This window comes from Calliphora vicina, chromosome 2, assembly GCF_958450345.1.
Source record: "Calliphora vicina chromosome 2, idCalVici1.1, whole genome shotgun sequence".
Taxonomy (NCBI): Eukaryota; Metazoa; Arthropoda; class Insecta; order Diptera; family Calliphoridae; genus Calliphora; species Calliphora vicina.
In genome coordinates this window covers 88,841,919-88,914,007 of record NC_088781.1, presented here as the reverse complement: position 1 = coordinate 88,914,007, position 72,089 = coordinate 88,841,919, and the positions used below count along the sequence as shown (strand labels likewise).

At 32.5% G+C, this 72,089-nt stretch overlaps 2 protein-coding genes across 2 annotated transcripts; both read left to right on the top strand.

The window, feature by feature from the left end:
* Positions 1-27,794: 27,794 nt before the first annotated feature.
* On the top strand, positions 27,795-28,262 carry LOC135950658 (GATA zinc finger domain-containing protein 24-like). The gene has a single exon (XM_065500188.1). It carries the CDS (start codon positions 27,795-27,797, stop codon positions 28,260-28,262), a length of 468 nt encoding a protein of 155 aa, XP_065356260.1.
* Positions 28,263-40,180: 11,918 nt separating this feature from the next.
* Positions 40,181-40,648, top strand: LOC135950656 (GATA zinc finger domain-containing protein 24-like). Its single transcript, XM_065500187.1, has one exon. It carries the CDS (start codon positions 40,181-40,183, stop codon positions 40,646-40,648), a length of 468 nt encoding a protein of 155 aa, XP_065356259.1.
* Positions 40,649-72,089: the final 31,441 nt, after the last annotated feature.

The window sequence follows — 72,089 nt, the reverse complement described above, 5'->3', positions numbered from 1 at the left end:
ATATGCGGGTATATCGGACATTTTTCAAAAAATGTCCCAAAATTACCCCAGTTTTTAACGACTTCATATAAATCGCAATTTTGGAGGCCCCTAAAGAGCCAGGAAGCTAACTTTTTTTATATTTGGATTGCTTGAGATTAAAACTTTCTAATAAGGTATAACCTAAGTAGCTAGGATAAATAGTACCCGATATATATGCGGGTATATCGGACATTTTTCGAAAAATGTCCCAAAATTACCCCAGTTTTTTACGACTTCATATAAATCGCAATTTTGGAGGCCCCTAAAGAGCCAAGAAGCTAAATTTTTTTATATTTGGATTGCTTGAGATTAAAGCTTTCTAATAAGGTATAACTTAAGTAGCTAGGATAAATAGTACCCGATATATATGCGGGTATATCGGACATTTTTCAAAAAATGTCCCAAAATTACCCCAGTTTTTAACGACTTCATATAAATCTCAATTTTGGAGGCCCCTAAAGAGCCAGGAAGCTAAATTTTTTTATATTTGGATTGCATGAGAATGTAGCTTTCTAATAAGGTATAACTTAAGTAGCTAGGATAAATAGTACCCGATATATATGAGGGTATATCGGACATTTTTCGAAAACTAGGATAAATAATACCCGATATATATGCAGGTATATCGGACATTATTCGAAAAATGTCCCAAAATTATCCCAGTTTTTAACGACTTCATATAAATTTGGAGGCCCCTAAAGAGCCAGGAAGCTAAATTTTGGATTGCTAGAGATTAAAGCTTTCTAATAGGGTATAACTTAAGTAGCTAGGATAAATAGTACCCGATATATATGCGGGTATATCGGACATTTTTCGAAAAATGTCCCAAAATTACCCCAGTTTTTAACGACTTCATATAAATCGAAATTTTGGAGGCCCCTAAAGAGCTAGGAAGCTAAATTTTTTTATATTTGGATTGCATGAGAATGTAGCTTTCTAATAAGGTATAAGTTAAGTAGCTAGGATAAATAGTACCCGATATATATGCGGGTATATCGGACATTTTTCGAAAACTAGGATAAATAATACCCGATATATATGCAGGTATATCGGACATTATTCGAAAAATGTCCCAAAATTAACCCAGTTTTTAACGACTTCATATAAATCGCAATTTTGGAGGCCCCTAAAGAGCCAGGAAGCTAACGACTTCATATAAATCGGATTTGGATTGCATGAGATTGTAGCTTTCTAATAAGGTATAACTTAAGTAGCTAGCGTAGTTAGTACCCGATATATATGCGGGTATATCGGACATTATTCGAAAAATGTCCCAAAATTAACCCAGTTTTTAACGACTTCATATAAATTTGGAGGCCCCTAAAGAGCCAGGAAGCTAAATTTTTTTATATTTGGATTGCTTGAGATTAAAACTTTCTAATAAGGTATAACCTAAGTAGCTAGGATAAATAGTACCCGATATATATGCGGGTATATCGGACATTTTTCGAAAAATGTCCCAAAATTACCCCAGTTTTTTACGACTTCATATAAATCGCAATTTTGGAGGCCCCTAAAGAGCCAGGAAGCTAACGACTTCATATAAATCGGATTTGGATTGCATGAGATTGTAGCTTTCTAATAAGGTATAACTTAAGTAGCTAGCGTAGTTAGTACCCGATATATATGCGGGTATATCGGACATTATTCGAAAAATGTCCCAAAATTAACCCAGTTTTTAACGACTTCATATAAATTTGGAGGCCCCTAAAGAGCCAGGAAGCTAAATTTTTTTATATTTGGATTGCTTGAGATTAAAACTTTCTAATAAGGTATAACCTAAGTAGCTAGGATAAATAGTACCCGATATATATGCGGGTATATCGGACATTTTTCGAAAAATGTCCCAAAATTACCCCAGTTTTTTACGACTTCATATAAATCGCAATTTTGGAGGCCCCTAAAGAGCCAGGAAGCTAAAGTTTTTTATATTTGGATTGCTTGAGATTAAAGCTTTCTAATAAGGTATAACTTAAGTAGCTAGGATAAATATTACCCGATATATATGCGGGTATATCGGACATTTTTCAAAAAATGTCCCAAAATTACCCCAGTTTTTAACGACTTCATATAAATCGCAATTTTGGAGGCCCCTAAAGAGCCAGGAAGCTAACTTTTTTTATATTTGGATTGCTTGAGATTAAAACTTTCTAATAAGGTATAACCTAAGTAGCTAGGATAAATAGTACCCGATATATATGCGGGTATATCGGACATTTTTCGAAAAATGTCCCAAAATTACCCCAGTTTTTTACGACTTCATATAAATCGCAATTTTGGAGGCCCCTAAAGAGCCAAGAAGCTAAATTTTTTTATATTTGGATTGCTTGAGATTAAAGCTTTCTAATAAGGTATAACTTAAGTAGCTAGGATAAATAGTACCCGATATATATGCGGGTATATCGGACATTTTTCAAAAAATGTCCCAAAATTACCCCAGTTTTTAACGACTTCATATAAATCTCAATTTTGGAGGCCCCTAAAGAGCCAGGAAGCTAAATTTTTTTATATTTGGATTGCATGAGAATGTAGCTTTCTAATAAGGTATAACTTAAGTAGCTAGGATAAATAGTACCCGATATATATGAGGGTATATCGGACATTTTTCGAAAACTAGGATAAATAATACCCGATATATATGCAGGTATATCGGACATTATTCGAAAAATGTCCCAAAATTATCCCAGTTTTTAACGACTTCATATAAATTTGGAGGCCCCTAAAGAGCCAGGAAGCTAAATTTTGGATTGCTAGAGATTAAAGCTTTCTAATAGGGTATAACTTAAGTAGCTAGGATAAATAGTACCCGATATATATGCGGGTATATCGGACATTTTTCGAAAAATGTCCCAAAATTACCCCAGTTTTTAACGACTTCATATAAATCGAAATTTTGGAGGCCCCTAAAGAGCTAGGAAGCTAAATTTTTTTATATTTGGATTGCATGAGAATGTAGCTTTCTAATAAGGTATAAGTTAAGTAGCTAGGATAAATAGTACCCGATATATATGCGGGTATATCGGACATTTTTCGAAAACTAGGATAAATAATACCCGATATATATGCAGGTATATCGGACATTATTCGAAAAATGTCCCAAAATTAACCCAGTTTTTAACGACTTCATATAAATCGCAATTTTGGAGGCCCCTAAAGAGCCAGGAAGCTAACGACTTCATATAAATCGGATTTGGATTGCATGAGATTGTAGCTTTCTAATAAGGTATAACTTAAGTAGCTAGCGTAGGTAGTACCCGATATATATGCGGGTATATCGGACATTATTCGAAAAATGTCCCAAAATTAACCCAGTTTTTAACGACTTCATATAAATTTGGAGGCCCCTAAAGAGCCAGGAAGCTAAATTTTTTTATATTTGGATTGCTTGAGATTAAAACTTTCTAATAAGGTATAACCTAAGTAGCTAGGATAAATAGTACCCGATATATATGCGGGTATATCGGACATTTTTCGAAAAATGTCCCAAAATTACCCCAGTTTTTTACGACTTCATATAAATCGCAATTTTGGAGGCCCCTAAAGAGCCAGGAAGCTAACGACTTCATATAAATCGGATTTGGATTGCATGAGATTGTAGCTTTCTAATAAGGTATAACTTAAGTAGCTAGCGTAGTTAGTACCCGATATATATGCGGGTATATCGGACATTATTCGAAAAATTTCCCAAAATTAACCCAGTTTTTAACGACTTCATATAAATTTGGAGGCCCCTAAAGAGCCAGGAAGCTAAATTTTTTTATATTTGGATTGCTTGAGATTAAAACTTTCTAATAAGGTATAACCTAAGTAGCTAGGTTAAATAGTACCCGATATATATGCGGGTATATCGGACATTTTTCGAAAAATGTCCCAAAATTACCCCAGTTTTTTACGACTTCATATAAATCGCAATTTTGGAGGCCCCTAAAGAGCCAGGAAGCTAAATTTTTTTATATTTGGATTGCTTGAGATTAAAGCTTTCTAATAAGGTATAACTTAAGTAGCTAGGATAAATAGTACCCGATATATATGCGGGTATATCGGACATTTTTCAAAAAATGTCCCAAAATTACACCAGTTTTTAACGACTTCATATAAATCGCAATTTTGGAGGCCCCTAAAGAGCCAGGAAGCTAACTTTTTTTATATTTGGATTGCTTGAGATTAAAACTTTCTAATAAGGTATAACCTAAGTAGCTAGGATAAATAGTACCCGATATATATGCGGGTATATCGGACATTTTTCGAAAAATGTCCCAAAATTACCCCAGTTTTTTACGACTTCATATAAATCGCAATTTTGGAGGCCCCTAAAGAGCCAGGAAGCTAAATTTTTTTATATTTGGATTGCTTGAGATTAAAGCTTTCTAATAATGTATAACCTATGTAGCTAGGATAAATAGTACCCGATATATATGCGGGTATATCGGACATTTTTCGAAAAATGTCTCAAAATTACCCCAGTTTTTAACGACTTCATATAAATCGCAATTTTGGAGGCCCCTAAAGACCTAGGAAGCTAAATTTTGTTATATTTGGATTGCATGAGAATGTAGCTTTCTAATAAGGTATAACTTAAGTAGCTAGGATAAATATTACCCGATATATATGCGGGTATATCGGACATTTTTCGAAAAATGTCCCAAAATTACCCCAGTTTTTAACAACTTCATATAAATCGCAATTTTGGAGGCCCCTAAAGAGCCAGGGAGCTAAATTTTTTTATATTTGGATTGCTTGAGATTGTAGTTTTCTAATAAGGTATAACTTAAGTAGCTAGCTAAAACAGTACCCGATATATATGCGGTTATATCGGACATTTTTCGAAAAATGTCCCAAAATTACCCCAGTTTTTAACGACTTCATATAAATCGCCATTTTGGAGGTCCCTAAAGAGCTAGGAAGCCAATTTTTTTTATATTTGGATTGCTTGAGATTGTAGTTTTCTAATAAGGTATAACTTAAGTAGCTAGCTAAAACAGTACCCGATATATATGCGGGTATATCGGACATTTTTCGAAAAATGTCCCAAAATTACCCCAGTTTTTAACGACTTCATATAAATCGCAATTTTGGAGGTCCCTAGAGAGCTAGGAAGCCAAATTTTTTTATATTTGGATTGCTTGAGATTGTAGTTTTCTAATAAGGTATAACTTAAGTAGCTAGCTAAAACAGTACCCGATATATATGCGGGTATATCGGACATTTTTCGAAAAATGTCCCAAAATTACCCCAGTTTTTAACAACTTCATATAAATCGCAATTTGGAGGCCCCTAAAGAGCCAGGGAGCTAAATTTTTTTATATTTGGATTGCTTGAGATTGTAGTTTTCTAATAAGGTATAACTTAAGTAGCTAGCTAAAACAGTACCCGATATATATGCGGGTATATCGGACATTTTTCGAAAACTGTCCCAAAATTACCCCAGTTTTTAACGACTTCATATAAATCGCAATTTTGGAGGCCCCTAAAGAGCCAGGAAGCTATATTTGGATTGCATGAGAATGTAGCTTTCTAATAAGGTATAAGTTAAGTAGCTAGGATAAATAGTACCCGATATATATGCGGGTATATCGGACATTTTTCGAAAACTAGGATAAATAATACCCGATATATATGCAGGTATATCGGACATTATTCGAAAAATGTCCCAAAATTAACCCAGTTTTTAACGACCTCATATAAATTTGGAGGCCCCTAAAGAGCCAGGAAGCTAAATTTGTTTATATTTGGATTGCTTGAGATTAAAGCTTTCTAATAAGGTATAACTTAAGTAGCTAGGATAAATAGTACCCGACATATATGCGGGTATATCGGACATTTTTCGAAAAATGTCCCAAAATTACCCCAGTTTTTTAACGACTTCATATAAATCGAAATTTTGGAGGCCCCTAAAGAGCTAGGAAGCTAAATTTTTTTATATTTGGATTGCATGGATAAATAGTACCCGATATATATGCGGGTATATCGGACATTTTTCGAAAACTAGGATAAATAATACCCGATATATATGCAGGTATATCGGACATTATTCGAAAAATGTCCCAAAATTAACCCAGTTTTTAACGACTTCATATAAATCGCAATTTTGGAGGACCCTAAAGAGCCAGGAAGCTAACGACTTCATATAAATCGGATTTGGATTGCATGAGATTGTAGCTTTCTAATAAGGTATAACTTAAGTAGCTAGCGTAGTTAGTACCCGATATATATGCGGGTATATCGGACATTATTCGAAAAATGTCCCAAAATTAACCCAGTTTTTAACGACTTCATATAAATTTGGAGGCCCCTAAAGAGCCAGGAAGCTAAATTTTTTTATATTTGGATTGCTTGAGATTAAAGCTTTCTAATAAGGTATAACTTAAGTAGCTAGGATAAATAGTACCCGATATATATGCAGGTATATCGGACATTATTCGAAAAATGTCCCAAAATTAACCCAGTTTTTAACGACTTCATATAAATCGCAATTTTGGAGGCCCCTAAGAGCCAGGAAGCTAAATTTTTTATATTTGGATTGCTTGAGATTAAAGCTTTCTAATAAGGTATAACTTAAGTAGCTAGGATAAATAGTACCCGATATATATCGGACATTTTCAAAAAATGTCCCAAAATTACCCCAGTTTTTAACGACTTCATATAATCGCAATTTTGGAGGCCCCTAAAGAGCCAGGAAGCTAACTTTTTTTATATTTGGATTGCTTGAGATTAAAACTTTCTAATAAGGTATAACCTAAGTAGCTAGGATAAATAGTACCCGATATATATGCGGGTATATCGGACATTTTTCGAAAAATGTCCCAAAATTACCCCAGTTTTTTACGACTTCATATAAATCGCAATTTTGGAGGCCCCTAAAGAGCCAAGACGCTAAATTTTTTTATATTTGGATTGCTTGAGATTAAAGCTTTCTATAAGGTATAACTTAAGTAGCTAGGATAAATAGTACCCGATATATATGCGGGTATATCGGACATTTTTCAAAAAATTTCCCAAAATTACCCCAGTTTTTAACGACTTCATATAAATCTCAATTTTGGAGGCCCCTAAAGAGCCAGGAAGCTAAATTTTTTTATATTTGGATTGCATGAGAATGTAGCTTTCTAATAAGGTATAACTTAAGTAGCTAGGATAAATAGTACCCGATATATATGCGGGTATATCGGACATTTTTCGAAAACTAGGATAAATAATACCCGATATATATGCAGGTATATCGGACATTATTCGAAAAATGTCCCAAAATTAATCCAGTTTTTAACGACTTCATATAAATTTGGAGGCCCCTAAAGAGCCAGGAAGCTAAATTTTTTTATATTTGGATTGCTAGAGATTAAAGCTTTCTAATAGGGTATAACTTAAGTAGCTAGGATAAATAGTACCCGATATATATGCGGGTATATCGGACATTTTTCGAAAAATGTCCCAAAATTACCCCAGTTTTTAACGACTTCATATAAATCGCAATTTTGGAGGCCCCTAAAGAGCCAGGGAGCTAAATTTTTTTATATTTGGATTGCTTGAGATTAAAACTTTCTAATAAGGTATAACCTAAGTAGCTAGGATAAATAGTACCCGATATATATGCGGGTATATCGGACATTTTTCGAAAAATGTCCCAAAATTACCCCAGTTTTTAACAACTTCATATAAATCGCAATTTTGGAGGCCCCTAAAGAGCCAGGGAGCTAAATTTGTTTATATTTGGATTGCTTGAGATTAAAGCTTTCTAATAAGGTATAACTTAAGTAGCTAGGATAAATAGTACCCGACATATATGCGGGTATATCGGACATTTTTCGAAAAATGTCCCAAAATTACCCCAGTTTTTAACGACTTCATATAAATCGAAATTTTGGAGGCCCCTAAAGAGCTAGGAAGCTAAATTTTTTTATATTTGGATTGCATGGATAAATAGTACCCGATATATATGCGGGTATATCGGACATTTTTCGAAAACTAGGATAAATAATACCCGATATATATGCAGGTATATCGGACATTATTCGAAAAATGTCCCAAAATTAACCCAGTTTTTAACGACTTCATATAAATCGCAATTTTGGAGGCCCCTAAAGAGCCAGGAAGCTAACGACTTCATATAAATCGGATTTGGATTGCATGAGATTGTAGCTTTCTAATAAGGTATAACTTAAGTAGCTAGCGTAGTTAGTACCCGATATATATGCGGGTATATCGGACATTATTCGAAAAATGTCCCAAAATTAACCCAGTTTTTAACGACTTCATATAAATTTGGAGGCCCCTAAAGAGCCAGGAAGCTAAATTTTTTTATATTTGGATTGCTTGAGATTAAAGCTTTCTAATAAGGTATAACTTAAGTAGCTAGGATAAATAGTACCCGATATATATGCAGGTATATCGGACATTATTCGAAAAATGTCCCAAAATTAACCCAGTTTTTAACGACTTCATATAAATCGCAATTTTGGAGGCCCCTAAAGAGCCAGGAAGCTAATTTTTTTATATTTGGATTGCCTGAGATTAAAGCTTTCTAATAAGGTATAACTTAAGTAGCTAGGATAAATAGTACCCGATATATATGCGGGTATATCGGACATTTTTCGAAAACTAGGATAAATAATACCCGATATATATGCAGGTATATCGGACATTATTCGAAAAATGTCCCAAAATTAACCCAGTTTTTAACGACCTCATATAAATTTGGAGGCCCCTAAAGAGCCAGGAAGCAAAATTTTTTTATATTTGGATTGCTTGAGATTAAAGCTTTCTAATAAGGTATAACTTAAGTAGCTAGGATAAATAGTACCCGATATATATGCGGGTATATCGGACATTTTTCGAAAAATGTCCCAAAATTACCCCAGTTTTTAACGACTTCATATAAATCGAAATTTTGGAGGCCCCTAAAGAGCTAGGAAGCTAAATTTTTTTATATTTGGATTGCATGGATAAATAGTACCCGATATATATTCGGGTATATCGGACATTTTTCGAAAACTAGGATAAATAATACCCGATATATATGCAGGTATATCGGACATTATTCGAAAAATGTCCCAAAATTAACCCAGTTTTTTACGACTTCATATAAATCGCAATTTTGGAGGCCCCTAAAGAGCCAGGAAGCTAAATTTTTTTATATTTGGATTGCTTGAGATTAAAGCTTTCTAATAAGGTATAACTTAAGTAGCTAGGATAAATAGTACCCGATATATATGCGGGTATATCGGACATTTTTCAAAAAATGTCCCAAAATTACCCCAGTTTTTAACGACTTCATATAAATCGCAATTTTGGAGGCCCCTAAAGAGCCAGGAAGCTTACTTTTTTTATATTTGGATTGCTTGAGATTAAAACTTTCTAATAAGGTATAACCTAAGTAGCTAGGATAAATAGTACCCGATATATATGCGGGTATATCGGACATTTTTCGAAAAATGTCCCAAAATTACCCCAGTTTTTTACGACTTCATATAAATCGCAATTTTGGAGGCCCCTAAAGAGCCAAGAAGCTAAATTTTTTTATATTTGGATTGCTTGAGATTAAAGCTTTCTAATAAGGTATAACTTAAGTAGCTAGGATAAATAGTACCCGATATATATGCGGGTATATCGGACATTTTTCAAAAAATGTCCCAAAATTACCCCAGTTTTTAACGACTTCATATAAATCTCAATTTTGGAGGCTTCTAAAGAGCCAGGAAGCTAAATTTTTTTATATTTGGATTGCATGAGAATGTAGCTTTCTAATAAGGTATAACTTAAGTAGCTAGGATAAATAGTACCCGATATATATGCGGGTATATCGGACATTTTTCGAAAACTAGGATAAATAATACCCGATATATATGCAGGTATATCGGACATTATTCGAAAAATGTCCCAAAATTAATCCAGTTTTTAACGACTTCATATAAATTTGGAGGCCCCTAAAGAGCCAGGAAGCTAAATTTTTTTATATTTGGATTGCTAGAGATTAAAGCTTTCTAATAGGGTATAACTTAAGTAGCTAGGATAAATAGTACCCGATATATATGCGGGTATATCGGACATTTTTCGAAAAATGTCCCAAAATTACCCCAGTTTTTAACGACTTCATATAAATCGCAATTTTGGAGGCCCCTAAAGAGCCAGGGAGCTAAATTTTTTTATATTTGGATTGCTTGAGATTAAAACTTTCTAATAAGGTATAACCTAAGTAGCTAGGATAAATAGTACCCGATATATATGCGGGTATATCGGACATTTTTCGAAAAATGTCCCAAAATTACCCCAGTTTTTAACAACTTCATATAAATCGCAATTTTGGAGGCCCCTAAAGAGCCAGGGAGCTAAATTGTTTTATATTTGGATTGCTTGAGATTAAAGCTTTCTAATAATGTATAACCTATGTAGCTAGGATAAATAGTACCCGATATATATGCGGGTATATCGGACATTTTTCGAATTTTGGAGGCCCCTAAAGAGCCAGGAAGCTAAATTTTTTTATATTTGGATTGCATGAGAATGTAGCTTTCTAATAAGGTATAACTTAAGTAGCTAGGATAAATAGTACCCGATATATATGCGGGTATATCGGACATTTTTCGAAAACTAGGATAAATAATACCCGATATATATGCAGGTATATCGGACATTATTCGAAAAATGTCCCAAAATTAATCCAGTTTTTAACGACTTCATATAAATTTGGAGGCCCCTAAAGAGCCAGGAAGCTAAATTTTTTTATATTTGGATTGCTAGAGATTAAAGCTTTCTAATAGGGTATAACTTAAGTAGCTAGGATAAATAGTACCCGATATATATGCGGGTATATCGGACATTTTTCGAAAAATGTCCCAAAATTACCCCAGTTTTTAACGACTTCATATAAATCGCAATTTTGGAGGCCCCTAAAGAGCCAGGGAGCTAAATTTTTTTATATTTGGATTGCTTGAGATTAAAACTTTCTAATAAGGTATAACCTAAGTAGCTAGGATAAATAGTACCCGATATATATGAGGGTATATCGGACATTTTTCGAAAAATGTCCCAAAATTACCCCAGTTTTTAACAACTTCATATAAATCGCAATTTTGGAGGCCCCTAAAGAGCCAGGGAGCTAAATTGTTTTATATTTGGATTGCTTGAGATTAAAGCTTTCTAATAATGTATAACCTATGTAGCTAGGATAAATAGTACCCGATATATATGCGGGTATATCGGACATTTTTCGAAAAATGTCTCAAAATTACCCCAGTTTTTAACGACTTCATATAAATCGCAATTTTGGAGGCCCCTAAAGACCTAGGAAGCTAAATTTTGTTATATTTGGATTGCATGAGAATGTAGCTTTCTAATAAGGTATAACTTAAGTAGCTAGGATAAATATTACCCGATATATATGCGGGTATATCGGACATTTTTCGAAAAATGTCCCAAAATTACCCCAGTTTTTAACAACTTCATATAAATCGCAATTTTGGAGGCCCCTAAAGAGCCAGGGAGCTAAATTTTTTTATATTTGGATTGCTTGAGATTGTAGTTTTCTAATAAGGTATAACTTAAGTAGCTAGCTAAAACAGTACCCGATATATATGCGGTTATATCGGACATTTTTCGAAAAATGTCCCAAAATTACCCCAGTTTTTAACGACTTCATATAAATCGCCATTTTGGAGGTCCCTAAAGAGCTAGGAAGCCAATTTTTTTTATATTTGGATTGCTTGAGATTGTAGTTTTCTAATAAGGTATAACTTAAGTAGCTAGCTAAAACAGTACCCGATATATATGCGGGTATATCGGACATTTTTCGAAAAATTTCCCAAAATTACCCCAGTTTTTAACGACTTCATATAAATCGCAATTTTGGAGGTTCCTAGAGAGCTAGGAAGCCAAATTTTTTTATATTTGGATTGCTTGAGATTGTAGTTTTCTAATAAGGTATAACCTAAGTAGCTAGCTAAAACAGTACCCGATATATATGCGGGTATATCGGACATTTTTCGAAAAATGTCCCAAAATTACCCCAGTTTTTAACAACTTCATATAAATCGCAATTTTGGAGGCCCCTAAAGAGCCAGGGAGCTAAATTTTTTTATATTTGGATTGCTTGAGATTATAGTTTTCTAATAAGGTATAACTTAAGTAGCTAGCTAAAACAGTACCCGATATATATGCGGGTATATCGGACATTTTTCGAAAACTGTCCCAAAATTACCCCAGTTTTTAACGACTTCATATAAATCGCAATTTTGGAGGCCCCTAAAGAGCCAGGAAGCTATATTTGGAATGCATGAGAATGTAGCTTTCTAATAAGGTATAACTTAAGTAGCTAGGATAAATAGTACCCGATATATATGCGGGTATATCGGACATTTTTCGAAAACTAGGATAAATAATACCCGATATATATGCAGGTATATCGGACATTATTCGAAAAATGTCCCAAAATTAACCCAGTTTTTAACGACCTCATATAAATTTGGAGGCCCCTAAAGAGCCAGGAAGCTAAATTTGTTTATATTTGGATTGCTTGAGATTAAAGCTTTCTAATAAGGTATAACTTAAGTAGCTAGGATAAATAGTACCCGACATATATGCGGGTATATCGGACATTTTTCGAAAAATGTCCCAAAATTACCCCAGTTTTTAACGACTTCATATAAATCGAAATTTTGGAGGCCCCTAAAGAGCTAGGAAGCTAAATTTTTTTATATTTGGATTGCATGGATAAATAGTACCCGATATATATGCGGGTATATCGGACATTTTTCGAAAACTAGGATAAATAATACCCGATATATATGCATATAAATCGAAATTTTGGAGGCCCCTAAAGAGCTAGGAAGCTAAATTTTTTTATATTTGGATTGCATGGATAAATAGTACCCGATATATATGCGGGTATATCGGACATTTTTCGAAAACTAGGATAAATAATACCCGATATATATGCAGGTATATCGGACATTATTCGAAAAATGTCCCAAAATTAACCCAGTTTTTAACGACTTCATATAAATCGGAGGCCCCTAAAGAGCCAGGGAGCTAAATTGTTTTATATTTGGATTGCTTGAGATTAAAGCTTTCTAATAATGTATAACCTATGTAGCTAGGATAAATAGTACCCGATATATATGCGGGTATATCGGACATTTTTCGAAAAATGTCTCAAAATTACCCCAGTTTTTAACGACTTCATATAAATCGCAATTTTGGAGGCCCCTAAAGACCTAGGAAGCTAAATTTTGTTATATTTGGATTGCATGAGAATGTAGCTTTCTAATAAGGTATAACTTAAGTAGCTAGGATAAATATTACCCGATATATATGCGGGTATATCGGACATTTTTCGAAAAATGTCCCAAAATTACCCCAGTTTTTAACAACTTCATATAAATCGCAATTTTGGAGGCCCCTAAAGAGCCAGGGAGCTAAATTTTTTTATATTTGGATTGCTTGAGATTGTAGTTTTCTAATAAGGTATAACTTAAGTAGCTAGCTAAAACAGTACCCGATATATATGCGGTTATATCGGACATTTTTCGAAAAATGTCCCAAAATTACCCCAGTTTTTAACGACTTCATATAAATCGCCATTTTGGAGGTCCCTAAAGAGCTAGGAAGCCAATTTTTTTTATATTTGGATTGCTTGAGATTGTAGTTTTCTAATAAGGTATAACTTAAGTAGCTAGCTAAAACAGTACCCGATATATATGCGGGTATATCGGACATTTTTCGAAAAATTTCCCAAAATTACCCCAGTTTTTAACGACTTCATATAAATCGCAATTTTGGAGGTTCCTAGAGAGCTAGGAAGCCAAATTTTTTTATATTTGGATTGCTTGAGATTGTAGTTTTCTAATAAGGTATAACTTAAGTAGCTAGCTAAAACAGTACCCGATATATATGCGGGTATATCGGACATTTTTCGAAAAATGTCCCAAAATTACCCCAGTTTTTAACAACTTCATATAAATCGCAATTTTGGAGGCCCCTAAAGAGCCAGGGAGCTAAATTTTTTTATATTTGGATTGCTTGAGATTATAGTTTTCTAATAAGGTATAACTTAAGTAGCTAGCTAAAACAGTACCCGATATATATGCGGGTATATCGGACATTTTTCGAAAACTGTCCCAAAATTACCCCAGTTTTTAACGACTTCATATAAATCGCAATTTTGGAGGCCCCTAAAGAGCCAGGAAGCTATATTTGGAATGCATGAGAATGTAGCTTTCTAATAAGGTATAACTTAAGTAGCTAGGATAAATAGTACCCGATATATATGCGGGTATATCGGACATTTTTCGAAAACTAGGATAAATAATACCCGATATATATGCAGGTATATCGGACATTATTCGAAAAATGTCCCAAAATTAACCCAGTTTTTAACGACCTCATATAAATTTGGAGGCCCCTAAAGAGCCAGGAAGCTAAATTTGTTTATATTTGGATTGCTTGAGATTAAAGCTTTCTAATAAGGTATAACTTAAGTAGCTAGGATAAATAGTACCCGATATATATGCAGGTATATCGGACATTATTCGAAAAATGTCCCAAAATTAACCCAGTTTTTAAAGACTTCATATAAATCGCAATTTTGGAGGCCCCTAAAGAGCCAGGAAGCTAATTTTTTTATATTTGGATTGCCTGAGATTAAAGCTTTCTAATAAGGTATAACTTAAGTAGCTAGGATAAATAGTACCCGATATATATGCGGGTATATCGGACATTTTTCGAAAAATGTCCCAAAATTACCCCAGTTTTTAACGACTTCATATAAATCGGATTTGGATTGCATGAGATTGTAGCTTTCTAATAAGGTATAACTTAAGTAGCTAGCGTAGTTAGTACCCGATATATATGCGGGTATATCGGACATTTTTCGAAAAATGTCCCAAAATTACCCCAGTTTTTAACGACTTCATATAAATCGCAATTTTGGAGGTCCCTAGAGAGCTAGGAAGCCAAATTTTTGTATATTTGGATTGCTTGAGATTGTAGTTTTCTAATAAGGTATAACTTAAGTAGCTAGCTAAAACAGTACCCGATATATATGCGGGTATATCGGACATTTTTCGAAAAATGTCCCAAAATTACCCCAGTTTTTAACGACTTCATATAAATCGCAATTTTGGAGGTTCCTAGAGAGCTAGGAAGCCAAATTTTTTTATATTTGGATTGCTTGAGATTGTAGTTTTCTAATAAGGTATAACTTAAGTAGCTAGCTAAAACAGTACCCGATATATATGCGGGTATATCGGACATTTTTCGAAAAATGTCCCAAAATTACCTCAGTTTTTAACAACTTCATATAAATCGCAATTTTGGAGGCCCCTAAAGAGCCAGGGAGCTAAATTTTTTTATATTTGGATTGCTTGAGATTGTAGTTTTCTAATAAGGTATAACTTAAGTAGCTAGCTAAAACAGTACCCGATATATATGCGGGTATATCGGACATTTTTCGAAAACTGTCCCAAAATTACACCAGTTTTTAACGACTTCATATAAATCGCAATTTTGGAGGCCCGTAAAGAGCCAGGAAGCTATATTTGGATTGCATGAGAATGTAGCTTTCTAATAAGGTATAACTTAAGTAGCTAGGATAAATAGTACCCGATATATATGCGGGTATATCGGACATTTTTCGAAAACTAGGATAAATAATACCCGATATATATGCAGGTATATCGGACATTATTCGAAAAATGTCCCAAAATTAACCCAGTTTTTAACGACCTCATATAAATTTGGAGGCCCCTAAAGAGCCAGGAAGCTAAATTTGTTTATATTTGGATTGCTTGAGATTAAAGCTTTCTAATAAGGTATAACTTAAGTAGCTAGGATAAATAGTACCCGACATATATGCGGGTATATCGGACATTTTTCGAAAAATGTCCAAAAATTACCCCAGTTTTTAACGACTTCATATAAATCGAAATTTTGGAGGCCCCTAAAGAGCTAGGAAGCTAGCTCTTTCGAAAACTAGGATAAATAATACCCGATATATATGCATATAAATCGAAATTTTGGAGGCCCCTAAAGAGCTAGGAAGCTAAATTTTTTTATATTTGGATTGCATGGATAAATAGTACCCGATATATATGCGGGTATATCGGACATTTTTCGAAAACTAGGATAAATAATACCCGATATATATGCAGGTATATCGGACATTATTCGAAAAATGTCCCAAAATTAACCCAGTTTTTAACGACTTCATATAAATCGCAATTTTGGAGGCCCCTAAAGAGCCAGGAAGCTAACGACTTCATATAAATCGGATTTGGATTGCATGAGATTGTAGCTTTCTAATAAGGTATAACTTAAGTAGCTAGCGTAGTTAGTACCCGATATATATGCGGGTATATCGGACATAATTCGAAAAATGTCCCAAAATTAACCCAGTTTTTAACGACTTCATATAAATTTGGAGGCCCCTAAAGAGCCAGGAAGCTAAATTTTTTTATATTTGGATTGCTTGAGATTAAAGCTTTCTAATAAGGTATAACTTAAGTAGCTAGGATAAATAGTACCCGATATATATGCAGGTATATCGGACATTATTCGAAAAATGTCCCAAAATTAACCCAGTTTTTAACGACTTCATATAAATCGCAATTTTGGAGGCCCCTAAAGAGCCAGGAAGCTAATTTTTTTATATTTGGATTGCCTGAGATTAAAGCTTTCTAATAAGGTATAACTTAAGTAGCTAGGATAAATAGTACCCGATATATATGCGGGTATATCGGACATTTTTCGAAAAATGTCCCAAAATTACCCCAGTTTTTAACGACTTCATATAAATCGGATTTGGATTGCATGAGATTGTAGCTTTCTAATAAGGTATAACTTAAGTAGCTAGCGTAGTTAGTACCCGATATATATGCGGGTATATCGGACATTTTTCGAAAAATGTCCCAAAATTACCCCAGTTTTTAACGACTTCATATAAATCGCAATTTTGGAGGTCCCTAGAGAGCTAGGAAGCCAAATTTTTGTATATTTGGATTGCTTGAGATTGTAGTTTTCTAATAAGGTAGCTAGCTAAAACAGTACCCGATATATATGCGGGTATATCGGACATTTTTCGAAAAATGTCCCAAAATTACCCCAGTTTTTAACAACTTTATATAAATCGCAATTTTGGAGGCCCCTAAAGAGCCAGGAAGCTATATTTGGATTGCATGAGAATGTAGCTTTCTAATAACTTAAGTAGCTAGGATAAATAGTACCCGTTATATATGCGGGTATATCGGACATTTTTCGAAAACTAGGATAAATAATACCCGATATATATGCAGGTATATCGGACATTATTCGAAAAATGTCCCAAAATTAACCCAGTTTTTAACGACCTCATACAAATTTGGAGGCCCCTAAAGAGCCAGGAAGCTAAATTTTTTTATATTTGGATTGCTTGAGATTAAAGCTTTCTAATAAGGTATAACTTAAGTAGCTAGGATAAATAGTACCCGATATATATGCGGGTATATCGGACATTTTTCAAAAAATGTCCCAAAATTACCCCAGTTTTTAACGACTTCATATAAATCGAAATTTTGGAGGCCCCTAAAGAGCTAGGAAGCTAAATTTTTTTATATTTGGATTGCATGGATAAATAGTACCCGATATATATGCGGGTATATCGGACATTTTTCGAAAACTAGGATAAATAATACCCGATATATATGCAGGTATATCGGACATTATTCGAAAAATGTCCCAAAATTAACCCAGTTTTTAACGACTTCATATAAATCGCAATTTTGGAGGCCCCTAAAGAGCCAGGAAGCTAATTTTTTTTATATTTGGATTGCTTGAGATTAAAGCTTTCTAATAAGGTATAACTTAAGTAGCTAGGATAAATAGTACCCGATATATATGCGGGTATATCGGACATTTTTCGAAAAATGTCCCAAAATTACCCCAGTTTTTAACGACTTCATATAAATCGGATTTGGATTGCATGAGATTGTAGCTTTCTAATAAGGTATAACTTAAGTAGCTAGCGTAGTTAGTACCCGATATATATGCGGGTATATCGGACATTTTTCGAAAAATGTCCCAAAATTACCCCAGTTTTTAACGACTTCATATAAATCGCAATTTTGGAGGCCCCTAAAGAGCCAGGAAGCTAAATTTTTTTATATTTGGATTGCTTGAGATTAAAGCTTTCTAATAAGGTATAACTTAAGTAGCTAGGATAAATAGTACCCGATATATATGCGGGTATATCGGACATTTTTCGAAAAATGTCCCAAAATTACCCCAGTTTTTAACGACTTCATATAAATCGGATTTGGATTGCATGAGATTGTAGCTTTCTAATAAGGTATAACTTAAGTAGCTAGCGTAGTTAGTACCCGATATATATGCGGGTATATCGGACATTTTTCGAAAAATGTCCCAAAATTACCCCAGTTTTTAACGACTTCATATAAATCGCAATTTTGGAGGTCCCTAGAGAGCTAGGAAGCCAAATTTTTGTATATTTGGATTGCTTGAGATTAAAGCTTTCTAATAAGGTATAACTTAAGTAGCTAGGATAAATAGTACCCGATATATATGCGGGTATATCGGACATTTTTCGAAAAATGTCCCAAAATTACCCCAGTTTTTAACGACTTCATATAAATCGGATTTGGATTGCATGAGATTGTAGCTTTCTAATAAGGTATAACTTAAGTAGCTAACGTAGTTAGTAGCCGATATATATGCGGGTATATCGGACATTTTTCGAAAAATGTCCCAAAATTACCCCAGTTTTTAACGACTTCATATAAATCGCAATTTTGGAGGTCCCTAGAGAGCTAGGAAGCCAAATTTTTTTATATTTGGATTGCTTGAGATTGTAGTTTTCTAATAAGGTATAACTTAAGTAGCTAGCTAAAACAGTACCCGATATATATGCGGGTATATCGGACATTTTTCGAAAAATGTCCCAAAATTACCCCAGTTTTTAACAACTTCATATAAATCGCAATTTTGGAGGCCCCTAAAGAGATAAATAGTACCCGATATATATGCGGGTATATCGGACATTTTTCGAAAAATGTCCCAAAATTACCCCAGTTTTTAACGACTTCATATAAATCGAAATTTTGGAGGCCCCTAAAGAGCTAGGAAGCTAAATTTTTTTATATTTGGATTGCATGAGAATGTAGCTTTCTAATAAGGTATAACTTAAGTAGCTAGGATAAATAGTACCCGATATATATGCGGGTATATCGGACATTTTTCGAAAACTAGGATAAATAATACCCGATATATATGCAGGTATATCGGACATTATTCGAAAAATGTCCCAAAATTAACCCAGTTTTTAACGACTTCATATAAATCGCAATTTTGGAGGCCCCTAAAGAGCCAGGAAGCTAACGACTTCATATAAATCGGATTTGGATTGCATGAGATTGTAGCTTTCTAATAAGGTATAACTTTAACCCAGTTTTTAACGACTTCATATAAATTTGGAGGCCCCTAAAGAGCCAGGAAGCTAAATTTTTTTATATTTGGATTGCTTGAGATTAAAGCTTTCTAATAAGGTATAACTTAAGTAGCTAGGATAAATAGTACCCGATATATATGCAGGTATATCGGACATTATTCGAAAAATGTCCCAAAATTAACCCAGTTTTTAACGACTTCATATAAATCGCAATTTTGGAGGCCCCTAAAGAGCCAGGAAGCTAATTTTTTTATATTTGGATTGCTTGAGATTAAAGCTTTCTAATAGGTATAACTTAAGTAGCTAGGATAAATAGTACCCGATATATATGCGGGTATATCGGACATTTTTCGAAAAATGTCCCAAAATTACCCCAGTTTTTAACGACTTCATATAAATCGCAATTTTGGAGTCCCCTAAAGAGCCAGGAAGCTATATTTGGATTGCATGAGAATGTAGCTTTCTAATAAGGTATAACTTAAGTAGCTAGGATAAATAATACCCGATATATATGCGGGTATATCGGACATTTTTCGAAAACTAGGATAAATAATACCCGATATATATGCAGGTATATCGGACATTATTCGAAAAATGTCCCAAAATTAACCCAGTTTTTAACGACTTCATATAAATTTGGAGGCCCCTAAAGAGCCAGGAAGCTAAATTATATTTGGATTGCTTGAGATTAAAGCTTTCTAATAAGGTATAACTTAAGTAGCTAGGATAAATAGTACCCGATATATATGCGGGTATATCGGACATTTTTCGGAAAATGTCCCAAAATTACCCCAGTTTTTAACGACTTCATATAAATCGGATTTGGATTGCATGAGATTGTAGCTTTCTAATAAGGTATAACTTAAGTAGCTAGCGTAGTTATTACCCGATATATATCGGACATTTTTCGAAAAATGTCCCAAAATTACCCCAGTTTTTAACGACTTCATATGAATCGCAATTTTGGAGGTCCCTAGAGAGCTATGAAGCTAAATTTTTTTATATTTGGATTGCTTGAGATTGTAGTTTTCTAATAAGGTATAACTTAAGTAGCTAGCTAAAACAGTACCCGATATATATGCGGGTATATCGGACATTTTTCGAAAAGTGTCCCAAAATTACCCCAGTTTTTAACGACTTCATATAAATCGCCATTTTGGAGGTCCCTAAAGAGCTAGGAAGCCAATTTTTTTTATATTTGGATTGCTTGAGATTGTAGTTTTCTAATAAGGTATAACTTAAGTAGCTAGCTAAAACAGTACACGATATATATGCGGATATATCGGACATTTTTCGAAAAATGTCCCAAAATTACCCCAGTTTTTAACAACTTCATATAAATCGCAATTTTGGGGGCCCCTAAAGAGCCAGGGAGCTAAATTTTTTTATATTTGGATTGCTTGAGATTGTAGTTTTCTAATAAGGTATAACTTAAATAGCTAGCTAAAACAGTACCCGATATATATGCGGGTATATCGGACATTTTTCGAAAAATGTCCCAAAATTACCCCAGTTTTTAACGACTTCATATAAATGTAGAATGTAGCTTTCTAATAAGGTATAACTTAAGTAGCTAGGATAAATAGTACCCGATATATATGCGGTTATATCGGACATTTTTCGAAAACTAGGATAAATAATACCTGATATATATGCAGGTATATCGGACATTATTCGAAAAATGTCCCAAAATTAACCCAGTTTTTAACGACTTCATATAAATGTAGAATGTAGCTTTCTAATAAGGTATAACTTAAGTAGCTAGGATAAATAGTACCCGATATATATGCGGGTATATCGGACATTTTTCGAAAACTAGGATAAATAATACCTGATATATATGCAGGTATATCGGACATTATTCGAAAAATGTCCCAAAATTAACCCAGTTTTTAACGACTTCATATAAATTTGGAGGCCCCTGAAGAGCCAGGAAGCTAAATTTTTTTATATTTGGATTGCTTGAGATTAAAGCTTTCTAATAAGGTATGACTTAAGTAGCTAGGATAAATAGTACCCGATATATATGCGGGTATATCGGACATTATTCGAAAAATGTCCCAAAATTAACCCAGTTTTTAACGACTTCATATAAATCGCAATTTTGGACGCCCCTAAAGAGCCAGGTAGCTAGGATAAATAGTACCCGATATATATGCGGGTATATCGGACATTATTCGAAAAATGTCCCAAAATTACCCCAGTTTTTAACGACTTCATATAAATCGGATTTGGATTGCATGAGATTGTAGCTTTCTAATAAGGTATAACTTAAGTAGCTAGCGTAGTTAGTACCCGATATATATGCGGGTATATCGGACATTTTTCGAAAAATGTCCCAAAATTACCCCAGTTTTTAACAACTTCATATAAATCGCAATTTTGGAGGCCCCTAAAGAGCCAGGGAGCTAAATTTTTTTATATTTGGATTGCTTGAGATTGTAGTTTTTTAATAAGGTATAACTTAAGTAGCTAGCTAAAACAGTACCTGATATATATGCGGGTATATCGGACATTTTTCGAAAAATGTCCCAAAATTACCCCAGTTTTTAACGACTTCATATAAATCGCCATTTTGGAGGTCCCTAAAGAGCTAGGAAGCCAAATTTTTTTATATTTGGATTGCTTGAGATTGTAGTTTTCTAATAAGGTATAACTTAAGTAGCTAGCTAAAACAGTACCCGATATATATGCGGGTATATCGGACATTTTTCGAAAAATGTCCCAAAATTATCCCAGTTTTTAACGACTTCATATAAATCGAAATTTTGGAGGCCCCTAAACAGCTAGGAAGCTAAATTTTTTTATATTTGGATTGCTTGAGATTGTAGTTTTCTAATAAGGTATAACTTAAGTAGCTAGCTAAAACAGTACCCGATATATATGCGGGTATATCGGACATTTTTCGAAAAATGTCCCAAAATTATCCCAGTTTTTAACGACTTCATATAAATCGAAATTTTGGAGGCCCCTAAACAGCTAGGAAGCTAAATTTTTTTATATTTGGATTGCATGAGAATGTAGCTTTCTAATAAGGTATAACTTAAGTAGCTAGCTAAAACAGTACCCGATATATATGCGGGTATATCGGACATTTTTCGAAAAATGTCCCAAAATTACCCCAGTTTTTAACGACTTCATATAAATGTAGAATGTAGCTTTCTAATAAGGTATAACTTAAGTAGCTAGGATAAAAAGTACCCGATATATATGCGGGTATATCGGACATTTTTCGAAAAATGTCCCAAAATTACCCCAGTTTTTAACGACTTTATATAAATCGCAAATATGCAGGTATATCGGACATTATTCGAAAAATGTCCCAAAATTAACCCAGTTTTTAACGACTTCATATAAATCGCAATTTTGGAGGCCCCTAAAGAGCCAGGAAGCTAAATTTTTTTATATTTGGATTTCTTCAGATTGTAGCTTTCTAATAAGGTATAACTTAAGTAGCTAGCTAAAATAGTACCCGACATATATGCGGGTATATCAGACATTTTTCGAAAAATGTCCCAAATTACCCCAGTTTTTAACGACTTTATATAAATCGCAAATATGCAGGTATATCGGACATTATTCGAAAAATGTCTCAAAATTACCCCAGTTTTTAACGACTTCATATAAATCGCAATTTTGGAGGCCCCTAAAGAGCCAGGAAGCTAAATTTTTTTATATTTGGATTGCTTGAGATTAAAGCTTTCTAATAAGATATAAGTTAAGTAGTTAGGATAAACAGTACCCGATATATATGCGGGTATATCGGACATTTTTCGAAAAATATCCCAAAATTACCCCAGTTTTTAACGACTTCATATAAATCGCAATTTTGGAGGCCCCTAAAGAGCCAGGGAGCTAAATTTTTTTATATTTGGATTGCTTGAGATTAAAGCTTTCTAATAAGGTATAACTTAAGTAGCTAGGATAAATAGTACCTGATATATATGCGGGTATATCGGACATTTTTCGAAAAATGTCCCAAAATTACCCCAGTTTTTAACGACTTCATATAAATCGCAATTTTGGAGGCCCCTGAAGAGCCAGGGAGCTAAATTTTTTTATATTTCGATTGCTTGAGATTAAAGCTTTCTAATAAGGTATAACTTAAGTAGCTAGGATAAATAGTACCCGATATATATGCGGGTATATTGGACATTTTTCGAAAAATGTCCCAAAATTACCCCAGTTTTTAACGACTTCATATAAATCGCAATTTTGGAGGCCCCTAAAGAGCCAGGGAGCTAAGTTTTTTTATATTTGGATTGCTTGAGATTAAAACTTTCTAATAAGGCATGAGAATGTAGCTTTCTAATAAGGTATAACTTAAGTAGCTAGGATAAAAAGTACCCAATATATATGCGGGTATATCGGACATTTTTCGAAAAATGTCCCAAAATTACCCCAGTTTTTAACGACTTCATATAAATCGCAATTTTGGAGGTCCCTAAAGAGCCAGGAAGCTAATTTTTTTCATTTGGATTGCTTGAGATTAAAGCTTTCTAATAAGGTATAACTTAAGTAGCTAGGATAAACAGTACCCGATATATATGCGGGTATATCGGACATTTTTCGAAAAATGTCCCAAAATTACCCCAGTTTTTAACGACTTTATATAAATCGCAAATATGCAGGTATATCGGACATTATTCGAAAAATGTCCCAAAATTAACCCAGTTTTTAACGACTTGCTTGAGATTAAAGCTTTCTAATAAGGTATAACTTAAGTAGCTAGGATAAATAGTACCCGATATATATGCGGGTATATTGGACATTTTTCGAAAAATGTCCCAAAATTACGCCAGTTTTTAACGACTTCATATAAATCGCAAATTTGGAGGCCCCTAAAGAGCCAGGGAGCTAAATTTTTTTATATTTGGATTGCTTGAGATTAAAACTTTCTAATAAGGCATGAGAATGTAGCTTTCTAATAAGGTATAACTTAAGTAGCTAGGATAAAAAGTACCCGATATATATGCGGGTATATCGGACATTTTTCGAAAAATGTCCCAAAATTACCCCAGTTTTTAACGACTTCATATAAATCGCAATTTTGGAGGTCCCTAAAGAGCCAGGAAGCTATTTTTTTTTTATATTTGGATTGCATGAGATTGTAGCTTTCTAATAAGGTATAACTTAAGTAGCTAGCGTAGTTAGTACCCGATATATATTATTACCCGATATATATGGTATATCGGACATTTTTCGAAAAATGTCCCAAAATTACCCCAGTTTTTAACGACTTCATATAAATCGCAATTTTGGAGGCCCCTAAAGAGCTAGGATTGCATGAGAATGTAGCTTTCTAATAAGGTATAACTTAAGTAGCTAGGATAAATAGTACCCGATATATATGCGGGTATATCTTACATTTTTCGAAAAATGTCCCAAAATTACCCCAGTTTTTAACGACTTCATATAAATTTTGGAGGTCCCTAAAGAGCCAGGAAGCTAAATTTTTTTACATTTGGATTGCTTGAGATTAAAGCTTTCTAATAAGGTATAACTTAAGTAGCTAGGATAAATAGTACCCGATATATATGCGGGTATATTGGACATTTTTCGAAAAATGTCCCAAAATTACCCCAGTTTTTAACGACTTCATATAAATCGCAATTTTGGAGGCCCCTAAAGAGCCAGGGAGCTAAATTTTTTTATATTTGGATTGCTTGAGATTAAAACTTTCTAATAAGGCATGAGAATGTAGCTTTCTAATAAGGTATAACTTAAGTAGCTAGGATAAAAAGTACCCGATATATATGCGGGTATATCGGACATTTTTCGAAAAATGTCCCAAAATTACCCCAGTTTTTAACGACTTCATATAAATCGCAATTTTGGAGGTCCCTAAAGAGCCAGGAAGCTAATTTTTTTCATTTGGATTGCTTGAGTTTAAAGCTTTCTAATAAGGTATAACTTAAGTAGCTAGGATAAACAGTACCCGATATATATGCGGGTATATCGGACATTTTTCGAAAAATGTCCCAAAATTACCCCAGTTTTTAACGACTTTATATAAATCGCAAATATGCAGGTATATCGGACATTATTCGAAAAATGTCCCAAAATTAACCCAGTTTTTAACGACTTCATATAAATCGCAATTTTGGAGGCCCCTAAAGAGCCAGGAAGCTAAATTTTTTTACATTTGGATTGCTTGAGATTAAAGCTTTCTAATAAGGTATAACTTAAGTAGCTAGGATAAATAGTACCCGATATATATGCGGGTATATCGGACATTTTTCGAAAAATGTCCCAAAATTACCCCAGTTTTTAACGACTTCATATAAATCGCAATTTTGGAGGCCCCTAAAGAGCCAGGAAGCTAAATTTTTTTAATATTTGGATTGCTTGAGATTAAGTAGCTAGGATAAATAGTACCCGATATATATGCGGGTATATCGGACATTTTTCGAAAAATGTCCCAAAATTCCCCCAGTTTTTAACGACTTTATATAAATCGCAATTTTGGAGGCCCCTAAAGAGCTAGGAAGCTAAATTTTTTTATATTTGGATTGCATGGGAATGTTGCTTTCTAATAAGGTGTAACTTAAGTAGCTAAGATAAATAGTACCTGATATATATGCGGGTATATCGGACATTTTTCGAAAAATGTCCCAAAATTACCCCAGTTTTTAACGACTTCATATAAATCGGATTTGGATTGCATGAGATTGTAGCTTTCTAATAAGGTATAACTTAACCTTCGCTTTACCAAAGGTTTTTTATGTACATGGTTTACCAATACCCACCCGGGTGACACTACACTTTTGTAAATATATGCGACAAATGAAATTTTAAAAAATTTAAAAAACCTTATAAAAAGTTTAAAATGTTTCTATTAAATTCTATAGAACCTTAAAATTTGTTCAGTGAGTATAAATTTCATTTAAATCGAAACAAAATTAAAAAAAATATTAAACCAATAAAAACGATGTGGTCACCAGGGTGGGTATTGGTAAAGCGAAGGTTAAGTAGCTAGCGTAGTTAGTACCCGATATATATGCGGGTATATCGGACATTTTTCGAAAAATGTCCCAAAATTACCCCAAAATTGGCCCCTCAAGAGCCAGGGAGCTAAATTTTTTATATTTGGATTGCTTGAGATTAAAGCTTTCTAATAAGGTATAACTTAAGTAGCTAGGATAAATAGTACCCGATATATATGCGGGTATATCGGAAATTTTTCGAAAACTAGGATAAATAATACCCGATATATATGCAGGTATATCGGACATTATTCGAAAAATGTCCCAAAATTAACCCAGTTTTTAACGACTTCATATAAATCGAAATTTTGGAGGCCCCTAAAGAGCTAGGAAGCTTTGGATTGCATGAGAATGTAGCTTTCTAATGTAGCATAAACCATATGTCAACTATACCGACAGAATATTGAAATGCAAAAGAATTAATATCATATTACAGAAACGACAAAACAGTAAACACTTTGTGTGTTGTACTAATCGTTACTTAATTTTTATGTGATTCTTGCGTTCAATGTTCTGTCCAACTGCTACATTCTCCACTTTAGGTTAAAATGCAATGTAAGCATTAATTTAGTATATAATCAATAAAATTTTAATAAATGGACACACTTTGCATTACCAACTCTGAGCTGTAATTTAGCTCGAGCAAAGTGGTATAAAAATAAAACAACTTTTGATCTTCTTCCCCTATATGGCGATCCTGCCAGTCTTTTGAAGTGCTAGAAAATAAAAAAAAAGCACCCAAAAGCATATTGGCATATTTTTGATCTTGCCTGTCCTTCGGAGTGCTTAATTTTAGAGCACCCAAGGAAAAATATTGTTTACAAATTGTAATATTTTATTTACACCAGTCTTTTGGGGTGCTTAACAAACAAAAAAAGAGCACCCAAAAGTAATCTTGTGGTTCCTGGCGGACAGCCAAGTCTCCGCCAGAGGTTCTGTACGGCCAAAGTACAGAATGAGATCGCCTGGCCCAAAGGCGATCACTATAGAAGAAGTCCTAAACCAAAGGAAGATCCTGCCATGTGGTTAAAAATCGTCCGGAGCGATATCCTTCTAAAAGCCTCATCAAAATAAAATGTATATAAAAAGAAATATATAAAAAAAAATATGTATATAATAAATTTAAAAAAAAAACTACTGTGCATCCATTTGCACGTATAGGGTCAGTAGGCGTTAACCGCCATTTGACAAAAATTTAACCATAAAAATATAGAAAACATAAAATGTAAACTATAATATACATATAATAAATAATTTTTAAGAAATAGAAATTAATTACATAGTTCTTATTAAGTCTAATTAAGTAAAAAAAAAAAAAATGTTAAGGTCCTTTGAAATTAGAAATTAGAAAGGATAAAAAAATGCATATTTGCACAGAAATAGTAAATCTTACAAGATCATTAGAAAATGCATACATATCGGACGGTTTGTCATGCGAATTGGCAAGTAAATATTCTACACAGGTTGCCGTAAAGGCACTTGCTAAAAACTGCACCATTGATAAAGTTAAACTTATCATGGAAGCAGGACAGTTTAACAGCATGAATGAAGCTGTCAGTAAGTTTGTAAACAGCTGTACCGAGGCAACAGGTCAGCAGAATGCCATACTATACTATGGCCAAAGACAGAATAATTATGATAGGAGAAGAGACTATAACAGAAATAACAATAACTTTTATGCCAACAATGACTTTAAAAATCCGAATAGTAACGGAAATAATACTAATGACAGCAACAGAAATAGATGGCGACGTGGTAACAACCGCGGAAGTTATGTAAGAGCAGCCAATCTATCTGATAGCGATTTGGAAAACCCGAACACTCCCTAGGATCAGAATAGTGTACAATCTTAACCTCAACTTTAGCATTTTCATAAGATTACAGATTAATCAAACTAAAGAATTATTAACATTGCTAGTGCAGACATATCCTTGCTAAAACACCGATATGACTTTAAAAAAATTAAATACTAAATATATAACAAAATTAAGTGGAATAGGTGAAGGCAAAATTAGATCTCTTGGTACGATGTTTTTTTTTTATCTAAGATACAAGTAGTTTTTAATACCTCATAACTTTCACGTTGTGAGAGATGAATTCCCCATACCATGCGACGATATTATAGAAATGGATTTCATTAAAAAATATAACTGCGTTCTTGAATTCAGCCAAGACCAGGATTGTTTTATTTTAAGACCTGAAAATTTTCCACAGCAGATAGAAGTACCAATTATAAGTGCTTACAGCGATATTACGTTGCCTGCCAGAGCAAAGGTGATTCGTCAAGTAAGATTCACTCATGCTGAACAAGAAATAAATTGTTCCAAATCAGGAGCCCCAAGAAGGTGTATTTAAAGCTAACACGTTGGTTAAATCTGACAATACCTTTATTAGAATTTTAAATACCAATGAAAAGATAATTATGTTGCTGATGCATTATCACGTATATCCATAAATGACTTGAAAAAAATAAACAATGAAAATAACAATATATACAAAATAAACACAAGATCAATGGCAAAAGAGTCACTTAAAAAGTCTCCAGTTACAATAAACAAACGGCATTTAGAAAATGAAAATGAGAAGCCCAACATATTTGTACCAATTATGAATTCTGACGTCAGAAAATTTTGTAAGCTAAAGATTACCCCACAAAAGTTTTATATTAAACGTGGCAAATCTACATTAGCATGTATACAAATGAATGAATTGTTTATTAATGGGAAATTTGACTTTGGACAATTTTTCCCAAGGCTCGAAGAAGTGGCCGGTAAACTAAACATTAATAAATTACAAGTGGCACCTAGTGAGAAAATTTTCGAATTTATCTCTATTAATGAATTTAAAGAAATGGGCAATAAATTATTAAAAGTAGCGCTACTTAATGAGGTGATCCACGTAACAAATGCCAAATTAATAACAGAGATAATGAAACGATACCACGATGATCCAGCAGAAGGAGGACATTCTGGTGTTTCAAGAACTCTTAATAAAATAAAAAGATATTATTTCTGGAAGAATATGACTCGTGATATTACGAAATATGTTAAAATGTGTCAAAAATGCCAGTCGGCTAAAATTACAAAACACACAAAAATGCCATTGACTTTGACAAACACACCGACTAAACCATTTGATACGGTAATAGTGGATACTATAGGTCCACTACCAAAATCTTATAACGGAAATTCTTATGCTGTCACAATAATATGTGACATGACAAAATATCTTGTAACGGTACCCATACAAGATAAAAGCGCAAAATCAGTTGCGAAAGCTATATTTGAACATTTTATTCTTACTTATGGTCCGATGAAGACGTTCATTACGGACATGGGTACAGAGTACAAAAACTCAGTACTTAATGAATTGTGTAACCTTTTAAAAATAGAGAATATTACATCGACTGCTTATCATCATCAGTCACTAGGAACTGTGGAAAGAAGTCATAGAACCTTCAACGAATATGTAAGATCATACATATCCGTTGACAAAAGCGATTGGGATGAATGGCTCAAGTATTTCACTTATTGTTTTAATACTACGCCATCTACGGTACATGACTACTGTCCTTATGAGTTAGTTTTTGGTAAGCTTCCTAATGGGTTTCAACAATTTAATGAGGTTCAATCAATAGCTCCTGTATATAATGTAGAAGATTATGCTAAGGAAGTTAGATATAGATTAGAAGTGGCACATAAGAGGGCCCGAGAACTAATTGATAGGTATAAGTTAAAACAGAAATTAAATTATGATAAGACATTGTTAGATTATACATTTAAAATAGGAGATTTAGTTTTAGTTAAAAATGAAGCAGGTCATAAATTAGATCCACAATATAAAGGACCTTTTGAAATTAAAAATATAGATTTAAGAAATAATGTAACAATAATAGATAAGAAAAATAACAAAGAGCAAATAGTTCATAAGAATAAACTTAAGATTTTTAACAATGAATAGAATTAAAATTTTCCATTATAAAGTCTACGTAGACATATTTTAAATTACTTATAAGATATATATTTTGTAATAAAATTTAATATTAAGGATATTGTAATCATTTGTTAAAGAATGTCCATACACTTAAAAACTGTATGAACATTCTTCCGTAAAAGGGAGGTGTAGCATAAACCATATGTCAACTATACCGACAGAATATTGAAATGCAAAAAAATTAATATCATATTACAGAAACGTCAAAACAGTAAACACTTCGTGTGTTGTACTAATCGTTACTTAATTTTTATGTGATTCTTGCGTTCAATGTTCTGTCCAACTGCTACATTCTCCACTTTAGGTTAAAATGCAATGTAAGCATTAATTTAGTATATAATCAATAAAATTTTAATAAATGGACACACTTTGCATTACCAACTCTGAGCTGTAATTTAGCTCGAGCAAAGTGGTATAAAAATAAAACAACTTTTGATTTTCATCCCCTATACTAATAAGGTATAACTTAAGTAGCTAGGATAAATAGTACCCGATATATATGCGGGTATATCGGACATTTTTCGAAAACTAGGATAAATAATACCCGATATATATGCAGGTATATCGGACATTATTCGAAAAATGTCCCAAAATTAACCCAGTTTTTAACGACTTCATATAAATCGCAATTTTGGAGGTCCCTAAAGAGCCAGGAAGCTAATTTTTTTCATTTGGATTGCTTGAGTTTAAAGCTTTCTAATAAGGTATAACTTAAGTAGCTAGGATAAACAGTACCCGATATATATGCGGGTATATCGGACATTTTTCGAAAAAAGTCCCAAAATTACCCCAGTTTTTAACGACTTCATATAAATCGCAATTTTGGAGGCCCCTGAAGAGTCAGGGAGCTAAATTTTTTTATATTTCGATTGCTTGAGATTAAAGCTTTCTAATAAGGTATAACTTAAGTAGCTAGGATAAATAGTACCCGATATATATGCGGGTATATTGGACATTTTTCGAAAAATGTCCCAAAATTACCCCAGTTTTTAACGACTTCATATAAATCGCAATTTTGGAGGCCCCTAAAGAGCCAGGGAGCTAAATTTTTTTATATTTGGATTGCTTGAGATTAAAACTTTCTAATAAGGCATGAGAATGTAGCTTTCTAATAAGGTATAACTTAAGTAGCTAGGATAAAAAGTACCCGATATATATGCGGGTATATCGGACATTTTTCGAAAAATGTCCCAAAATTACCCCAGTTTTTAACGACTTCATATAAATCGCAATTTTGGGGGTCCCTAAAGAGCCAGGAAGCTAATTTTTTTCATTTGGATTGCTTGAGTTTAAAGCTTTCTAATAAGGTATAACTTAAGTAGCTAGGATAAACAGTACCCGATATATATGCGGGTATATCGGACATTTTTCGAAAAATGTCCCAAAATTACCCCAGTTTTTAACGACTTTATATAAATCGCAAATATGCAGGTATATCGGACATTATTCGAAAAATGTCCCAAAATTAACCCAGTTTTTAACGACTTCATATAAATCGCAATTTTGGAGGCCCCTAAAGAGCCAGGAAGCTAAATTTTTTTATATTTGGATTTCTTCAGATTGTAGCTTTCTAATAAGGTATAACTTAAGTAGCTAGCTAAAATAGTACCCGACATATATGCGGGTATATCAGACATTTTTCGAAAAATGTCCCAAATTACCCCAGTTTTTAACGACTTTATATAAATCGCAAATATGCAGGTATATCGGACATTATTCGAAAAATGTCTCAAAATTACCCCAGTTTTTAACGACTTCATATAAATCGCAATTTTGGAGGCCCCTAAAGAGCCAGGAAGCTAAATTTTTTTATATTTGGATTGCTTGAGATTAAAGCTTTCTAATAAGATATAAGTTAAGTAGTTAGGATAAACAGTACCCGATATATATGCGGGTATATCGGACATTTTTCGAAAAATATCCCAAAATTACCCCAGTTTTTAACGACTTCATATAAATCGCAATTTTGGAGGCCCCTAAAGAGCCAGGGAGCTAAATTTTTTATATTTGGATTGCTTGAGATTAAAGCTTTCTAATAAGGTATAACTTAAGTAGCTAGGATAAATAGTACCTGATATATATGCGGGTATATCGGACATTTTTCGAAAAATGTCCCAAAATTACCCCAGTTTTTAACGACTTCATATAAATCGCAATTTTGGAGGCCCCTGAAGAGCCAGGGAGCTAAATTTTTTTATATTTCGATTGCTTGAGATTAAAGCTTTCTAATAAGGTATAACTTAAGTAGCTAGGATAAATAGTACCCGATATATATGCGGGTATATTGGACATTTTTCGAAAAATGTCCCAAAATTACGCCAGTTTTTAACGACTTCATATAAATCGCAAATTTGGAGGCCCCTAAAGAGCCAGGGAGCTAAATTTTTTTATATTTGGATTGCTTGAGATTAAAACTTTCTAATAAGGCATGAGAATGTAGCTTTCTAATAAGGTATAACTTAAGTAGCTAGGATAAAAAGTACCCGATATATATGCGGGTATATCGGACATTTTTCGAAAAATGTCCCAAAATTACCCCAGTTTTTAACGACTTCATATAAATCGCAATTTTGGAGGTCCCTAAAGAGCCAGGAAGCTATTTTTTTTTTATATTTGGATTGCATGAGATTGTAGCTTTCTAATAAGGTATAACTTAAGTAGCTAGCGTAGTTAGTACCCGATATATATTATTACCCGATATATATGGTATATCGGACATTTTTCGAAAAATGTCCCAAAATTACCCCAGTTTTTAACGACTTCATATAAATCGCAATTTTGGAGGCCCCTAAAGAGCTAGGATTGCATGAGAATGTAGCTTTCTAATAAGGTATAACTTAAGTAGCTAGGATAAATAGTACCCGATATATATGCGGGTATATCTTACATTTTTCGAAAAATGTCCCAAAATTACCCCAGTTTTTAACGACTTCATATAAATTTTGGAGGTCCCTAAAGAGCCAGGAAGCTAAATTTTTTTATATTTGGATTGCTTGAGATTAAAGCTTTCTAATAAGGTATAACTTAAGTAGTTAGGATAAACAGTACCCGATATATATGCGGGTATATCGGACATTTTTCGAAAAATGTCCCAAAATTACCCCAGTTTTTAACGACTTTATATAAATCGCAAATATGCAGGTATATCGGACATTATTCGAAAAATGTCCCAAAATTAACCCAGTTTTTAACGACTTCATATAAATCGCAATTTTGGAGGCCCCTAAAGAGCCAGGAAGCTAAATTTTTTTATATTTGGATTTCTTCAGATTGTAGCTTTCTAATAAGGTATAACTTAAGTAGCTAGCTAAAATAGTACCCGACATATATGCGGGTATATCAGACATTTTTCGAAAAATGTCCCAAATTACCCCAGTTTTTAACGACTTTATATAAATCGCAAATATGCAGGTATATCGGACATTATTCGAAAAATGTCTCAAAATTACCCCAGTTTTTAACGACTTCATATAAATCGCAATTTTGGAGGCCCCTAAAGAGCCAGGAAGCTAAATTTTTTTATATTTGGATTGCTTGAGATTAAAGCTTTCTAATAAGATATAAGTTAAGTAGTTAGGATAAACAGTACCCGATATATATGCGGGTATATCGGACATTTTTCGAAAAATATCCCAAAATTACCCCAGTTTTTAACGACTTCATATAAATCGCAATTTTGGAGGCCCCTAAAGAGCCAGGGAGCTAAATTTTTTATATTTGGATTGCTTGAGATTAAAGCTTTCTAATAAGGTATAACTTAAGTAGCTAGGATAAATAGTACCTGATATATATGCGGGTATATCGGACATTTTTCGAAAAATGTCCCAAAATTACCCCAGTTTTTAACGACTTCATATAAATCGCAATTTTGGAGGCCCCTGAAGAGCCAGGGAGCTAAATTTTTTTATATTTCGATTGCTTGAGATTAAAGCTTTCTAATAAGGTATAACTTAAGTAGCTAGGATAAATAGTACCCGATATATATGCGGGTATATTGGACATTTTTCGAAAAATGTCCCAAAATTACGCCAGTTTTTAACGACTTCATATAAATCGCAAATTTGGAGGCCCCTAAAGAGCCAGGGAGCTAAATTTTTTTATATTTGGATTGCTTGAGATTAAAACTTTCTAATAAGGCATGAGAATGTAGCTTTCTAATAAGGTATAACTTAAGTAGCTAGGATAAAAAGTACCCGATATATATGCGGGTATATCGGACATTTTTCGAAAAATGTCCCAAAATTACCCCAGTTTTTAACGACTTCATATAAATCGCAATTTTGGAGGTCCCTAAAGAGCCAGGAAGCTATTTTTTTTTTATATTTGGATTGCATGAGATTGTAGCTTTCTAATAAGGTATAACTTAAGTAGCTAGCGTAGTTAGTACCCGATATATATTATTACCCGATATATATGGTATATCGGACATTTTTCGAAAAATGTCCCAAAATTACCCCAGTTTTTAACGACTTCATATAAATCGCAATTTTGGAGGCCCCTAAAGAGCTAGGATTGCATGAGAATGTAGCTTTCTAATAAGGTATAACTTAAGTAGCTAGGATAAATAGTACCCGATATATATGCGGGTATATCTTACATTTTTCGAAAAATGTCCCAAAATTACCCCAGTTTTTAACGACTTCATATAAATTTTGGAGGTCCCTAAAGAGCCAGGAAGCTAAATTTTTTTATATTTGGATTGCTTGAGATTAAAGCTTTCTAATAAGGTATAACTTAAGTAGTTAGGATAAACAGTACCCGATATATATGCGGGTATATCGGACATTTTTCGAAAAATGTCCCAAAATTACCCCAGTTTTTAACGACTTCATATAAATCGCAATTTTGGAGGCCCCTAAAGAGCCAGGGTATATTGGACATTTATGTCCCAAAATTACCCCAGTTTTTAACGACTTCATATAAATCGCAATTTTGGGGGTCCCTAAAGAGCCAGGAAGCTAATTTTTTTCATTTGGATTGCTTGAGTTTAAAGCTTTCTAATAAGGTATAACTTAAGTAGCTAGGATAAACAGTACCCGATATATATGCGGGTATATCGGACATTTTTCGAAAAATGTCCCAAAATTACCCCAGTTTTTAACGACTTTATATAAATCGCAAATATGCAGGTATATCGGACATTATTCGAAAAATGTCCCAAAATTAACCCAGTTTTTAACGACTTCATATAAATCGCAATTTTGGAGGCCCCTAAAGAGCCAGGAAGCTAAATTTTTTTATATTTGGATTTCTTCAGATTGTAGCTTTCTAATAAGGTATAACTTAAGTAGCTAGCTAAAATAGTACCCGACATATATGCGGGTATATCAGACATTTTTCGAAAAATGTCCCAAATTACCCCAGTTTTTAACGACTTTATATAAATCGCAAATATGCAGGTATATCGGACATTATTCGAAAAATGTCTCAAAATTACCCCAGTTTTTAACGACTTCATATAAATCGCAATTTTGGAGGCCCCTAAAGAGCCAGGAAGCTAAATTTTTTTATATTTGGATTGCTTGAGATTAAAGCTTTCTAATAAGATATAAGTTAAGTAGTTAGGATAAACAGTACCCGATATATATGCGGGTATATCGGACATTTTTCGAAAAATATCCCAAAATTACCCCAGTTTTTAACGACTTCATATAAATCGCAATTTTGGAGGCCCCTAAAGAGCCAGGGAGCTAAATTTTTTATATTTGGATTGCTTGAGATTAAAGCTTTCTAATAAGGTATAACTTAAGTAGCTAGGATAAATAGTACCTGATATATATGCGGGTATATCGGACATTTTTCGAAAAATGTCCCAAAATTACCCCAGTTTTTAACGACTTCATATAAATCGCAATTTTGGAGGCCCCTGAAGAGCCAGGGAGCTAAATTTTTTTATATTTCGATTGCTTGAGATTAAAGCTTTCTAATAAGGTATAACTTAAGTAGCTAGGATAAATAGTACCCGATATATATGCGGGTATATTGGACATTTTTCGAAAAATGTCCCAAAATTACGCCAGTTTTTAACGACTTCATATAAATCGCAAATTTGGAGGCCCCTAAAGAGCCAGGGAGCTAAATTTTTTTATATTTGGATTGCTTGAGATTAAAACTTTCTAATAAGGCATGAGAATGTAGCTTTCTAATAGGGTATAACTTAAGTAGCTAGGATAAAAAGTACCCGATATATATGCGGGTATATCGGACATTTTTCGAAAAATGTCCCAAAATTACCCCAGTTTTTAACGACTTCATATAAATCGCAATTTTGGAGGTCCCTAAAGAGCCAGGAAGCTATTTTTTTTTATATTTGGATTGCATGAGATTGTAGCTTTCTAATAAGGTATAACTTAAGTAGCTAGCGTAGTTAGTACCCGATATATATTATTACCCGATATATATGGTATATCGGACATTTTTCGAAAAATGTCCCAAAATTACCCCAGTTTTTAACGACTTCATATAAATCGCAATTTTGGAGGCCCCTAAAGAGCTAGGATTGCATGAGAATGTAGCTTTCTAATAAGGTATAACTTAAGTAGCTAGGATAAATAGTACCCGATATATATGCGGGTATATCTTACATTTTTCGAAAAATGTCCCAAAATTACCCCAGTTTTTAACGACTTCATATAAATTTTGGAGGTCCCTAAAGAGCCAGGAAGCTAAATTTTTTTATATTTGGATTGCTTGAGATTAAAGCTTTCTAATAAGGTATAACTTAAGTAGTTAGGATAAACAGTACCCGATATATATGCGGGTATATCGGACATTTTTCGAAAAATGTCCCAAAATTACCCCAGTTTTTAACGACTTCATATAAATCGCAATTTTGGAGGCCCCTAAAGAGCCAGGGAGCTAAATTTTTTTATATTTCGATTGCTTGAGATTAAAGCTTTCTAATAAGGTATAACTTAAGTAGCTAGGATAAATAGTACCCGATATATATGCGGGTGTATTGGACATTTTTCGAAAAATGTCCCAAAATTACCCCAGTTTTTAACGACTTCATATAAATCGCAATTTTGGAGGCCCCTAAAGAGCCAGGGAGCTAAATTTTTTTATATTTGGATTGCTTGAGATTAAAACTTTCTAATAAGGCATGAGAATGTAGCTTTCTAATAAGGTATAACTTAAGTAGCTAGGATAAAAAGTACCCGATATATATGCGGGTATATCGGACATTTTTCGAAAAATGTCCCAAAATTACCCCAGTTTTTAACGACTTCATATAAATCGCAATTTTGGAGGTCCCTAAAGAGCCAGGAAGCTAATTTTTTTCATTTGGATTGCTTGAGTTTAAAGCTTTCTAATAAGGTATAACTTAAGTAGCTAGGATAAACAGTACCCGATATATATGCGGGTATATCGGACATTTTTCGAAAAATGTCCCAAAATTACCCCAGTTTTTAACGACTTTATATAAATCGCAAATATGCAGGTATATCGGACATTATTCGAAAAATGTCCCAAAATTAACCCAGTTTTTAACGACTTCATATAAATCGCAATTTTGGAGGCCCCTAAAGAGCCAGGAAGCTAAATTTTTTTACATTTGGATTGCTTGAGATTAAAGCTTTCTAATAAGGTATAACTTAAGTAGCTAGGATAAATAGTACCCGATATATATGCGGGTATATCGGACATTTTTCGAAAAATGTCCCAAAATTACCCCAGTTTTTAACGACTTCATATAAATCGCAATTTTGGAGGCCCCTAAAGAGCCAGGAAGCTAAATTTTTTTAATATTTGGATTGCTTGAGATTAAGTAGCTAGGATAAATAGTACCCGATATATATGCGGGTATATCGGACATTTTTCGAAAAATGTCCCAAAATTCCCCCAGTTTTTAACGACTTTATATAAATCGCAATTTTGGAGGCCCCTAAAGAGCTAGGAAGCTAAATTTTTTTATATTTGGATTGCATGGGAATGTTGCTTTCTAATAAGGTGTAACTTAAGTAGCTAAGATAAATAGTACCTGATATATATGCGGGTATATCGGACATTTTTCGAAAAATGTCCCAAAATTACCCCAGTTTTTAACGACTTCATATAAATCGGATTTGGATTGCATGAGATTGTAGCTTTCTAATAAGGTATAACTTAACCTTCGCTTTACCAAAGGTTTTTTATGTACATGGTTTACCAATACCCACCCGGGTGACACTACACTTTTGTAAATATATGCGACAAATGAAATTTTAAAAAATTTAAAAAACCTTATAAAAAGTTTAAAATGTTTCTATTAAATTCTATAGAACCTTAAAATTTGTTCAGTGAGTATAAATTTCATTTAAATCGAAACAAAATTAAAAAAAATATTAAACCAATAAAAACGATGTGGTCACCAGGGTGGGTATTGGTAAAGCGAAGGTTAAGTAGCTAGCGTAGTTAGTACCCGATATATATGCGGGTATATCGGACATTTTTCGAAAAATGTCCCAAAATTACCCCAAAATTGGCCCCTCAAGAGCCAGGGAGCTAAATTTTTTATATTTGGATTGCTTGAGATTAAAGCTTTCTAATAAGGTATAACTTAAGTAGCTAGGATAAATAGTACCCGATATATATGCGGGTATATCGGAAATTTTTCGAAAACTAGGATAAATAATACCCGATATATATGCAGGTATATCGGACATTATTCGAAAAATGTCCCAAAATTAACCCAGTTTTTAACGACTTCATATAAATCGAAATTTTGGAGGCCCCTAAAGAGCTAGGAAGCTTTGGATTGCATGAGAATGTAGCTTTCTAATGTAGCATAAACCATATGTCAACTATACCGACAGAATATTGAAATGCAAAAGAATTAATATCATATTACAGAAACGACAAAACAGTAAACACTTTGTGTGTTGTACTAATCGTTACTTAATTTTTATGTGATTCTTGCGTTCAATGTTCTGTCCAACTGCTACATTCTCCACTTTAGGTTAAAATGCAATGTAAGCATTAATTTAGTATATAATCAATAAAATTTTAATAAATGGACACACTTTGCATTACCAACTCTGAGCTGTAATTTAGCTCGAGCAAAGTGGTATAAAAATAAAACAACTTTTGATCTTCTTCCCCTATATGGCGATCCTGCCAGTCTTTTGAAGTGCTAGAAAATAAAAAAAAAGCACCCAAAAGCATATTGGCATATTTTTGATCTTGCCTGTCCTTCGGAGTGCTTAATTTTAGAGCACCCAAGGAAAAATATTGTTTACAAATTGTAATATTTTATTTACACCAGTCTTTTGGGGTGCTTAACAAACAAAAAAAGAGCACCCAAAAGTAATCTTGTGGTTCCTGGCGGACAGCCAAGTCTCCGCCAGAGGTTCTGTACGGCCAAAGTACAGAATGAGATCGCCTGGCCCAAAGGCGATCACTATAGAAGAAGTCCTAAACCAAAGGAAGATCCTGCCATGTGGTTAAAAATCGTCCGGAGCGATATCCTTCTAAAAGCCTCATCAAAATAAAATGTATATAAAAAGAAATATATAAAAAAAAATATGTATATAATAAATTTAAAAAAAAAACTACTGTGCATCCATTTGCACGTATAGGGTCAGTAGGCGTTAACCGCCATTTGACAAAAATTTAACCATAAAAATATAGAAAACATAAAATGTAAACTATAATATACATATAATAAATAATTTTTAAGAAATAGAAATTAATTACATAGTTCTTATTAAGTCTAATTAAGTAAAAAAAAAAAAAATGTTAAGGTCCTTTGAAATAGATTAGAAAGGATAAAAAAATGCATATTTGCACAGAAATAGTAAATCTTACAAGATCATTAGAAAATGCATACATATCGGACGGTTTGTCATGCGAATTGGCAAGTAAATATTCTACACAGGTTGCCGTAAAGGCACTTGCTAAAAACTGCACCATTGATAAAGTTAAACTTATCATGGAAGCAGGACAGTTTAACAGCATGAATGAAGCTGTCAGTAAGTTTGTAAACAGCTGTACCGAGGCAACAGGTCAGCAGAATGCCATACTATACTATGGCCAAAGACAGAATAATTATGATAGGAGAAGAGACTATAACAGAAATAACAATAACTTTTATGCCAACAATGACTTTAAAAATCCGAATAGTAACGGAAATAATACTAATGACAGCAACAGAAATAGATGGCGACGTGGTAACAACCGCGGAAGTTATGTAAGAGCAGCCAATCTATCTGATAGCGATTTGGAAAACCCGAACACTCCCTAGGATCAGAATAGTGTACAATCTTAACCTCAACTTTAGCATTTTCATAAGATTACAGATTAATCAAACTAAAGAATTATTAACATTGCTAGTGCAGACATATCCTTGCTAAAACACCGATATGACTTTAAAAAAATTAAATACTAAATATATAACAAAATTAAGTGGAATAGGTGAAGGCAAAATTAGATCTCTTGGTACGATGTTTTTTTTTTATCTAAGATACAAGTAGTTTTTAATACCTCATAACTTTCACGTTGTGAGAGATGAATTCCCCATACCATGCGACGATATTATAGAAATGGATTTCATTAAAAAATATAACTGCGTTCTTGAATTCAGCCAAGACCAGGATTGTTTTATTTTAAGACCTGAAAATTTTCCACAGCAGATAGAAGTACCAATTATAAGTGCTTACAGCGATATTACGTTGCCTGCCAGAGCAAAGGTGATTCGTCAAGTAAGATTCACTCATGCTGAACAAGAAATAAATTGTTCCAAATCAGGAGCCCCAAGAAGGTGTATTTAAAGCTAACACGTTGGTTAAATCTGACAATACCTTTATTAGAATTTTAAATACCAATGAAAAGATAATTATGTTGCTGATGCATTATCACGTATATCCATAAATGACTTGAAAAAAATAAACAATGAAAATAACAATATATACAAAATAAACACAAGATCAATGGCAAAAGAGTCACTTAAAAAGTCTCCAGTTACAATAAACAAACGGCATTTAGAAAATGAAAATGAGAAGCCCAACATATTTGTACCAATTATGAATTCTGACGTCAGAAAATTTTGTAAGCTAAAGATTACCCCACAAAAGTTTTATATTAAACGTGGCAAATCTACATTAGCATGTATACAAATGAATGAATTGTTTATTAATGGGAAATTTGACTTTGGACAATTTTTCCCAAGGCTCGAAGAAGTGGCCGGTAAACTAAACATTAATAAATTACAAGTGGCACCTAGTGAGAAAATTTTCGAATTTATCTCTATTAATGAATTTAAAGAAATGGGCAATAAATTATTAAAAGTAGCGCTACTTAATGAGGTGATCCACGTAACAAATGCCAAATTAATAACAGAGATAATGAAACGATACCACGATGATCCAGCAGAAGGAGGACATTCTGGTGTTTCAAGAACTCTTAATAAAATAAAAAGATATTATTTCTGGAAGAATATGACTCGTGATATTACGAAATATGTTAAAATGTGTCAAAAATGCCAGTCGGCTAAAATTACAAAACACACAAAAATGCCATTGACTTTGACAAACACACCGACTAAACCATTTGATACGGTAATAGTGGATACTATAGGTCCACTACCAAAATCTTATAACGGAAATTCTTATGCTGTCACAATAATATGTGACATGACAAAATATCTTGTAACGGTACCCATACAAGATAAAAGCGCAAAATCAGTTGCGAAAGCTATATTTGAACATTTTATTCTTACTTATGGTCCGATGAAGACGTTCATTACGGACATGGGTACAGAGTACAAAAACTCAGTACTTAATGAATTGTGTAACCTTTTAAAAATAGAGAATATTACATCGACTGCTTATCATCATCAGTCACTAGGAACTGTGGAAAGAAGTCATAGAACCTTCAACGAATATGTAAGATCATACATATCCGTTGACAAAAGCGATTGGGATGAATGGCTCAAGTATTTCACTTATTGTTTTAATACTACGCCATCTACGGTACATGACTACTGTCCTTATGAGTTAGTTTTTGGTAAGCTTCCTAATGGGTTTCAACAATTTAATGAGGTTCAATCAATAGCTCCTGTATATAATGTAGAAGATTATGCTAAGGAAGTTAGATATAGATTAGAAGTGGCACATAAGAGGGCCCGAGAACTAATTGATAGGTATAAGTTAAAACAGAAATTAAATTATGATAAGACATTGTTAGATTATACATTTAAAATAGGAGATTTAGTTTTAGTTAAAAATGAAGCAGGTCATAAATTAGATCCACAATATAAAGGACCTTTTGAAATTAAAAATATAGATTTAAGAAATAATGTAACAATAATAGATAAGAAAAATAACAAAGAGCAAATAGTTCATAAGAATAAACTTAAGATTTTTAACAATGAATAGAATTAAAATTTTCCATTATAAAGTCTACGTAGACATATTTTAAATTACTTATAAGATATATATTTTGTAATAAAATTTAATATTAAGGATATTGTAATCATTTGTTAAAGAATGTCCATACACTTAAAAACTGTATGAACATTCTTCCGTAAAAGGGAGGTGTAGCATAAACCATATGTCAACTATACCGACAGAATATTGAAATGCAAAAAAATTAATATCATATTACAGAAACGACAAAACAGTAAACACTTCGTGTGTTGTACTAATCGTTACTTAATTTTTATGTGATTCTTGCGTTAATGTTCTGTCCAACTGCTACATTCTCCACTTTAGGTTAAAATGCAATGTAAGCATTAATTTAGTATATAATCAATAAAATTTTAATAAATGGACACACTTTGCATTACCAACTCTGAGCTGTAATTTAGCTCGAGCAAAGTGGTATAAAAATAAAACAACTTTTGATTTTCATCCCCTATACTAATAAGGTATAACTTAAGTAGCTAGGATAAATAGTACCCGATATATATGCGGGTATATCGGACATTTTTCGAAAACTAGGATAAATAATACCCGATATATATGCAGGTATATCGGACATTATTCGAAAAATGTCCCAAAATTAACCCAGTTTTTAACGACTTCATATAAATCGCAATTTTGGAGGCCCCTAAAGAGCCAGGAAGCTAAATTTTTTTATATTTGGATTGCTTGAGATTAAAGCTTTCTAATAAGGTATAACTTAAGTAGCTAGGATAAATAGTACCCGATATATATGCGGGTATATCCGACATTTTTCGAAAAATGTCCCAAAATTACCCCAGTTTTTAACGACTTCATATAAATCGCAATTTTGGAGGTCCCTAAAGAGCTAGGAAGCTAAATTTTTTTATATTTGGATTGCTTGAGATTGTAGTTTTCTAATAAGGTATAACTTAAGTAGCTAGCTAAAACAGTACCCGATATATATGCGGGTATATCGGACATTTTTCGAAAAATGTCCCAAAATTACCCCAGTTTTTAACGACTTCATATAAATCGCAATTTTGGAGGTCCCTAAAGAGCTAGGAAGCCAAATTTTTTTATATTAGGATTGCTTGAGATTGTAGTTTTCTAATAAGGTATAACTTAAGTAGCTAGCTAAAACAGTACCCGACATATATGCGGGTATATCGGACATTTTTCGAAAAATGTCCCAAAATTACCCCAGTTTTTAACGACTTCATATAAATCGCAATTTTGGAGGCCCCTATAGAGCCAGGGAGCTAATTTTTTTTATATTTGGATTGCTTGAGATTGTAGTTTTCTAATAAGGTATAACTTAAGTAGCTAGCTAAAACAGTACCCGACATATATGCGGGTATATCGGACATTTTTCGAAAAATGTCCCAAAATTACCCCAGTTTTTAACGACTTCATATAAATCGCAATTTTGGAGGCCCCTATAGAGCCAGGGAGCTAATTTTTTTTATATTTGGATTGCTTGAGATTAAAACTTTCTAATAAGGTATAACCTAAGTAGCTAGGATAAATAGTACCTGATATATATGCGGGTATATATGCGTTCTTGAATTCAGCCAAGACCAGGATTGTTTTATTTTAAGACCTGAAAATTTTCCACAGCAGATAGAAGTACCAATTATAAGTGCTTACAGCGATATTACGTTGCCTGCCAGAGCAAAGGTGATTCGTCAAGTAAGATTCACTCATGCTGAACAAGAAATAAATTGTTCCAAATCAGGAGCCCCAAGAAGGTGTATTTAAAGCTAACACGTTGGTTAAATCTGACAATACCTTTATTAGAATTTTAAATACCAATGAAAAGATAATTATGTTGCTGATGCATTATCACGTATATCCATAAATGACTTGAAAAAAATAAACAATGAAAATAACAATATATACAAAATAAACACAAGATCAATGGCAAAAGAGTCACTTAAAAAGTCTCCAGTTACAATAAACAAACGGCATTTAGAAAATGAAAATGAGAAGCCCAACATATTTGTACCAATTATGAATTCTGACGTCAGAAAATTTTGTAAGCTAAAGATTACCCCACAAAAGTTTTATATTAAACGTGGCAAATCTACATTAGCATGTATACAAATGAATGAATTGTTTATTAATGGGAAATTTGACTTTGGACAATTTTTCCCAAGGCTCGAAGAAGTGGCCGGTAAACTAAACATTAATAAATTACAAGTGGCACCTAGTGAGAAAATTTTTGAATTTATCTCTATTAATGAATTTAAAGAAATGGGCAATAAATTATTAAAAGTAGCGCTACTTAATGAGGTGATCCACGTAACAAATGCCAAATTAATAACAGAGATAATGAAACGATACCACGATGATCCAGCAGAAGGAGGACATTCTGGTGTTTCAAGAACTCTTAATAAAATAAAAAGATATTATTTCTGGAAGAATATGACTCGTGATATTACGAAATATGTTAAAATGTGTCAAAAATGCCAGTCGGCTAAAATTACAAAACACACAAAAATGCCATTGACTTTGACAAACACACCGACTAAACTATTTGATACGGTAATAGTGGATACTATAGGTCCACTACCAAAATCTTATAACGGAAATTCTTATGCTGTCACAATAATATGTGACATGACAAAATATCTTGTAACGGTACCCATACAAGATAAAAGCGCAAAATCAGTTGCGAAAGCTATATTTGAACATTTTATTCTTACTTATGGTCCGATGAAGACGTTCATTACGGACATGGGTACAGAGTACAAAAACTCAGTACTTAATGAATTGTGTAACCTTTTAAAAATAGAGAATATTACATCGACTGCTTATCATCATCAGTCACTAGGAACTGTGGAAAGAAGTCATAGAACCTTCAACGAATATGTAAGATCATACATATCCGTTGACAAAAGCGATTGGGATGAATGGCTCAAGTATTTCACTTATTGTTTTAATACTACGCCATCTACGGTACATGACTACTGTCCTTATGAGTTAGTTTTTGGTAAGCTTCCTAATGGGTTTCAACAATTTAATGAGGTTCAATCAATAGCTCCTGTATATAATGTAGAAGATTATGCTAAGGAAGTTAGATATAGATTAGAAGTGGCACATAAGAGGGCCCGAGAACTAATTGATAGGTATAAGTTAAAACAGAAATTAAATTATGATAAGACATTGTTAGATTATACATTTAAAATAGGAGATTTAGTTTTAGTTAAAAATGAAGCAGGTCATAAATTAGATCCACAATATAAAGGACCTTTTGAAATTAAAAATATAGATTTAAGAAATAATGTAACAATAATAGATAAGAAAAATAACAAAGAGCAAATAGTTCATAAGAATAGACTTAAGATTTTTAACAATGAATAGAATTAAAATTTTCCATTATAAAGTCTACGTAGACATATTTTAAATTACTTATAAGATATATATTTTGTAATAAAATTTAATATTAAGGATATTGTAATCATTTGTTAAAGAATGTCCATACACTTAAAAACTGTATGAACATTCTTCCGTAAAAGGGAGGTGTAGCATAAACCATATGTCAACTATACCGACAGAATATTGAAATGCAAAAAAATTAATATCATATTACAGAAACGACAAAACAGTAAACACTTCGTGTGTTGTACTAATCGTTACTTAATTTTTATGTGATTCTTGCGTTCAATGTTCTGTCCAACTGCTACATTCTCCACTTTAGGTTAAAATGCAATGTAAGCATTAATTTAGTATATAATCAATAAAATTTTAATAAATGGACACACTTTGCATTACCAACTCTGAGCTGTAATTTAGCTCGAGCAAAGTGGTATAAAAATAAAACAACTTTTGATTTTCATCCCCTATACTAATAAGGTATAACTTAAGTAGCTAGGATAAATAGTACCCGATATATATGCGGGTATATCGGACATTTTTCGAAAACTAGGATAAATAATACCCGATATATATGCAGGTATATCAGACATTATTCGAAAAATGTCCCAAAATTAACCCAGTTTTTAACGACTTCATATAAATCGAAATTTTGGAGGCCCCTAAAGAGCTAGGAAGCTAAATTTTTTTATATTTGGATTGCATGAGAATGTAGCTTTCTAATAAGGTATAACTTAAGTAGCTAGGATAAATAGTACCTGATATATATGCGGGTATATGGGACATTTTTCGAAAAATGTCCCAAAATTACCCCAGTTTTTAACGACTTCATATAAATCGCAATTTTGGAGGTCCCTAAAGAGCTAGGAAGCCAAATTTTTTTATATTTGGATTGCTTGAGATTGTAGTTTTCTAATAAGGTATAACTTAAGTAGCTAGCTAAAATAGTACCCGATATATAAGCGGGTATATCGGACATTTTTCGAAAAATGTCCCAAAATTACCCCAGTTTTTAACGACTTCATATAAATCGCACTTTTGGAGGCCCCTAAAGAGCCAGGGAGCTAAATTTTTTTATATTTGGATTGCTTGAGATTAAAACTTTCTAATAAGGTATAACGTAAGTAGCTAGGATAAATAGTGCCCGATATATATGCGGGTATATCGGACATTTTTCGAAAAATGTCCCAAAATTACCCCAGTTTTTAACGACTTCATATAAATCGCAATTTTGGAGGTCCCTAAAGAGCTAGGAAGCCAAATTTTTTTATATTTGGATTGCTTGAGATTGTAGTTTTCTAATAAGGTATAACTTAAGTAGCTAAAAACAGTACCCGATATATATGCGGGTATATCGGACATTTTTCGAAAACTGTCCCAAAATTACCCCAGTTTTTAACGACTTCATATAAATCGCAATTTTGGAGGTCCCTAAAGAGCCAGGAAGCCAAATTTTTTTATATTTGGATTGCTTGAGATTGTAGTTTTCTAATAAGGTATAACTTAAGTAGCTAGGATAAATAGTACCTGATATATATGCGGGTATATCGGACATTTTTCGAAAAATGTCCCAAAATTACCCCAGTTTTTAACGACTTCGAAAAATGTCCCAAAATTACCCCAGTTTTTAACGACTTCATATAAATCGCAATTTTGGAGGTCCCTAAAGATCTAGGAAGCCAAATTTTTTTATATTTGGATTGCTTGAGATTGTAGTTTTCTAATAAGGTATAACTTAAGTAGCTAGCTAAAATAGTACCCGATATATAAGCGGGTATATCGGACATTTTTCGAAAAATGTCCCAAAATTACCCCAGTTTTTAACGACTTCATATAAATCGCACTTTTGGAGGCCCCTAAAGATTTGGATTGCTTGAGATTAAAGCTTTCTAATAAGGTATAACTTAAGTAGCTAGGATAAATAGTACCCGATATATATGCGGGTATATCCGACATTTTTCGAAAAATGTCCCAAAATTACCCCAGTTTTTAACGACTTCATATAAATCGCAATTTTGGAGGCCCCTATAGAGCCAGGGAGCTAATTTTTTTTATATTTGGATTGCTTGAGATTAAAAGTTTCTAATAAGGTATAACCTAAGTAGCTAGGATAAATAGTACCTGATATATATGCGGGTATATATGCGTTCTTGAATTCAGCCAAGACCAGGATTGTTTTATTTTAAGACCTGAAAATTTTCCACAGCAGATAGAAGTACCAATTATAAGTGCTTACAGCGATATTACGTTGCCTGCCAGAGCAAAGGTGATTCGTCAAGTAAGATTCACTCATGCTGAACAAGAAATAAATTGTTCCAAATCAGGAGCCCCAAGAAGGTGTATTTAAAGCTAACACGTTGGTTAAATCTGACAATACCTTTATTAGAATTTTAAATACCAATGAAAAGATAATTATGTTGCTGATGCATTATCACGTATATCCATAAATGACTTGAAAAAAATAAACAATGAAAATAACAATATATACAAAATAAACACAAGATCAATGGCAAAAGAGTCACTTAAAAAGTCTCCAGTTACAATAAACAAACGGCATTTAGAAAATGAAAATGAGAAGCCCAACATATTTGTACCAATTATGAATTCTGACGTCAGAAAATTTTGTAAGCTAAAGATTACCCCACAAATGTTTTATATTAAACGTGGCAAATCTACATTAGCATGTATACAAATGAATGAATTGTTTATTAATGGGAAATTTGACTTTGGACAATTTTTCCCAAGGCTCGAAGAAGTGGCCGGTAAACTAAACATTAATAAATTACAAGTGGCACCTAGTGAGAAAATTTTCGAATTTATCTCTATTAATGAATTTAAAGAAATGGGCAATAAATTATTAAAAGTAGCGCTACTTAATGAGGTGATCCACGTAACAAATGCCAAATTAATAACAGAGATAATGAAACGATACCACGATGATCCAGCAGAAGGAGGACATTCTGGTGTTTCAAGAACTCTTAATAAAATAAAAAGATATTATTTCTGGAAGAATATGACTCGTGATATTACGAAATATGTTAAAATGTGTCAAAAATGCCAGTCGGCTAAAATTACAAAACACACAAAAATGCCATTGACTTTGACAAACACACCGACTAAACTATTTGATACGGTAATAGTGGATACTATAGGTCCACTACCAAAATCTTATAACGGAAATTCTTATGCTGTCACAATAATATGTGACATGACAAAATATCTTGTAACGGTACCCATACAAGATAAAAGCGCAAAATCAGTTGCGAAAGCTATATTTGAACATTTTATTCTTACTTATGGTCCGATGAAGACGTTCATTACGGACATGGGTACAGAGTACAAAAACTCAGTACTTAATGAATTGTGTAACCTTTTAAAAATAGAGAATATTACATCGACTGCTTATCATCATCAGTCACTAGGAACTGTGGAAAGAAGTCATAGAACCTTCAACGAATATGTAAGATCATACATATCCGTTGACAAAAGCGATTGGGATGAATGGCTCAAGTATTTCACTTATTGTTTTAATACTACGCCATCTACGGTACATGACTACTGTCCTTATGAGTTAGTTTTTGGTAAGCTTCCTAATGGGTTTCAACAATTTAATGAGGTTCAATCAATAGCTCCTGTATATAATGTAGAAGATTATGCTAAGGAAGTTAGATATAGATTAGAAGTGGCACATAAGAGGGCCCGAGAACTAATTGATAGGTATAAGTTAAAACAGAAATTAAATTATGATAAGACATTGTTAGATTATACATTTAAAATAGGAGATTTAGTTTTAGTTAAAAATGAAGCAGGTCATAAATTAGATCCACAATATAAAGGACCTTTTGAAATTAAAAATATAGATTTAAGAAATAATGTAACAATAATAGATAAGAAAAATAACAAAGAGCAAATAGTTCATAAGAATAGACTTAAGATTTTTAACAATGAATAGAATTAAAATTTTCCATTATAAAGTCTACGTAGACATATTTTAAATTACTTATAAGATATATATTTTGTAATAAAATTTAATATTAAGGATATTGTAATCATTTGTTAAAGAATGTCCATACACTTAAAAACTGTATGAACATTCTTCCGTAAAAGGGAGGTGTAGCATAAACCATATGTCAACTATACCGACAGAATATTGAAATGCAAAAAAATTAATATCATATTACAGAAACGACAAAACAGTAAACACTTCGTGTGTTGTACTAATCGTTACTTAATTTTTATGTGATTCTTGCGTTCAATGTTCTGTCCAACTGCTACATTCTCCACTTTAGGTTAAAATGCAATGTAAGCATTAATTTAGTATATAATCAATAAAATTTTAATAAATGGACACACTTTGCATTACCAACTCTGAGCTGTAATTTAGCTCGAGCAAAGTGGTATAAAAATAAAACAACTTTTGATTTTCATCCCCTATACTAATAAGGTATAACTTAAGTAGCTAGGATAAATAGTACCCGATATATATGCGGGTATATCGGACATTTTTCGAAAACTAGGATAAATAATACCCGATATATATGCAGGTATATCAGACATTATTCGAAAAATGTCCCAAAATTAACCCAGTTTTTAACGACTTCATATAAATCGAAATTTTGGAGGCCCCTAAAGAGCTAGGAAGCTAAATTTTTTTATATTTGGATTGCATGAGAATGTAGCTTTCTAATAAGGTATAACTTAAGTAGCTAGGATAAATAGTACCTGATATATATGCGGGTATATGGGACATTTTTCGAAAAATGTCCCAAAATTACCCCAGTTTTTAACGACTTCATATAAATCGCAATTTTGGAGGTCCCTAAAGAGCTAGGAAGCCAAATTTTTTTATATTTGGATTGCTTGAGATTGTAGTTTTCTAATAAGGTATAACTTAAGTAGCTAGCTAAAATAGTACCCGATATATAAGCGGGTATATCGGACATTTTTCGAAAAATGTCCCAAAATTACCCCAGTTTTTAACGACTTCATATAAATCGCACTTTTGGAGGCCCCTAAAGAGCCAGGGAGCTAAATTTTTTTATATTTGGATTGCTTGAGATTAAAACTTTCTAATAAGGTATAACGTAAGTAGCTAGGATAAATAGTGCCCGATATATATGCGGGTATATCGGACATTTTTCGAAAAATGTCCCAAAATTACCCCAGTTTTTAACGACTTCATATAAATCGCAATTTTGGAGGTCCCTAAAGAGCTAGGAAGCCAAATTTTTTTATATTTGGATTGCTTGAGATTGTAGTTTTCTAATAAGGTATAACTTAAGTAGCTAAAAACAGTACCCGATATATATGCGGGTATATCGGACATTTTTCGAAAACTGTCCCAAAATTACCCCAGTTTTTAACGACTTCATATAAATCGCAATTTTGGAGGTCCCTAAAGAGCCAGGAAGCCAAATTTTTTTATATTTGGATTGCTTGAGATTGTAGTTTTCTAATAAGGTATAACTTAAGTAGCTAGGATAAATAGTACCTGATATATATGCGCGTATATCGGACATTTTTCGAAAAATGTCCCAAAATTACCCCAGTTTTTAACGACTTCGAAAAATGTCCCAAAATTACCCCAGTTTTTAACGACTTCATATAAATCGCAATTTTGGAGGTCCCTAAAGATCTAGGAAGCCAAATTTTTTTATATTTGGATTGCTTGAGATTGTAGTTTTCTAATAAGGTATAACTTAAGTAGCTAGCTAAAATAGTACCCGATATATAAGCGGGTATATCGGACATTTTTCGAAAAATGTCCCAAAATTACCCCAGTTTTTAACGACTTCATATAAATCGCACTTTTGGAGGCCCCTAAAGATTTGGATTGCTTGAGATTAAAGCTTTCTAATAAGGTATAACTTAAGTAGCTAGGATAAATAGTACCCGATATATATGCGGGTATATCCGACATTTTTCGAAAAATGTCCCAAAATTACCCCAGTTTTTAACGACTTCATATAAATCGCAATTTTGGAGGCCCCTATAGAGCCAGGGAGCTAATTTTTTTTATATTTGGATTGCTTGAGATTAAAAGTTTCTAATAAGGTATAACCTAAGTAGCTAGGATAAATAGTACCTGATATATATGCGGGTATATATGCGTTCTTGAATTCAGCCAAGACCAGGATTGTTTTATTTTAAGACCTGAAAATTTTCCACAGCAGATAGAAGTACCAATTATAAGTGCTTACAGCGATATTACGTTGCCTGCCAGAGCAAAGGTGATTCGTCAAGTAAGATTCACTCATGCTGAACAAGAAATAAATTGTTCCAAATCAGGAGCCCCAAGAAGGTGTATTTAAAGCTAACACGTTGGTTAAATCTGACAATACCTTTATTAGAATTTTAAATACCAATGAAAAGATAATTATGTTGCTGATGCATTATCACGTATATCCATAAATGACTTGAAAAAAATAAACAATGAAAATAACAATATATACAAAATAAACACAAGATCAATGGCAAAAGAGTCACTTAAAAAGTCTCCAGTTACAATAAACAAACGGCATTTAGAAAATGAAAATGAGAAGCCCAACATATTTGTACCAATTATGAATTCTGACGTCAGAAAATTTTGTAAGCTAAAGATTACCCCACAAAAGTTTTATATTAAACGTGGCAAATCTACATTAGCATGTATACAAATGAATGAATTGTTTATTAATGGGAAATTTGACTTTGGACAATTTTTCCCAAGGCTCGAAGAAGTGGCCGGTAAACTAAACATTAATAAATTACAAGTGGCACCTAGTGAGAAAATTTTCGAATTTATCTCTATTAATGAATTTAAAGAAATGGGCAATAAATTATTAAAAGTAGCGCTACTTAATGAGGTGATCCACGTAACAAATGCCAAATTAATAACAGAGATAATGAAACGATACCACGATGATCCAGCAGAAGGAGGACATTCTGGTGTTTCAAGAACTCTTAATAAAATAAAAAGATATTATTTCTGGAAGAATATGACTCGTGATATTACGAAATATGTTAAAATTTGTCAAAAATGCCAGTCGGCTAAAATTACAAAACACACAAAAATGCCATTGACTTTGACAAACACACCGACTAAACCATTTGATACGGTAATAGTGGATACTATAGGTCCACTACCAAAATCTTATAACGGAAATTCTTATGCTGTCACAATAATATGTGACATGACAAAATATCTTGTAACGGTACCCATACAAGATAAAAGCGCAAAATCAGTTGCGAAAGCTATATTTGAACATTTTATTCTTACTTATGGTCCGATGAAGACGTTCATTACGGACATGGGTACAGAGTACAAAAACTCAGTACTTAATGAATTGTGTAACCTTTTAAAAATAGAGAATATTACATCGACTGCTTATCATCATCAGTCACTAGGAACTGTGGAAAGAAGTCATAGAACCTTCAACGAATATGTAAGATCATACATATCCGTTGACAAAAGCGATTGGGATGAATGGCTCAAGTATTTCACTTATTGTTTTAATACTACGCCATCTACGGTACATGACTACTGTCCTTATGAGTTAGTTTTTGGTAAGCTTCCTAATGGGTTTCAACAATTTAATGAGGTTCAATCAATAGCTCCTGTATATAATGTAGAAGATTATGCTAAGGAAGTTAGATATAGATTAGAAGTGGCACATAAGAGGGCCCGAGAACTAATTGATAGGTATAAGTTAAAACAGAAATTAAATTATGATAAGACATTGTTAGATTATACATTTAAAATAGGAGATTTAGTTTTAGTTAAAAATGAAGCAGGTCATAAATTAGATCCACAATATAAAGGACCTTTTGAAATTAAAAATATAGATTTAAGAAATAATGTAACAATAATAGATAAGAAAAATAACAAAGAGCAAATAGTTCATAAGAATAAACTTAAGATTTTTAACAATGAATAGAATTAAAATTTTCCATTATAAAGTCTACGTAGACATATTTTAAATTACTTATAAGATATATATTTTGTAATAAAATTTAATATTAAGGATATTGTAATCATTTGTTAAAGAATGTCCATACACTTAAAAACTGTATGAACATTCTTCCGTAAAAGGGAGGTGTAGCATAAACCATATGTCAACTATACCGACAGAATATTGAAATGCAAAAAAATTAATATCATATTACAGAAACGACAAAACAGTAAACACTTCGTGTGTTGTACTAATCGTTACTTAATTTTTATGTGATTCTTGCGTTCAATGTTCTGTCCAACTGCTACATTCTCCACTTTAGGTTAAAATGCAATGTAAGCATTAATTTAGTATATAATCAATAAAATTTTAATAAATGGACACACTTTGCATTACCAACTCTGAGCTGTAATTTAGCTCGAGCAAAGTGGTATAAAAATAAAACAACTTTTGATTTTCATCCCCTATACTAATAAGGTATAACTTAAGTAGCTAGGATAAATAGTACCCGATATATATGCGGGTATATCGGACATTTTTCGAAAACTAGGATAAATAATACCCGATATATATGCAGGTATATCGGACATTATTCGAAAAATGTCCCAAAATTAACCCAGTTTTTAACGACTTCATATAAATCGCAATTTTGGAGGCCCCTAAAGAGCCAGGAAGCTAAATTTTTTTATATTTGGATTGCTTGAGATTAAAGCTTTCTAATAAGGTATAACTTAAGTAGCTAGAATAAATAGTACCCGATATATATGCGGGTATATCCGACATTTTTCGAAAAATGTCCCAAAATTACCCCAGTTTTTAACGACTTCATATAAATCGCAATTTTGGAGGTCCCTAAAGAGCTAGGAAGCCAAATTTTTTTATATTTGGATTGCATTAGAATGTAGCTTTCTAATAAGGTATAACTTAAGTAGCTAGGATAAATAGTACCCGATATATATGCGGGTATATCCGACATTTTTCGAAAAATGTCCCAAAATTACCCCAGTTTTTAACGACTTCATATAAATCGCAATTTTGGAGGTCCCTAAAGAGCTAGGAAGCCAAATTTTTTTATATTAGGATTGCTTGAGATTGTAGTTTTCTAATAAGGTATAACTTAAGTAGCTAGCTAAAACAGTACCCGACATATATGCGGGTATATCGGACATTTTTCGAAAAATGTCCCAAAATTACCCCAGTTTTTAACGACTTCATATAAATCGCAATTTTGGAGGCCCCTATAGAGCCAGGGAGCTAATTTTTTTTATATTTGGATTGCTTGAGATTGTAGTTTTCTAATAAGGTATAACTTAAGTAGCTAGCTAAAACAGTACCCGACATATATGCGGGTATATCGGACATTTTTCGAAAAATGTCCCAAAATTACCCCAGTTTTTAACGACTTCATATAAATCGCAATTTTGGAGGCCCCTATAGAGCCAGGGAGCTAAATTTTTTATATTTGGATTGCTTGAGATTAAAAGTTTCTAATAAGGTATAACCTAAGTAGCTAGGATAAATAGTACCCGATATATATGCGGGTATATCGGACATTTTTCGAAAACTAGGATAAATAATACCCGATATATATGCAGGTATATCAGACATTATTCGAAAAATGTCCCAAAATTAACCCAGTTTTTAACGACTTCATATAAATCGAAATTTTGGAGGCCCCTAAAGAGCTAGGAAGCTAAATTTTTTTATATTTGGATTGCATGAGAATGTAGCTTTCTAATAAGGTATAACTTAAGTAGCTAGGATAAATAGTACCTGATATATATGCGGGTATATGGGACATTTTTCGAAAAATGTCCCAAAATTACCCCAGTTTTTAACGACTTCATATAAATCGCAATTTTGGAGGTCTCTAAAGAGCTAGGAAGCCAAATTTTTTTATATTTGGATTGCTTGAGATTGTAGTTTTCTAATAAGGTATAACTTAAGTAGCTAGCTCAAATAGTACCCGATATATAATCGGGTATATCGGACATTTTTCGAAAAATGTCCCAAAATTACCCCAGTTTTTAACGACTTCATATAAATCGCACTTTTGGAGGCCCCTAAAGAGCCAGGGAGCTAAATTTTTTTATATTTGGATTGCTTGAGATTAAAACTTTCTAATAAGGTATAACGTAAGTAGCCAATTTTTCGAAAAATGTCCCAAAATTACCCCAGTTTTTAACGACTTCTGTAATGGACGTTTATGTAAAGAAAACAAAAATTCACACTTACCTTATTTTTCTAGCAATTTACAATTTGTCCCATTGAACTTCAAAGAAATGTCACCTAAGTCTTTTAATTTTCACTAAACAATTAACTAAATAATTCTTTAATTGCAAATAATTTTTCTTTTCTAAATTAAGAAAACGTTTTGTTTTAAAATTCACTATTTAAATTATTTGTAATTTTTTTTGGGATAAATACTTGTTGTTAACAATCATATGTTTTTTTATATACTGTTTTGTTTTGGTTTGGTTATTCGTTTTGCATGTGTTGATTGAGAAAAATCTAATAACGTAGAAGAGTTTTGTCTGAGCTAAACGTTGACAGGGTTCGGAAATTTTATTCATGCATACTTAGATATAATGACTCGTTAACGAGTGAAATATAAAATACCTTAAATGTTTAAGATTTAATAAATAATCTAAATTTAATAAAATATGTGGTTAATAAAATACCAAACATGCTAAATAATGTAAAGTTCTTTTGGTTAATCAGCATGAAGAATGAGGAATGAACATTTTTTATGCATGATCATGAGTGGAGTCATATATCTGGCAACTTGAAATTTTTCTATCAAAAAATGACATGAAATATGAAGTTTTATTTGACAAAAGATTTCTTCTGTCAAAGATAAATTTTGCAAAGATCCTTTTCCTGTTGATGGTCGAATCAAAAAGTTAACACATTAACATTATCGGAAAAAATATCCTTAATTTCTAAAGCCATCCATTTACAATTGGCTACAAGGCACAAATAACTTTTGAACAATAATTACCAATTATCTATCATCAGGTAAATTTTCTATAAATTAAATTAATTTCTACAAATTCTGATATAACTTTAAATTAAAGGAAAAGCTTACGAGTCCAAACACTCAACATTTCTATCTCAAAATTTTGGCACAAATTCATAAAATTAAATTTATGTCACCGAATGTGTTTCAATTAGGAGACAAATAAGCAGGTAATTTTTATTTGAGTTTTAAATATGTTCCAATAAAACATATTCTTTATTAATTTATATTGTTTTCTGTATTAACATTCAAAGAAAACCACTCAAATCTGTTGAACAAGTTCCCAAAACCTGCCTAGGGAATTCCTCTCCCAGGGGATTCCTCATGTTATGGATGAGTCACCAGACAACAGTGCTTCTTCTGCATCTTCCATGATTTTCGTGCTCAACATCATTAAAACCAACAACACTAACCAAAAAATTCAAAACAACAAAACAAACCAAATCTCGAACTCTTTTTTTTTTTTTCAACTAAATAAATAAAACAAACAAAACAGAGTTTCCCAATCTGCTATCTAAATACACCAAAACAGTGATTTACAACCAAACAAATATAAAAAAATTGGTGATAATTAAAGAGTGACAAAAAAATTTTCTTTAAAAATGTGAAAAACATAAATATCTCCACACATACATATAATTATAATAATTTAAAAATTGTTTTTTTAATCTTGCAAAAATTGTGTTACTAATTATGTTCGTTCATTAAATTTTGCTTTTGTAACATAAATAACAAAATGCACCCTATAGTATGTAGTATTGCATTATACTTAATATTTATTAATTGAAATGGAATATATATTAAAATTTGCCTAGTGTAAAGATAATATAAAGGAAAAACACAATTCCAAACAACTAAAATGAAGGCACCCTACAATATATAGTGTTTACTTTTTTAAAAAAAAAAAAAAAAAAGGAAAATTAAGCTCATGTCCAAATTGAAAATTAAAACTGTATAAAAACTGTATTAACTAAATCGAAATTGATCAAATATAAATAAAAAAAAAAAATTAAATATAGAAAAATAACTAAAACTTAAATATAAACTACATTAAAACAACAAAATATAAATACCTAAAACATATACGTATAAAATATGGTTAAAATTAATAACTAAAATTTTTCAAAACAAATAATGCAAGGAAATAACGAAAAGAAATAGATTTTATTTTCCCACAACATAGCGCACGTCGAATTCATGGAGAAGGCCTTCTACAGTTTATTCGATTGGTGAGTAGATATATAATCCCTTTACTTACTTATTTTTTTTCTTATTTATCTTGCATCTTTCGTAACAAACCAAACAAATGAAAACAATTTAGTAAAGAATGATCAAACCTGTTGTGACCTAAATACTATTTCCAGTATTTAGAGAGATCAAACTCGTTGTAAAATATTAACTCCCTATTTTTATTTCGAACATGTCGTGACCTACTTTTGGTTACAACCTACGTAACATTTACACACGAACATGTATATTCATGATCAGCTGTTCATGTCTGAGTTCAATGAACTTTACTAAATTTCTTTGCATTTGTTTTATGGTTTTTTCTTTTTAAATTTGCACTATGGGCCAAATTACTATTTATATTTTTAAAACAATTTTGGCTTTTGGCGATAGGGAAAATTAGTTTTGGGTATTTAAAAAAATAATGTTTATAGTTAATTGCAAATAATATTGTTGAATTTTGTAAACTTCCAACTTGATTTTTTTTTGCATTGTTAAGATCTTTGTTAAAAGTTTGTTATTAAATTTTACCTACTTTTTCTATTAACAATTAATAATGTTAAATTTAAGCCATTGAATTTCTAAATTTTAAAATATTTATAAATTCTAAACTAAATATGAACATTTTGAATTTAATTATAATAAATATGTCAAATATGATTGAGTAAATACTTTGTTTCGTCTTCTTATTGGTTAAGTGTAAGAATGAAGAGATAATACACAATTAGGGGTTTTACAAAATTTACTATGCCAGTAGAACTATGGCTGGTGAGGGTTTTGAGGCACACGTATCCAAAACATCAGGATGGCGTATAAATAGGCAGAAATGATCAACTATAAAATTTGTTTTAGTTTTAAATTCCTTTCATTTATAACTAAATTTGGGTCTTGTTTATTTTTTTTTAGTTATACAAATCCAGTTAATTTATCCATTTAGTTTTTTTTCCGGGAGTCTATAACAAGAGCATGTAAAAGTTCGCAAGGTTAGGAATTAGGACACGAACCCCCCAGCCGACTGCTTGCTAGTGTATCAAAGGCTCCCATCGTCCTTATTTCCCTAGCTTTTGTTAAAACTATGGCTCGTAGCTGTGAAGAAGTGCAACATAGAAAGGAGGTTTGTTTTCGACTTAACTCTTAAACCTAGTATGGGAATTTCCCTTCAAAGACAAATTATTTCACGCATGATCCTTGTTTTTTTTTATTTATTGTAATTTCGTTTAATTGTCTATACTAGATACTTAGATATTGTTTCGAGTAGACAATATTTTTTTTCGAAGTTCTTTTCGTTGTTTTACATTACAAAAATGGCGCCCAACGTGGGGCCCGAAGGAATGGCTCGTTCTTTCTGGCTCTAAAATTTGTTTTATTAAGTAGTAGATTTCATTTTTTAGGTAATTCTAAAATAATTTTTATTGAAACAAAATTTGATAAAGAATAACTTTTATATCTCTTCAGGAATTTTAGTTACTTGAGGTTTTAAGGTTCGCGTAGACTAACCGCTGAGTTTACAATAGTCCTTTCTTTATCTTATAGAGTGCAATGAAATACATTTTAGTGTTACTAAGTTCTGTAATAGTCTAGCGTATTTATGAATATTGAATCCGAGTTTTAGCTCATTTTTATACAATGGAAATCATAGATTCGCTATCTGCAGTTTATGACCTAGTTTAGAAATGATTGGGTACATAGGAAAAAGTTGTTGACTTTGCTAATGGGATCAATTTCATACATATTCTAGTCACATTATCGAACTCCATAGCCTAGTATTGTTTGTTGAATAGTTGATTATTTTATATGACTGTTTAAATAACTATTATCTTATTATTTTTACACGAAACTATTAAGAAGACCATTTACTATTAGTTTTCAGTAAGATAAATTTTACAGATTTGGAAACCGAATCAAAAGTTTTATATTCTTTAAATTTTCCCCTTTAATTTCTAGAAAAATTTCTACAACGAATTTAAAAATTTCAATTAAACCTTATTGCTAATTTGTTACTTGTTAAAAGTTAAGATTTTCGAAATTGTTTTTTTTTTCTATTGCGAAATATTGTTTATTTAAACACATTATTTTTTTTTCTATTCTAATACAATTTATATATCCTACACATTTTTTTTTTTTACCAATATATTTTAATACAAATTCCGTTTTCTTTATAAATTTTCTATTTTATAAGACTTTGTTCACATAAATTTATAAATAGAAAGTAAATTTGCTTAGTTTTCATTTCCATTTTTTTTTGATTTTTCTTCTTTTAAAACAATGGCAACAGATCCTACATCTCCTCCAACCACAATACCACCACCTTTGCCTTCGGCACCGATTTATATAGAACCATCGGTATGCCAGATTTGTATAACATCAATGAGTGAGGGACAGGAATGTTTGATCATTAAGGAGTGTAAACATGCTTTCCATAGGTCATGCATAGAAACTCATTTAGCCACATTTTCAGATTGTCCGATTTGCAAACGACACTGTCAGTTGTCTGAATTAAAAAAACTTACGATTCAACCAAAAGGTAGTTTGGCAAGAATCCCTAGTACAAAGCCACGAGGTGCAATGTCAAAGCATTATCAAACCAGAAGCGTTAGTAAGAACGTAGGTCAAGAACCTATAGATATTAGTTTTAGTCATGAAGCTAATGAAGAGAGTGTCCCATTGTCTGCGACTAATGCACCGAATCCGACAATTGACTCTGTAAATGAACCGACTGTAACAGCAACTACAAGTAATAATAATATTGATTATCAAGAGATTAATCGAATGATTGAACAAAATTTGACTCGTCTTTTAACGAATTTAAATTTTGCTCCCAATAATCACCCAGAAGTAAATCAAAATCAAAACACACCTGCTAGTATCTTTAATTCGAATAACAACTTGTTCGAACAACCAAACGTTAATATTGTACATTCCCCAATTCGTGTCAATTCATCCGCTAATTCTTATCACAGCACCTTAAATGCTGACAAAATTTCTTTAATAATTCAAAATTGGAACGTTAAATTCGACGGTACGTCTAATGGTTTGAATATTGAGGAATTCTTGTATAGAATTAGAACTTTAACAAAAGATTATTTCAATAATGATTTTTCAATTATATGCCGAAATTTACACATTTTGTTAACTGGTAAAGCCAGAGAGTGGTACTGGCGATACCACAAAAGAGTCCAGGTCATTGAATGGATCGATTTCTGCGAAGCGATAAGATGTCAGTACCGCGAGTTTAAATCGTCCTTTGACATAAGAGAGGAGATTCGCAATAGAAAGCAGAAACCTGGAGAAACATTTGACTCCTTTTACGAAGCGGTTTCCACTATTATGGACAAACTACCAACACCAATGTCTGAGCTCGAGTTAATTGAAATTTTAGCAAGGAATTTACGTCCAGACATTCGGCAAGATCTCTTGTACGTCCCTGTGCACTCTATTCCACATTTAAGAAAATTAGTGCAAATGCGGGAGAATTTCTTATCAGATGAGCATGTTCGTAAAAATATGTTTTCTAGAATTTCCAACACAAATCCCTCTCGTCGTATAGCTGATATATCGGCAGAAAATATTGATGAAAACTCTTGTAGTTTAGAGGAATTAGATACAGATTTATCCGTTAATGCTGTACAAAATATTGATTTTAATGGTAAATGCTGGAACTGCGAGGAAATAGGTCACCATTGGCAGGATTGCCTCAAAGACAGGACCATATTTTGCTATGGATGTGGGGAAAAACAAGTATACAAACCTAATTGTTCTAGGTGCGCATTAAAAAAGCAAAATATGTCAAAAAACTTAAGGAATCCGTTCCCAAAGGAAAACAAATAATATTAAATGATACCATTTCTATAAACCAACATTTTCCTGATACTGACCCCTGCAAACCTACCGGACATGACGATAATAACTACGAATTTGGTAAAATTAAGCTACTCCAACGCAAAAACGATGATGAAGACAAAAACTTATTAAAGAATAAGGATATTTATAAGTCTGGTCAATTTTCAAATAAAATTATCTATCCCCGTTTACCTTATCATAAGCGATGGCAATTATATCTTGAGAAACGAAATGAAATTTTTAACGTTTCATCGATATCAGAGTCCACAAAAAAGAAACCAAAACGATCTACAGTTAGATTAAGAAAATATTTTCGATTAAAAAAATTTTGTAGAAAAATGTTAGTCTCAACCATAGTATCTGATGTAAAAGATATGAGATATTATGCAAAAGTAACATTTTTGAATTTTACCGAATATGGCCTCTTAGACACAGGTGCAAATATAAGTTGCATAGGCTCAAATTTAGCAGAACAAAATTTTTCAAAATATTCAAATTTTAACAAATGCAAGTCATATGTGAAAACAGCAGATGGTAAACATCAATCTGTTTTGGGATGGTTAGATGCTGATATGTCTTTCAAAAATAGTACAAAAACCATAAAACTATTTATAATTCCATCTATCTCTCAGCGACTTATTCTGGGACTAGACTTTTGGAAATTATTTAATTTATGTCCAGAATTAACTGGCTCCGCCAATATTATTGCCTTATCTAGTCCTTATGATAATCCTTCTGATTTGAATGGTATGTCTGAGGTTTTTTCTGATTTTTCTAAAACAACTCCCATTGAAGAAAATTCATATCCACTGGATAATGAACAAAAAGGGCAGTTAGAATCTATTATTAGTTTATTTCCTAATTTTGATAAACATGGACTAGGTAGAACAAAATTAATTGAACACAAAATCGATGTAGGCAATGCTTCTCCTGTAAAACAAAGATTTTACCCAGTGTCACCAGCGGTAGAGAAGCTTATGTTCGGTGAAATCGATAGGATGCTAGCTTTAGGGGTTATTGAACCGTCTTCGTCCCCGTGGAGCTCTCCAATGAGGTTAGTGGTAAAACCTAATAAGGTGCGTCTATGTCTAGATGCAAGAAAATTAAATATGGTTACTAAAAAAGACGCTTACCCGTTACCAAATATCGGTGGCATATTTGCAAGGCTTCCTAAGGCAAATATAATTTCGAAATTAGATTTAAAAGACGCCTACTGGCAAATTGGTCTGGACGAAGCTTCGAAACCTTTGACGGCTTTTACTGTGCCCGGAAGACCGTTGTATCAGTTTGTGGTGATGCCGTTCGGGTTATGTAACGCCCCACAAACCATGTGTCGATTGATTGATGAACTTATACCACCAGATCTAAGGAATAGTGTTTTTGGTTACTTAGATGACTTGGTGATTGTTTCTGAAGATTTTGAGTCCCATATTGAGATATTAGTTAGAATAGCATATCAATTTAGGAAGGCGAATTTAACTTTAAACGTGCCCAAGAGCAACTTTTGTGTAACTAGAACGAATTACTTAGGTTTTGTAATAGGGGACGGAGGTGTCACAACAGATCCTGAAAAAATTAGTGCGATAGTCAATTGGCCCATTCCTAAAAATCTCAAACAAGTGAGAGGATTCCTTGGATTGGCGGGATGGTATCGCAGATTCATCGAAAACTTTTCAACAGAGGTGTGTCCTATAACAGATGTTTTGTCAACGAAAAAGAAATTTACTTGGACACCAGAAGCTCAAACTGCTTTTATAAGAGTAAAACATCTGTTGACAACCGCTCCTGTGTTGACAAATCCGGACTTTTCGAAAAAGTTTTTCCTGCATTGTGATGCGAGTGATTATGGCATTGGCGCAGTTCTGGTGCAATTGGATGCTCAAGGTGAAGAAAAGCCCATTGCATACATGAGTAAAAAGCTTAATGCAGCGCAGCGTAATTACTCCGTCACAGAGCGGGAATGCTTGGCAGCTCTGGAAGCCATCAAAAAGTTCAGATGCTATTTAGAAATGCAGGAGTTTGAGGTTGTCACAGATCACTCGAGCCTACTTTGGTTGATGAAACAACCAGATCTGAGCGGAAGACTTGCCCGATGGGTTTTTAAATTACAACCGTACAAATTCTCCATAAGTCACAGGAAAGGAAAAGATAATATAGTTCCTGACGCATTATCCAGAATCCCAATGGATACAATCAATTCCTTGGAAGTTGTTGAGCCTGAAGTCGACTTAAACTCACCCTACTTTGAAGACCAAGATTATGAGGATTTAAAAAATAAAATAACTCAAAATCAAAGTAAATATCCCGATGTTAAATTAGAGAATAAATATGTATATATACGAACAGAACATTACACTGGTGAAGAGGAGCAGGAAAATTCATCTTGGAAATTGTGGATACCCTACAGACTTCGAGAAAGTACAATAAAAAGAGCTCACGATTCCCCTACTTCTGCGCATGGTGGTATGATTAAAACTTTGGAATTATTGAGAAGAAATTTCTATTGGCCAGGTTTAATTAAAGATGTGAAAAACTATGTAAGAAACTGTGACATATGTAAGGCTACCAAAGCGCCAAATTTTATAATGAAACCGCCTATGGGGAATCATACAATATCACTGAGGCCTTTCCAACGGTTATATATTGATCTTTTAGGACCTTATCCGAGAAGCAAGTCTGGATTCATTGGCTTATTAATTGTACTTGACCACCTTACAAAATATCACTGGTTATGTCCGCTCAGAAAATTCACCTCAGCAAATATTCAAAATTATTTAGAACAGAACATTTTTCATATGTACGGTGTTCCAGAGGTCATAATTAGTGATAATGGCAGCCAATTTAAAGCAAATGAATTAAATGCATTCCTTACAAAATATGGCATAAAACACATGTATACTGCATACTACTCCCCCCAATCTAATGCGTCCGAAAGGGTCAACCGATCACTTATAGCCGGAATTAGGGCATATTTAAAAAAAGACCATCGACTTTGGGATGAACAGCTCAGCGCTATTAGTTGTGCACTCCGAAACTCCTACCATCAAGCCATTAAAACTTCACCCTATCACGCACTTTTCGGGTTTGACATGATAACCCATGCGTCTTCTTACGAACTTCTTAGAAAACTAAAATTGTTAGATGAACCATCTGCTAAAATTTCTCGTGACGATCACTTGCAACTAATTAGAAAAAATTTAAAGAAATATATAAAAGAAGCCTTTGACAGGAACCAAAAACAATATAATTTACGTTCAAGACCACAATCCTTTGCTATTAACCAAGAAGTTTTTAGGCGTAATTTTGCGCAAAGCAGTATGGAGAAGAGTTTTAATGCCAAATTGTGTCCAATGTTTGTTAAAGCAAGAATTCGCGAAAAAATCGGTAATAACTACTATGTTTTAGAAGATTTAGAAGGAAAACTGGTAGGAACCTATCACGGTAAGGACATTCGTCCATAAACGACCTGTTTCAAGCTATTTTCCTTACGTAAAACTTGGAAAATATCTAGTTTTGTAATGGACGTTTATGTAAAGAAAACAAAAATTCACACTTACCTTATTTTTCTAGCAATTTACAATTTGTCCCATTGAACTTCAAAGAAATGTCACCTAAGTCTTTTAATTTTCACTAAACAATTAACTAAATAATTCTTTAATTGCAAATAATTTTTCTTTTCTAAATTAAGAAAACGTTTTGTTTTAAAATTCACTATTTAAATTATTTGTAATTTTTTTTGGGATAAATACTTGTTGTTAACAATCATATGTTTTTTTATATACTGTTTTGTTTTGGTTTGGTTATTCGTTTTGCATGTGTTGATTGAGAAAAATCTAATAACGTAGAAGAGTTTTGTCTGAGCTAAACGTTGACAGGGTTCGGAAATTTTATTCATGCATACTTAGATATAATGACTCGTTAACGAGTGAAATATAAAATACCTTAAATGTTTAAGATTTAATAAATAATCTAAATTTAATAAAATATGTGGTTAATAAAATACCAAACATGCTAAATAATGTAAAGTTCTTTTGGTTAATCAGCATGAAGAATGAGGAATGAACATTTTTTATGCATGATCATGAGTGGAGTCATATATCTGGCAACTTGAAATTTTTCTATCAAAAAATGACATGAAATATGAAGTTTTATTTGACAAAAGATTTCTTCTGTCAAAGATAAATTTTGCAAAGATCCTTTTCCTGTTGATGGTCGAATCAAAAAGTTAACACATTAACATTATCGGAAAAAATATCCTTAATTTCTAAAGCCATCCATTTACAATTGGCTACAAGGCACAAATAACTTTTGAACAATAATTACCAATTATCTATCATCAGGTAAATTTTCTATAAATTAAATTAATTTCTACAAATTCTGATATAACTTTAAATTAAAGGAAAAGCTTACGAGTCCAAACACTCAACATTTCTATCTCAAAATTTTGGCACAAATTCATAAAATTAAATTTATGTCACCGAATGTGTTTCAATTAGGAGACAAATAAGCAGGTAATTTTTATTTGAGTTTTAAATATGTTCCAATAAAACATATTCTTTATTAATTTATATTGTTTTCTGTATTAACATTCAAAGAAAACCACTCAAATCTGTTGAACAAGTTCCCAAAACCTGCCTAGGGAATTCCTCTCCCAGGGGATTCCTCATGTTATGGATGAGTCACCAGACAACAGTGCTTCTTCTGCATCTTCCATGATTTTCGTGCTCAACATCATTAAAACCAACAACACTAACCAAAAAATTCAAAACAACAAAACAAACCAAATCTCGAACTCTTTTTTTTTTTTTTCAACTAAATAAATAAAACAAACAAAACAGAGTTTCCCAATCTGCTATCTAAATACACCAAAACAGTGATTTACAACCAAACAAATATAAAAAAATTGGTGATAATTAAAGAGTGACAAAAAAATTTTCTTTAAAAATGTGAAAAACATAAATATCTCCACACATACATATAATTATAATAATTTAAAAATTGTTTTTTTAATCTTGCAAAAATTGTGTTACTAATTATGTTCGTTCATTAAATTTTGCTTTTGTAACATAAATAACAAAATGCACCCTATAGTATGTAGTATTGCATTATACTTAATATTTATTAATTGAAATGGAATATATATTAAAATTTGCCTAGTGTAAAGATAATATAAAGGAAAAACACAATTCCAAACAACTAAAATGAAGGCACCCTACAATATATAGTGTTTACTTTTTTAAAAAAAAAAAAAAAAAGGAAAATTAAGCTCATGTCCAAATTGAAAATTAAAACTGTATAAAAACTGTATTAACTAAATCGAAATTGATCAAATATAAATAAAAAAAAAAAATTAAATATAGAAAAATAACTAAAACTTAAATATAAACTACATTAAAACAACAAAATATAAATACCTAAAACATATACGTATAAAATATGGTTAAAATTAATAACTAAAATTTTTCAAAACAAATAATGCAAGGAAATAACGAAAAGAAATAGATTTTATTTTCCCACAACATAGCGCACGTCGAATTCATGGAGAAGGCCTTCTACAGTTTATTCGATTGGTGAGTAGATATATAATCCCTTTACTTACTTATTTTTTTTCTTATTTATCTTGCATCTTTCGTAACAAACCAAACAAATGAAAACAATTTAGTAAAGAATGATCAAACCTGTTGTGACCTAAATACTATTTCCAGTATTTAGAGAGATCAAACTCGTTGTAAAATATTAACTCCCTATTTTTATTTCGAACATGTCGTGACCTACTTTTGGTTACAACCTACGTAACATTTACACACGAACATGTATATTCATGATCAGCTGTTCATGTCTGAGTTCAATGAACTTTACTAAATTTCTTTGCATTTGTTTTATGGTTTTTTCTTTTTAAATTTGCACTATGGGCCAAATTACTATTTATATTTTTAAAACAATTTTGGCTTTTGGCGATAGGGAAAATTAGTTTTGGGTATTTAAAAAAATAATGTTTATAGTTAATTGCAAATAATATTGTTGAATTTTGTAAACTTCCAACTTGATTTTTTTTTGCATTGTTAAGATCTTTGTTAAAAGTTTGTTATTAAATTTTACCTACTTTTTCTATTAACAATTAATAATGTTAAATTTAAGCCATTGAATTTCTAAATTTTAAAATATTTATAAATTCTAAACTAAATATGAACATTTTGAATTTAATTATAATAAATATGTCAAATATGATTGAGTAAATACTTTGTTTCGTCTTCTTATTGGTTAAGTGTAAGAATGAAGAGATAATACACAATTAGGGGTTTTACAAAATTTACTATGCCAGTAGAACTATGGCTGGTGAGGGTTTTGAGGCACACGTATCCAAAACATCAGGATGGCGTATAAATAGGCAGAAATGATCAACTATAAAATTTGTTTTAGTTTTAAATTCCTTTCATTTATAACTAAATTTGGGTCTTGTTTATTTTTTTTTAGTTATACAAATCCAGTTAATTTATCCATTTAGTTTTTTTTCCGGGAGTCTATAACAAGAGCATGTAAAAGTTCGCAAGGTTAGGAATTAGGACACGAACCCCCCAGCCGACTGCTTGCTAGTGTATCAAAGGCTCCCATCGTCCTTATTTCCCTAGCTTTTGTTAAAACTATGGCTCGTAGCTGTGAAGAAGTGCAACATAGAAAGGAGGTTTGTTTTCGACTTAACTCTTAAACCTAGTATGGGAATTTCCCTTCAAAGACAAATTATTTCACGCATGATCCTTGTTTTTTTTTATTTATTGTAATTTCGTTTAATTGTCTATACTAGATACTTAGATATTGTTTCGAGTAGACAATATTTTTTTTCGAAGTTCTTTTCGTTGTTTTACATTACACTTCATATAAATCGCAATTTTGGAGGTCCCTAAAGAGCTAGGAAGCCAAATTTTTTTATATTTGGATTGCTTGAGATTGTAGTTTTCTAATAAGGTATAACTTAAGTAGCTAAAAACAGTACCCGATATATATGCGGGTATATCGGACATTTTTCGAAAACTGTCCCAAAATTACCCCAGTTTTTAACGACTTCATATAAATCGCAATTTTGGAGGTCCCTAAAGAGCCAGGAAGCCAAATTTTTTTATATTTGGATTGCTTGAGATTGTAGTTTTCTAATAAGGTATAACTTAAGTAGCTAGGATAAATAGTACCTGATATATATGCGGGTATATCGGACATTTTTCGAAAAATGTCCCAAAATTACCCCAGTTTTTAACGACTTCGAAAAATGTCCCAAAATTACACCAGTTTTTAACGACTTCATATAAATCGCAATTTTGGAGGTCCCTAAAGAGCTTGGAAGCCAAATTTTTTTATATTTGGATTGCTTGAGATTGTAGTTTTCTAATAAGGTATAACTTAAGTAGCTAGCTAAAACAGTACCCGATATATATGCGGGTATATCGGACATTTTTCGAAAACTGTCCCAAAATTACCCCAGTTTTTAACGACTTCATATAAATCGCAATTTTGGAGGTCCCTAAAGAGCTAGGAAGCCAAATTTTTTTATATTTGGATTGCTTGAGATTGTAGTTTTCTAATAAGGTATAACTTAAGTAGCTAGCTAAAACAGTACCCGATATATATGCGGGTATATCGGACATTTTTCGAAAACTGTCCCAAAATTACCCCAGTTTTTAACGACTTCATATAAATCGCAATTTTGGAGGTCCCTAAAGAGCCAGGAAGCCAAATTTTTTTATATTTGGATTGCTTGAGATTATAGTTTTCTAATAAGGTATAACTTAAGTAGCTAGCTAAAATAGTACCCGATATATATGCGGGTATATCGGACATTTTTCGAAAAATGTCCCAAAATTACCCCAGTTTTTAACGACTTCATATAAATCGCACTTTTGGAGGCCCCTAAAGAGCCAGGGAGCTAAATTTTTTTATATTTGGATTGCTTGAGATTAAAACTTTCTAATAAGGTATAACGTAAGTAGCTAGGATAAATAGTACCCGATATATATGCGGGTATATCGGACATTTTTCGAAAAATGTCCCAAAATTACCCCAGTTTTTAACGACTTCATATACATCGCAATTTTGGAGGTCCCTAAAGAGCTAGGAAGCCAAATTTTTTATATTTGGATTGCTTGAGATTGTAGTTTTCTAATAAGGTATAACTTAAGTAGCTAGCTAAAACAGTACCCGATATATATGCGGGTATATCGGACATTTTTCGAAAACTGTCCCAAAATTACCCCAGTTTTTAACGACTTCATATAAATCGCAATTTTGGAGGTCCCTAAAGAGCCAGGAAGCCAAATTTTTTTATATTTGGATTGCTTGAGTTTGTAGTTTTCTAATAAGGTATAACTTAAGTAGCTAGGATAAATAGTACCTGATATATATGCGGGTATATCGGACATTTTTCGAAAAATGTCCCAAAATTACCCCAGTTTTTAACGACTTCATATAAATCGCAATTTTGGAGGTCCCTAAAGAGCTAGGGAGCCAAATTTTTTTATATTTGGATTGCTTGAGATTGTAGTTTTCTAATAAGGTATAACATAAGTAGCTAGGATAAATAGTACCTGATATATATGCGGGTATATCGGACATTTTTCGAAAAATGTCCCAAAATTACCCCAGTTTTTAACGACTTCATATAAATCGAAATTTTGGAGGTCCGTAAAGAGCTAGGAAGCCAAATTTTTTTATATTTGGATTGCTTGAGATTGTAGTTTTCTAATAAGGTATAACTTAAGTAGCTAGCTAAAACAGTACCCGATATATATGCGGGTATATCGGACATTTTTCGAAAACTGTCCCAAAATTACCCCAGTTTTTAACGACTTCATATAAATATAAATTTTGGAGGTCCCTAAAGAGCCAGGTAGCCAAATTTTTTTATATTTGGATTGCTTGAGATTGTAGTTTTCTAATAAGGTATAACTTAAGTAGCTAGCTAAAATAGTACCCGATATATAAGCGGGTATATCGGACATTTTTCGAAAAATGTCCCAAAATTACCCCAGTTTTTAACGACTTCATATAAATCGCACTTTTGGAGGCCCCTAAAGAGCCAGGGAGCTAAATTTTTTTATATTTGGATTGCTTGAGATTAAAACTTTCTAATAAGGTATAACGTAAGTAGCTAGGATAAATAGTACCCGATATATATGCGGGTATATCGGACATTTTTCGAAAAATGTCCCAAAATTACCCCAGTTTTTAACGACTTCATATAAATCGCAATTTTGAGAGCTAGGAAGCTAAATTTTTTTATATTTGGATTGCATGAGAATGTAGCTTTCTAATAAGGTATAACTTAAGTAGCTAGGATAAATAGTACCTGATATATATGCGGGTATATCGGACATTTTTCGAAAAATGTCCCAAAATTATCCCAGTTTTTAACGACTTCATATAAATCGCAATTTTGGAGGTCCCTAAAGAGCTAGGAAGCCAATTTTTTTTATATTTGGATTGCTTGAGATTGTAGTTTTCTAATAAGGTATAACTTAAGTAGCTAGCTAAAACAGTACCCGATATATATGCGGGTATATCGGACATTTTTCGAAAACTGTCCCAAAATTACCCCAGTTTTTAACGACTTCATATAAATCGCAATTTTGGAGGTCCCTAAAGAGCCAGGAAGCCAAATTTTTTTATATTTGGATTGCTTGAGATTGTAGTTTTCTAATAAGGTATAACTTAAGTAGCTAGGATAAATAGTACCTGATATATATGCGGGTATATCGGACATTTTTCGAAAAATGTCCCAAAATTACCCCAGTTTTTAACGACTTCGAAGAATGTCCCAAAATTACCCCAGTTTTTAACGACTTCATATAAATCGCAATTTTGGAGGTCCCTAAAGAGCTAGGAAGCCAAATTTTTTTATATTTGGATTGCTTGAGATTGTAG

Coding starts and splice junctions, on each gene's coding strand:
- LOC135950656 (XM_065500187.1), top strand. CDS start 40,181: ATGCATATTTGCACAGAAATAGTAAATCTTACAAGATCATTAGAAAAT.
- LOC135950658 (XM_065500188.1), top strand. CDS start 27,795: ATGCATATTTGCACAGAAATAGTAAATCTTACAAGATCATTAGAAAAT.